Source organism: Musa acuminata, chromosome BXJ2-9 (genome assembly GCF_036884655.1).
Source record: "Musa acuminata AAA Group cultivar baxijiao chromosome BXJ2-9, Cavendish_Baxijiao_AAA, whole genome shotgun sequence".
NCBI lineage: Eukaryota > Viridiplantae > Streptophyta > Magnoliopsida > Zingiberales > Musaceae > Musa > Musa acuminata.
Window position 1 is genome coordinate 9,602,219 of NC_088346.1, and position 53,736 is coordinate 9,655,954.

The following is a 53,736-nucleotide window of genomic DNA, read 5'->3' on the forward strand; positions in this document are numbered from 1 at the left end:
TTTGTACATATCTTCCATATCTCCTCATCATCTATCTCTGATGCTCCCACTGTTCCTATAGGGAACCACAGTACTTTCCCACATACAAGCCTTATCTCCATAAATGCAACAACCCTCATCCCCTTTAAATTATCCAAAGGTGGCAACTATGGCGTGTTCAATTCTCTAATCTACTATTTGGCTATGATCTTCTAGGTTATGTCGATGGCTCTCTTCGTTGTCCACCGGCGATGCTCAACATCCCAAGTGCACCCAGTCTAGTACCAAATCCGGAGCACAAATTATGATTACGCTAGGATCGTCTCATCCTTTAAGCTATTCAAGCCTCGATCGCTGGATCCCTTGCCCCACTCATTTCTTCATGTGACACTGCCGCCGAAGCTTGGTGCAAGTTACAAACTACCCTAACCAATCGTTCCCGCACTCGTATGCTTAATCTTCTGTCCAATCTCATGACGATAAAACAAGAGAGAAGTATCGTTGCTGATTATCTACTTAACATAAGGATCATCATCGATAACTTGGCCTTGATAGGTCATTTCCTCAGTGATGAAGAAGTTACTGTTCATATCCTCAACGGCCTAGGAGACGAGTACAAGGAATTGGCAGCAGCAATACACGCACATAATTCACCGGTGTCATTTGAAAATCTCTATGACAAGTTGACTAACTATGAGATCTATCTTAAGCGTGAGGACAAGTTGTCAGGACCATCCATCATAACTTAAGTCAGTCAAAATCTAAGAAGAAGAGCAACCGGTACAACAAATCTATCAACAAAGGTTTGGCCAACACTTGTAGGGCCAGCACTTGTAGGCTCCAAACAAACCTCTCCTCAACATTTCAATTACAACCATCAAGGCGGCTACTTCAATTATCCTCAACCCTGGCGTCCTGATCACACAAATCAACAAAGAGTTATCTGTCAACTTTGTGACAAAGTTGGTCACTCTGCAAAAGCCTATAGAACTCGACCCAAGAGGAAATCTCTTCTTTTGGGTGATGAAATGCTTCGTTCATGCACCCATGTCTAATGTATTTGACAGCATGCTAACAGAGTATTAAGTCAACTCAATCTGCCCTGTTCATGCAAAATGTGAATGAGAAGTAAGCATGCATGCTGAATTAGGAATGAGAAAACACAGTTCGGTGTGATCTAAGAACTAGAAAGACATACTAAACCTTTATGAAGTCCATGATAATTCCTAAGAAAATAACACTGCATGATTTCTTCGACAACTTGTGACTCAAAATGATGAGCGGATGTTGCATTTGTTGCAGCTGCGGTCGGCAGCCATTGGAGATCCACAACGGTAGCAGAAGCCACGGCCACAACTTCAAGTTGAAGACAAAACACGAGGCATTTAGTCAGAGCAGAAGTAGAAGCGTGTACATGTATGTATTTGTCAGAGCAGACTCACCAGCCGCACACGTCTCTAAAAAATAGGTAATAGCATTAGGAAGAAAATAATTATCATAAACTAAGATTGGTTGTTTAATCCACATAGCTTAAGTAAATAATTATCATAACCTTCTCCTCGACTCGGGTGGCTACGCACTGGCCGACACAGCTCCCGCAGAACGCATGCGAACACAGCTTCTCATGTCGAAGCGCTGCGAGCTCTCCTTGGTTTCATGCAGATGTTGCAGTAGAACTCAGTCGGACCGGAGGCCTGCCCGATCTCTATCACGAGTTTCTTCCCCTTCGGATCGTTGTGGGATCGCAGAGCTTGACCGGCGAGATTGAGATGTTAGATTATGTGGTCCTTTTATAATTGAATAAGATATATAATAGAATAATTAATTGGGTTTCGTTCAGATATTTTAGCCAATAGACTAAGTCCACTTACGGAATGATTCCTCGGAAGATAACCTTGATGGGAGAAAATCTCCTGAGATCTCATCGTAGACCCTCTACTCTCGCTTATAAAAGGACAGGACCTCTAGGGGTTGGGGAGTGTTGGCACATTACGTACAGACACACCTCTCCGAGGGATTTCAGTTTCTCCCCAAAACCTTTCTCCCCAAAAATCCATCAATCTCAGTGGGTCCTGTGAAAGGATAGGAAGAGAGGAGAAATGATCTACTCCTTGCACTTCTTACAGACGGTGACAGTGCCTGCAGCAATCTTTGATCGGTGGCTGCAGCAATCTTGGATCACAGACGGTGCTTAGCAGATCAAACGAGATCTCTGAAGAGATGGCAACAAAAGGTACGCATCGTAATAATTAGATCAATACACTTGATTTCAATCCTGGCATACAAGTTATTTTCATATTTCAGATATAGCATAATTATATATTTTATGCTTACAATTGGTATCAGAGTTTGGTTTTTGAGATCAAATGCATTAGATCTGTAAATTTATTTATGATGCATAAAATTACCTTCATTTTCCAAGAATTGCGAAGCAGCAATGGTCACCGTCGACCTCGCTGCGAATTTGCGACCATGCTAGGTAGCACGCGCATCACAGAACCCGTCCATGCAACGGCCGGTTGCACACGGCCAGAACCCGTCCATGCAACGATCGGCCACATGCAGGTAGACAGCCCAGGTGGCGGCCGTGCGTGAGTAGGCCGTGTATATGCAGCGATCGCGCGCAGGCAGGAATCGTCGCAGCGGTAGCGCCAACGGCCGCGCGTGAGCAGTAGCAGCCCCGCGGCGGCAACGCCGTGGCGGCAACGGCCGCGCGCAAGCTAGAACTACCGTTGGCAACCGCGCACAGGCGACAGCCCACAGTCGCGTACAGGCAGCGACGACGAAGGCAGATTAGGGTTTTTGGCATAATTATGATTTTACCCTCGAGGCTAGGTTTTGTTAAAATTATAGTTTTACCCTTGTAAATTGCGTAATTTCAGTTTATGTTCTGTCAACATATTTATGATTTTACCCTCGGGTTTAATTTATGCCAAAATTACAGTTCTGCCATTCGCATATTTCTGATTTATAACATTTCAAATATTTATAGTTTTATCAAAATTGAGAAATTTAGTTTATATTCTCAATTATAAATTGATAAATATGATTTATTATAATTATGATTAATTTTAATCATAATTATATTTTTGATTATTTGATTGGATTTAATTTTTGATTTTAAAAAACTATAAATTATGATTTACTTTATAGTTTTCTCATATGAATTATTGATTATACATGTGGTAAATAAAATTAAAATCTAATTATTGTTTTTAGAATTTTATTTACTTATTCACATGTATATATATGAAATTATGAAATAATGTATACCTTTCACGTGAATGCATGATTTATATAAATTATTAATTGTAAGCATAAAATTTATAATTATGCTATATCTGAAATGCGGAAATAACTTATATGCTAAGATTGAAATCAAGTTTATAGATCTAATTATTACGATGCGTATCTTTTGATGCCATCTCATCAGAGATCTCGCACCGTCTTTGATTCAAGATTGCTACAGCCACCGAGCCACCGATCCAAGAGTGCCAAGTGCAAGGAGTAGATCCTTTCTCCTCTTTTCCTATCCTTTCACAGGACCCACTGAGATTGATGGAATTTTGGAGAGAAAGGGTTTTGGGGAAGAAACTAAAATCCCTCGGAGAGGTGCGTCTGTACGTAATGTGCCAACACTCTCCCAACCCTAGAGGTCCTGTCCTTTTTATAGGCGAGAGCAAAGGGTCTACGATGAGATCTCAAGAGATTTCCTCCCATCAAGGTTATGAGGAATTGTTCCGTAAGTGGACTTAGTATATTGGCTAAAATATCTGAACGGAACCCAATTAGTTATTATATTATATATCTTATTCAATTATAAAAGGGCCACATAATCTAACATTTTCCCAGGCCACTTTGGCAGCTACCAGTCAGATAAAACTTAGGAAAATGAATTACAAATAATATTCATCAATTTCTTTAATTTTTGCTAAGCAATTCAATAATAAAATAACCATAATAATTATTGAATATTAATGCTAAGCAGTTCAATAATAAATAACAATAATAATTATTAAATATTAATGCTAAACAATTCAATAATAAATAACAATAATAATTATTGAACATTAATACTAAGTAATTTAATAATAAATAATAATAATAATTATTGAACATTAATGCTAAGAAATTCAATAATAAATAACAATAATAATTATCGAACATTAATGCTAAGCAGTTTAATAATAAATAACAATAATAATTATTGAACATTAATCAATAAGAAAACTCATATGATAATCATGATAATATATAAATATTATTTCATAATTTCATATATATACATATGAATAAATAAATAAAAGTCCAAAAATAATAATTGGATTTTAATTTTATTTATCACATGTAAAATTAATAATTTATATAAATCATGCATTCATGTGAAAGGTATACATTATTTCACAATTTCATATATATACATGTGAATAAATAAATAAAAGTTCAAAAATAATAATTGGATTTTAATTTTATTTATCACATGTAAAATCAATAATTCATATGAGAAAACTATAAAGTAAACCATAATTTATAGTTTTTCTTAAATAAAAAATTAAATCCAATCAAATAATCAAAAATATAATTATGATTAAAATTAATCATAATTATAATAAATCATATTTATCAATTTATAATTGAGAATATGAATTAAATTTCTCAATTTTGATAAAACCATAAATATTTGAAATATTATAAATCAGAAATATGCAAATGGTAGAACTGTAATTTTGGCATAAATTAAACTCGAGGGTAAAACCATAAATATGTTGACTGAACATAACCTGAAATTACAAAATTTGCAAAGGGTAAAACTATAATTTTTGCAAAACCCTAGCCTCGAGGGCAAAACCGTAATTATATAAAAACCCTAATCTGCCTTCGCCGCCGCCGCCTGCGCGAGCGGCGCTACCGCGGTTGCCAACGGCAGTTCTAGCCTGCGCACGACTGGTACCGCCGCGGAGCTGCTTCTGCTCACGCGCGGTCACTGCCGCTGCGGCGGTTCCTTCTCGTGCGTGGCTGATGCCAACGTGCGGCCGCCGCCTGTACACGGCCTACTCACGCACGACCGCCACCTGGACTGCCTGCTTGCGTGCAGCCGACCGTCGCATGGACGGGTTCTGGCCGTGTGCGGCCGGCCGTCGCATGGACGGGTTCTGTGATGCCCGCGTATGGGACGGGTTCTGTGATGCCCGCGTACGGGACGGGTTTTGTGATGCCCGCATACGGGACGGGTTTTGTGATGCACACGCTACCTAGCGTGGTCGCAGATTTGCAGGTGGGTCGACAGTGACCATTGCTGCTTAGCAATTTTGGAAGATAAAGATAATTTTATGCATCGTAAATAAATTTATAGATCTAATGCATTTGATCTCAAAAACCGGACTCTTATACCAAGATTGAAATGTGAAAATAACTTATATGCCAGGATTGAAATCAAGTTTATAGATCGAATTATTACGATGCGTACCTTTTGATGACATCTCATCGGATATCTCGCACCCACCACCGCGCTGGAAAACTCGAGTTCGATCGTCGGTGACTCTTCCGCCTCCCCGGTTGTCAGCTCGGTGGGCTTGGATCCACCGATGGGACAGCTTCGGCGGGACGAGTTCCCTGTGCGCATCAGGCACCAGCACCGCCCTGCAAGCTGAAATGGGGCACCTCACGTCGGTCACGTTCCGCCGAAGGATATGATCTACGTACAGGGTCAAGCATGCGCTACAGACTGCACGGGAGCATGCCGGCTTCGCAGGAGCCTCCGTCAGCAGTGTCGGCCTGTCGCACACCATGCACAAGGTGTTGGCGGCGGTGCAGCAACTCGAGTGGCCGAAGGACGCGATAAGCAACTCTTGGAGTTGCAGTTCCTCAGCCAGCTTGTCGTTCCATTCGGCCGGGCTGTGTAAGGTGCCGGTGACTACGTCGCCGTGGATGACGAGTGAAAAGGAGGGAGTGTCTGCCATGCGATCGAACTAGGCTGGCTACCGAATCACCTCTTGGGTAAAAGAAAGCTTAGGGATGAGACAGAGAAGAGAGGCAGGAGAAAATGTTGTTATATCTTGATAAGATAGAGAAGGCAATCAGTAGGATTGCGATCTTTTCTCTCTATCATTCACCTTCCTGCCAAAGAAAGCTCGATGGAATGACAGTGATTACAAGTTTAAGATGGCAGTTTACCCACTCAGCTTAATTTTTTAGATAAAAATAATAAAAATGTTTAATAGATATTATCTTATCAAGCTCATAATCTCTTAATTAAGCAAATTACAACTTAACACTAACACTCAAACTAATCTATAGAGGTGTCACATCATAAATGAGATACCTACATTTAACTAAACAAATAAAAAATATTTTAATTACATTAAATGATATTATGCGTGGACTCGAACATAAAACCTATCATTACGACGATGTCCCAATACGAAAAAAAAAATCGATAACTAGAATAGAAAATTTAACAGAAAATATAATTGTTTTTTTTATTTTGGGTATCACAACACTGTATGTGATTTTTTTTCAGATGATTAATCTAGTCATATCAATATTTTATTTGTATTGTATACGAAAAAATTACCATTAGACTGTAATTAGCACTTGCAGTTATGGCCGCAACGAGAAACAGTATCCACACCAAGCTTTTGAATAATGTTTATTGAGTATGTTTAGTTGAGTCATTTATTGAGTTGGTTTGGTTCAGTTAGAGTCAAGTAGAGATTTATTTATTTATTATTAAAATTCAAGTCCTAATGAACTCTATAAATAGGGATGTAACTACTTCTTTTCGATTATATATGAAAAATACTATTCTGTCTTTTGACAAACTCTAGGAGGTCGATCCCATCGAAGTGATCAAGGAGGGCCGATCCCCTCGAAGCGATCAAGGAGGTCGATCCCCTCAAAATGATCATCCCCTTTCTCTTCTTCTTTTTTATGATAAGATTTTAGGGTCTTATCATTTGGTATCAGAGCGACGATAAGACTTTAGGATCTTATGACAAACGTGAATCAAAACAATAGATAAGATAATTAGGTAGCATTGTCTCTTTAGAAAAGTGTTGAGTTACCCCAGAGATACTTTATTCAAACAAAGTAATCAAATTACAACCATAGAGATATTATGGTCAGAATTGTCTCTTTAGAAAAGTGTTGAGTTACCACAGCAAAATAGAAATGGAGAGGAAGCATGATTATTGCATGATAACGCTTACTTAAAGAATCTTTTAATCTGGTGTAGGAAAAACTAATTTGAAGATTACTATAAATCAGTGATTTGGAAACTTATATTTTTTTGTTTTTCAATGAACAAAATCTGAAAAAAAAATAAATTTTAATATTTCCAATTCTTTCTCTTTTTTGTTACTAAGCAAGCACTAGTAAAAAATCATGGGAAATATCAGAAGTCCAACACAAAAAATGGAAACAAACATATCAAACTTGAGACTTCAGATATAATTCAATAAAAAATTCATTTTGGTAGAAAGTCAACAAAAAAAAATCAAGAGAACATGTATATCGAATGATGATTTCACTATATAATTTTAAAACCTTGATACTGAAATACAAATATATATATATATATATATATATATATATATATATATAGAGAGAGAGAGAGAGAGAGAGAGAGAGAGAGATGCATTCTGAGTAAAAGGTAGTTCTCAAGCAATTTGATTGGTTTCGTTCCCTGCACCCGTCAATCCTCTCTACAGTAACATTTGCCTTGGAGACACCTCTGCCACCTGAGCTTTGCTGCCAGCTCCCGCGGCAGGAGATCCTCCCTCCCCCTCTCACCCTCCTCCAACCCCTGGAACTCCTTGCAGTCAGGACCATGGTGCCATGGCACCTTACAGTAAGCACAGAGCATCCTGTTCCAATGCGGGCACTCGGACACTGTTATGGCCTCCTCACCATCTCCAGCTTCCAAGAGAGCTGAGCACTCATTGAAAGGGCAGTAGAAGTTAGCTTGGATCGCCGACTGACACAGCACGCTGCAACACCGCTCGAATTGATCGACTGATGATTATCTTATATAATTATTATATTTTAAATAATTTTATTTATATTGTAAGTAGTTTTATCTAAGTAATTTATGATTTAGAAAATTATTATCACGTAGATAGTTTTTATATCTAATTTAATCATGAATAATGATACGACGAATAGTTACCATTAGATATTATTATAAATAGGATCATTTGACATTTCGCCAAAGAAGTTATTCGTGGAAACCGTGGACTTCCTCGGACATTTCCTCAATTTTAATCACACATCCGAAATAGATAAGAGACTTCTGACGATTGTATTAATATTAATTGGACTTACTTAATCATTTGAATTGATTCGTACTTAATACATTAATTATCCCAATGCTTGATAATACATCAAGTCATTATATTTACCCTGCATATAACAAGCACATTTGAAGTCTGACTTTTGACATAATGGATAATCCGATGTCATGCCACATCTCGTTACAAGTCAATCAAATGTCATGCCCATATTAGTGTCGACTCGATGCTGTCTCGTTTGACATGTACACTCAAACACTATACTAACCAACAGAATATCTCAACAAAAACACCATGGCCAATGCTGACATTACTTAGCCTGACATTTCGGAGGGAGTTGGTATTGTATTGAATGCTAGCAATGTGAATCGCAGAGAACACAGAATGGGAGGAAAAAAACTGAGATATTAGTTTTATTCAGCACATCTTGAGGAATATATAACCGGAAAATTCACCAACACTTGAGAATAAAAAAGAAAGAATTAATGATACTTGAGAAGCAACAATGTCTATATCAATATTTACATTGATTTGAACTTTGGGTTTCCGTTTCAGAGAAACCCAGACGAACTTACCTATATATACTTGTACTTCTGTCAGACTATGGAAGACGATAGCACTGCCAAACAACGCACTCTTTGCACATTTCTCAACCAAAATGGAGGAGTGGGAATACCTCAACACAAAATGCATACCCGCACCTTTTTTGTCTTCCTTCACCCAAACCCTTTTTCATTCTTGCCGTCATCCAATCCTTCGGTGATTTGGAGCCAACAATCAGGTGGATATGCCAAAAATGTAACTATAACATCCGGCATCAATGGCATAAAGTCTCTCCATGGATAACCCAACGGATAAAACTGTCAGAAAATTCACTGAGAATATCGTAGTTTCGGACAGGATCATAAGCCAATTCCTTCCCCGAAATTTGCTTCCTCTGTGATAATGATGGTGACAAATTTATTCATTCAAAGGTGAATAGAATATTGGCTACAACTCAGTATTAACTAAAAATATGTTTAAGTTGAGAATAAATTGACTGTGTCCGATGTAATGAGACAACTTGTATAGTACAATATTTCTCAGGATTTCTATGCCAAAAATTATCAATTGTGCTGCTCACTTGCCCAGGTAGACCTGTGCAAGAGAGTATGCGCATGCATATACGGATATAAGCACATTCGAAATGTAGAGTCGACTGTTCAGATGTATCAATTTATAAAATGTTGTACAATATGGAAACTACACAGATAAGTACAAAGATATACAAACATGATAAAGAGAGATAAGTTTATACTTTGTTGTGTAACACGTGACAGACCAACACTTCGAATCCATAGCTTGACAAAATGTTAACTAAAGCAAGGTTTAAAATCTCAGTTTGGTGCCAATAACGATTGGTGGCAAGACTGATATTATTCTGGTATTGATTGACTACCGATATTCAGTACAGATCAGTACCACCTGACCAGTGAGAGAGAAACATAAAAGAGAAGGATGAGAAGCCTGAGGGAGGAGGGAAGCAAAGAAGGCAAAGGAGACAGTGGTGTAGTAGGAAGAGGAGAACAGGACAACAATTCGAACGAGGAGACAGCAGCGACACAATGGGATGGAGGCGACGGCAGTAGCAATGCAACAGGAAGGAAGATGTGGAAGGGAGAAGATGATAGCACATGAAAGAGAAAGAATATGAAAGAAAATAGGAATAATTGTGAGTGACAGCTTAAGACAGAGCAGAGAGAGATGATGTACTCCTTATGTTTATGGATCAGTATTTCTATTAACAGAATCAACTTGGTTATGACAACAATAGTCTTTAATATAATTAAAATAATCTCCACATATAAGACCATCAACTTTCAATATTATGTGGACTGCACATGTCTACAATCATATTCCATTAAATCAGTGCACGATCATCTAATATAAGAGGATTTTTGAAGATCATGTTTAAAATTCATTCCAAAGAAACATTCTCAAAGGTTGTCTTACACTGCTATGTTGCAAGGCTTAACCTGATGTAGAACAAAGTAGGGAAGTAGAGAGAAAGAGGGGGGCAGAGAAAGAAAAGTGTGAGATAAGAGAGGAGAGTCAGAGACTAGAGAAGATGCAATTCTTTTCATTCAAATCTAAAATGTTTGATCCATTAACAAACTCCACTATTTATAGGGGTTTAGGAGCATTGGTACAATTAATGAAGATAATGATTCCCAAGAGTATGACTTTTAGAAATCCAAAATGTGACTTCTAAGATACCTAAATAGTAAACGAGTACACTTAATAGTTAATACCAAAAGACTTTTCAATTTTCAGCACAACTTTTAAAATTTCTAGACCAACTAATTGATGATTTTTATTGATAACTTTCCCTAAAATAATTTTTTCTGAAATCCTTTGTAAAGCTAGATGGTTCTCCATCATTCTCCCCGATGGAAAAAACCTCGACCTCGGAGAGTGATCTGTAAAGTACTAATCCAATAAATCTGGTGCAAAGTTACAAAGTTCTTCCAAAGTAATCCAAGTGACATTGGAAGCTGGACAATCACACCACTTGACAAGAAAGTGTTGAGTAATGCTAGTAGTAGACGCAACAAGGCGATCATCAAGAATGACCTCTACATCATCCCTATGTTATGGGAGAATCGATGCTTTAAGAGGATTGTCATCTACAAAAACACCAATAGATAAGATGAAACTCAAAAGTACCATGATATGAAGTTAAATCCTCCACATTAATACTTAAGTCGAAAGGCAAATCTAGCATATATGCATTAAATCCCAATTTTTGGATAATGGGTGGCATACAACTTTTTAAATGAGTTTTTAGATAATCTCTTAGGGACGACTACGAACCAAGACATAATGGCCAACTTAAAACTCTTTGACTTATGCGATGTGCATTAGTAGCAAGTTTGTAATTTTCATTACTTAGAGCAATTCTACGTCGAAGCTCAGCATACAAATCATGAACATGTTAAGCAAAGGGATGGGCTTGTTCTGAGGCATGATAGTCAAGTTGAAGGGGTGCAAGGTCAATAGGGATGCGTGTAGTATAGCCAAGGATAATTTGAAATGGGCTTTTTTCCGGTGGAGCAGTTGACTAAGTTATTGTATGCAAATTCTAAAATAGATAAGGTTAAATCTTAGTTTCCGTGTTTCTCCCCATCTAAACATCTAAAAAAATTTCCCAGGGAACAGTTAACAATCTTAATTTGATCTTCAGTCTAAGGGTGAAAGGCTGAAGAGAACTTCAATATTGTGTCAAACAGTTTCACAAAGTTTTCTAAAAGTAACTAACAAATTTCATATCCCTATCGGACACCATGGTTAAGATCAAGCCATGTAATTTAACCACTTCTCGAAAGAACAATTTAGTAATGTGTGAGGCATCGTCAGTCTTATTACATAGGATAAAGTGGGCCATTATTGAAAATTGATCAATAACAACCAGAATAGAGACATGGCCAAGAGTTGTTTTGGGAAGTCCAAAGACAAAATCTAAACTCACATCTTGCCACGCTGAATGTGAAATGGTTAATAGGGTGTATAGGCCAGTATTACGTTTGTGAGTTTTGGTAATTTGACAGGTGTGGCACTGCGATATCACTCGAGCAATATCTCGCTTTAAGGAAGGATAGTAAAATCTATCCTCAACAAATGCAATGGTCTTGTCTTCGCTTAGGTGACCTACTAATCCGCCCGCATGCATTTCCTAAACAAGGAAGTCTCGAAGGGAGGATTGAGGAACACAATCTAGTAGATCGAAAAAGATAACCATCCCTAAGAATGAAGTCCATATGTTCACGACGATTTCCATCTTGGACTTCTTGATATATGTGATTAAAGTTTGGACATTGGGTATACTCTTCTTTTAATCGCTCGACTCCTATGACCTTGACACTCATGGTAGATAGGATCGTAGAAATTCGACTAAGGGCATCAGTAACTTTGTTTTGAGTGCTAGAACAATACTTAACTACAAAAAAGGTATTCGTTAAAAGACACAACCCACTTGGCATGTCGAGCATTTATCTTCTTTTTGGCATTTAAGTACCTTAGGGCCTGGTGGTCAAACAACAAGATAAACTATTGTAGTAGAAGGTAATATCGCCAATACCTAAAACACTGTATAATCATGTAGAAATCTTTGTTGTAGGTGGAATAATATTGTTTTGCATCATTGAATTTGTCACTAAAAAAGACGATAAGCTGACCCTCTTAGCGAAGAATTTCTCCTATGCCTATACCAAAGGCATCACAAGTGACCTCAAAGGGTTTACTAACGTTAAGGTGTCTAAGAACAGGAGTGGTGGTCATTTTCATTTTAATGTCAGCAAAGGCTTTGGTAGTAGCCAAGGTCCAAGAAAACTCACATTTCTTTATGCAATCAGTCATAGGTGTCATAATAGAACTAAACCCTTTAATGAATCTCCTACAGAAAGAGACTAATCTATGGAAACTACGAATCTCGAAAAGGGTTTTAGGCTTAGGCCATTCTGAAATGACGTGGATCTTTTATGGATTAGTGGCAACACCTCGAGCAAAAATGTTGAAGCCCAGGAATAGGACATGGGTTTGCATGAACAAACACTTTTTCCATATTGACATAGAGCTTAACAACTTAAAGGGTGGTAAAAACCTATCGAAAATGTTCTAAATGATTCTCTTTGATCTTACTAAAGATCAAGATGTCATTAAAGTAGACTATAACAAATAAGCCTATATAGGGTCGTAAAATTTGGTTCATGAAGCGCATGAAAGTGCTTAGGACATTGGATAGACCAAAGGGCATGACTAGATATTTGTATAGGTCATCTTGAGTTTTGAATGTTGTTTTTCATTCGTTACTAGGTCTAATACGAATTTGGTGGTATCTGCTTCTTAGAAAAAGTTTTGAAAACCAACTAGATCCAACAAGAAGGTCTAGCATATCCTTAAGTCGAGGAATCAAAAAGTGATATTTTATTGTTATTTTGTTGATTGCTCAACTATCCACACACATCCTCCAAAACTCATCTTTCTTAGGGGTTAACAGGGCAAGGACAACACAAGGATTAAGGTTGTGTCGTACAAAGCCTTAAGCTAAAAGTTCTTCAATTTGCTTGTTTAACTCCACTCTCTTGTTAGGATTCATTCTATAATGTGGGAGATTAGAGAGCTGCGATCCTGAGATAAGGTCAATGATAAGAGTGGCAACTCACTAGGTAATTCCAAGGATATAACGTCAGAAAATTCATCTAATAAGGATTTAACTTCAGGAGTCAGATCAAGAATAGTGCAAGGGCTAAGAATTTCTCTAGCAATGATGGCCACACAAAATTTGTTGTCTATGCTCTCTATTTCTAAAGATTTCGGATCTAGCAAATGGAGATTCTTGGTGGTTGAGGCTTGCGTAAGAGACTTGGGAGTTCCTGTTTGGTTCTTTTTTGAAGGTTTTACTAGTCGCAAGATAATGTTTTTGTCTTTATATCAAAAGGCAATTGTGTTTTCTCTCCCATGATTGGTAACATCAAGGTCATACAACCAAGGCTAACCTAAAAAAATGTGGGTAAAAGTCCATTAGTAAGACATCACAATAGATCTCATCCTAGTAATCGTCGAATTTTGATTGGTACCAGGCATCTTTCAGTCACGAGTAAAGTGGTTTTGTCAACCCAAGCTACTTTGAATGGGGTTGGATGTGACTCTTCTTTAAAGCTTAGTTCTTTGATAATAGATTTTGAGACTACGTTCATAGTGTTACGCCCATCTATAACTAATTTGCAAGTTCTTTCCTCACTTCAGATCAAAGTATGGAAGACACTTGTCCTCTTCCATTCATTAGAATCACTAGCAATAGAGAGAATAAAGTGGACAACATTAACATGAGCATCTTCAATTTCTACTTTGTTTTTGTCACTTGAATAGGCTTCGGGTTCGACTACTTAGTTTACATCCTCGATTTGATCCTCTGATTCTTGTCTTAATGTAAGGGTACATTGAGGATAATGGGAGGCAATGTGACTTCTATTATGGTAATAATGACAATGGCTGAAGACGAACTAGTTTGCAAATCAATAGTTGAACGAGTTGGACAATTCGTGGTTGGGCTAAGATTGTTGCCAGTAGTGGGGATTTTTTGACTTAATAGAGCCACTACCTGGGGTAAATTGGGTAATAGTTTTATTGTCAAGAGAATGAGAAGATACTCACCGAATTATATAAAGTTTGATGTACTTCTCAATCTCAAGGGCTCATCGAAAAGCTTCTTTTATGGTGTTGGGAAAACTAAGGGAGCCTTCTTATTGGATGTCAAACCTCAACCCATTAACAAATCTTTAGACAGTGATGATTTAATCATCTTCTATTTCACACCTAAGTAAAAGTTCCTTAAATTGAGCCAAATTCTCTGCCACACTAGAATTCAACTGTTTAAGGCTTAAAAATTGTTAACCAATTGACTTCGAAAGTAGGTTGGTAAATATTTTTCATTAAGTTTTTGTTTCGTGACTTCCAATTGAGTGATGGGAGGCTCTCGACAGTGTTCGAGACTAAGTTGGACATGTTGCCAATATTTCCTAGAGGATTCTACCAGTTTCACTTTTGTAAATCGTACACATTCAATATCAATCATTCCATACCACTTAAAGTAGTCTTCCATGCTATCTAACGAGTCAACAACTACATTTGGGTCAAACCTACCATCAAAGTCCGACACATACACTTTGATTCTTCTGGTCATTTCCCTAGATTGTTAGCAAACTAAACCCATTAGCCCATCACTCAGGTTTGTGGAATTCTAATAGATTCTATGAATTCATCATTAAGGTCAAAAGCTTGGTCATCAAGAATTGTTGGGGCATGATTGTGAACAAGTGTCCAAGAGGTGGACATAGGATTTGTTTAAATTGGGGCTTGGGGAGTAGGTAAAATTCATTGATTTGAAGCTATAAATTATAGAGAATGGATATGTTGCCTAGCTGACTTATCAGCCTCCTCATTCATGGGTCATTTTTCAAGATGTTGGAGAGCTCTTAGGACTTGGGTCATTTGATCACATAACTGGTTTAATATTGTGTCATGATCCGTTAGCTTAGCCCTAAGGGTGTCTACCTCACTCTTTTAGTTTAGGGATTCATCAAGATTGATTTGGTTTTCACCTCGTCAAGTCATGATTCTAATGCTATCGACAAATTACTTTTTGATGATGAGGTTGTTAATTGTTATAATGGATGAGGTAGAAATGTGATGTTTCAAATAGTTCCCACTTTTTTTTTTGTTCCAAATGGTTCTCACTTTTTTTTCTCACTTTTTGTTTAGAATTTTCTTTTTAACAATTTTCAAGTGTTGAAATTTTAATGGTACTATAGTTGTAGCTAAGGGGGAGAGAGAGGGTGATAAAAAGAGGGAAAAAAAAAGAGGAGTAAACGGGAGGGAGAAGCGATAAAAACCATAATCTACTGAAATATACGAATTTTCTTTTCGATAAAAAAATATTAGTAAAGTTTTCAAAGATTTACCCTGCACTGAAAGCTACGTGGTCCACAAATTCCGTATAAACAATCGCCTCAAAGTCCAACTCCACACGCAAGGGGTTGACATTGGAGGTGCAAGGATCCTTGAGTGTTGATCAAAGCTTTTGTTGCTAGTTGGAACCCAATGGGATACAAGACAGGTTTCTTGATGAGCTCTTATACCAAACTGATATAGAACAAAGTAGAGAAGTAGAGAAAAAAAGAAGGGAAGAGAAATAAAGAGAAGTGTGAGATAAGAGAGGAGAGCAAGAGACTAAAGAGAAGAGAGTAAGAGACTAGAGAAGATACAATTCTTTTCATTTAAATCTAAAATGTTTGATCTATTAACAAGCTCTACTATTTATAGGGGTTTAGAAGCCTTGGTACAATTAATGAATATAATGATTCCCAAGAGTAATCTCCTAAGAAATTAGTAGGCCTTTTAGAAATCCAAAATTTGACTTCTAAGTAATCTAAATAATAAATAAGTATACTTAATTCAAGAGTGCACTTAAAACAAAGTGGAGTCCCTAGAAAGAGCAAAAGACTTTTCAATTTTCAATGCAACTCTTAGAATTTTTAGGCCAATTAATTGATGACTTCTTGTTGATATCTTTGCCTAGAATAATTTTTTCTGAAATCCTTTGTAAAACTTAATGATTCTCCATCATAACCATTCTCTGATATTAATCCATTCAATTCTAGAAACCAAATATACTGACTGAATTCGAGCAAACTTATAAGTAAAGAATCAATTCATTTTATTATGATAAAAGTGTATCATTAATCAATCAAATTCTTAACTGGAAAATGCTTCAAGTCAAAATATTAAAAACAAAATGGCAATTAAAGAATTATAATACTGACCTTAATGCCAGATCCATCTTCACATAGAGGAGAGATTGTCTCAGCATTCATGCCATTAATGTTTTCAGTCAAAAGATTCTCAATTGGGGAGTTCAACCTGCAATAACATATGAAATTTTATTTTTTTTAGCTTCAAAATCTCAGAAGTTTAGTTCCTAACATTGTGCTTGGCCTTTATTTCCTTACATTCAATATAACAACTTAATTTTCTGTATCAACTGACAAGAGTAACTTAGGAATCAGGATGCTCAGGATGGACAGAGGACAGCAGCATGACCCAAGTGGCCATGAAGGAAAGTGAAGGAAAGGAGTAGGCATCTCAGTATAAATTCTGAATTTACTTGTACCCACAAGTAACCTATAGAGCTCAAGAAGGAACCAAATCCACACTATTCGTGTGATATTGATAATAACTGAAAAAAAAACATATGACATATTCTTCTGCAACATGCATCACAGGCCACTGAAATTATCAAGACATTGATATTGCATAATATATCTATAGAGAATTAGATGTCTCAAAGAAGCTTGAGAGACACATGGACTCCAGAAAAAACAAAATATAGCTTTTGGACCATAACTAGCAAACAAACACCCAAGTCATATGCTCAGTGGAGTATTACAAAGAAAGGATTACCTATCATAAATTTCTTCATCGCATGAATTACCAGATGATGACAGCCAATCAAGATCCAGAAAATTTGATTCTCCATGTTCATAGACAAAATTGTGCTCACCATCTGCAAAGAGCTGCCTTCTGGACATTGTGGGAGTGTACCTAAACAAGATAGGTAAAGAAAGTTACCCTCCTGATAATAATGAACAAATTATTGGAAATCCCTTTTCACACTGCATCAGGCAGGAGAATTGCATGAGTTCATCTATTTCAGACAAAAAAGGCAACACAAACATACAAGTCCTAGAGTTTTAAAGTTCAGGGCCTTCAGGCAATTAATATCGCAAGTATTTTAGGTATACTTCTACAATAACAACAACAATAAACCTGATGCATTGCTCTGTCGGATACTCACAACTATTTGGGGTCAGCACAATCTGCAGGTCTCTGTTTGAGTATAAATAGCTTCTCTTCATATTTTTGAATTTGCGTTTACTTTTTGGTGGATTGGTGCACCAAAAAAATTAAGAAAAAATTGAAACTAATTTGTTTTTGTGCATTTACTGAAAACTGAAGCAGCTGACCTGGAATATGATACATCACTTCCACAAGTTGAAATTTCTGGTGTTGAACAGCAAAGATTCTTTTCATTTTCCTGTTGAATTCTTCCAGATAATGTTGAGGGTTTTCTCTGACCAATAGTGCGGCTGGAGAAAGGCGAATCACTTTCACAAAGAATGTTGCCATCTGATAAGGATCTTTTGATATAAGACCTGAAAATATATGAATATTAACTATGACATACATATATGTGATAGATGCAAATGCCTGATGACATCATAAATGATTGCATCAAAGATAAAGATATGGGAAGAATTTCAGCTGATAAGAAACTGTCAGCTTTCATCTTGCTTTACTCCTAAAATGATCAATTTACAAACAATGAGGAAAATCATAGAGACACATCTTGATTATACAGACTTCTACATTTTGTATTCTGGTAAATTGTCCATTGATTAACTCTCACTTAACTAGGCTGCAAGATAGCTTGATTCTGATATGTGTGTGTGTATATATATCAAAGACTTGCACAGCATTACATACATCTTAATAAAGAGTACTGAGCGATTTTCATTTTTTCATGGAGTAGAACTAATTTTATTTAGTTTAAAAAGATAATGGACATAAGGGAGAATTTGAAAACCATGTATGAACAAGACATCTGAGTTTTAAGATAAGAAATCATGCGATAACAAGAATTTTAGACAATGCAAAGAAGCACATAAAAATGCTTAATCTCATGAGGGGGAAAAAGACAAGACAGAAAAAAAGGAAAGATGTGACAGTAAGCCTTTCCAAGCATGCTTGACAAAGAACATGAAGATACTGTTTATTATGCACAAAAATATTCACAAAACAAAACCTGGAGCATTCATCAGCAAAAGCATGACCACTTTTTCCCACACTGCAATGCTGATCAGAGTCCAGCTCCCATATTGCCGGTTTACCCTGTAGAGGTTGGAAATGGCCCAGAAATCTGCATTTTACAAGGCCAATTGGTTGATAAGGGCAGTGGAAATTTTAAATTGGTGGTCACAAAGAACTGAAATTTAGTTTTGAGAAATAAAAGGCAACAAGTTCAAAGGAAATTAGTAAGAAACACTGCTTTCGACATACAAATTTATTGCAGCCTGTTTTTCAGCATCCATATAGGCATTGCTGTAGTATCTTTGAAGTGTTCTAAAGAACTCTTGCGATTGTACTGCAGCTTTCCAAAGGCCTCTTCTCTCAGAGAATATCTATCAAGTGTCACAAGTTAAAATGACAAAACCACAAGTAGGTCAATCTACCCTTCTTTTGTGTGGAATTATATATGAAGAACAAAATAGCTTATTTGTTTCAGTATAGTAAAAACTAAAAACAAATATTAATGTATTACCAACTTTACAGTTAAATCAAAATCCTAGACTGAAAAAAATGAACATATGCATAAAGTATATTAACAGCAATTCCAAATAATGTAGAGTTTTTTCTTCATGTTTCCAAAGTTCTACATAGAAGAGCAAATCAGTAAAAAAATGGTAAGGTAAATTATTCCTTTTCTGAACTGACTGGAAACTACACCAATTTGATTAGACGTTAACACTTCAAGTTATTAATGAACTTCAGAAATGATGAAATCAGATCTTCTAAAACAAGCTGAAATGACTGACAATTTCTCAGATAATCAGATTAATCAAACCAACTTGAAAGAAACAAATATGTTTGCTTTCAATTTTATGTAACAAAGTCTTCAAGGATAAACACAAAATTTGATTAATTTTTTATTAGTATAAAAGTTAATCGAACCCAACCTTGCATGGATTACTAAAATCATTCTGGGTCACTTTTTCTGTGCAACCAAATCAAAGTCAACATTTAAAAAATAATAATGCTGAATAAATAATAACATAAAAGCACCAAATTGTAGATTGTCATCAACAAGCATGATATACCAAGTTGAATATCAAAATAACCAAAAGCATTTACATTGATGATGTTATCTAATGATAATATCATTGAACATGAACAACAATATGGAGTTGGTTAATAAATCAAAGGGCAAATCCAGTATCCTATTAAAGCAGAAGTCACAAAAATCAGCTAGTTTCATCATAAATACATGTTCATGACTTGGAAGCATCCAATTCAGTCAAAGTTTGGTTTCTTGGTGACCCAAAATGCTGATACTGATGTTTATAAGTTGTATGCACAAGTGAAATATGAAATACGTGCAGTAAGATTTATCGTGAAAACTCTCCTGGAACCTCCTATTATGTTTCCATCATAGAGGTTGCATAACTGTTTCTGCAGAACGAAAGCAGAAACCTTTCTCGACACAACCTAGAAAACTTTCCTTCAAATAACTACTTGTTTTTAAGCAAAATATTCAATCTCCATTATGATTAAGCGAATGGAATAACTGTTTCTGCAGAACAAAAGCAAGAAACCTTCTTCACACAACATAGCAAACTTTCCTCCAAATAATAACCTATTTTTAAGCAAAATATTCAGTCTCCATAATGATCATGGGAATGGTTCTTACAGAATCCAATGACGAACTTTATTTCATTTAGTCATTCTCCACAAGCATTAGAGTGGCTTTCACATAATACAATAATTAATCTTCCAGCCTTTATCTCTTAAAAACAACTAGATTGTAAATAGAGTGTCAATTTGCAAGTTGAAACAGTAACTTCAAAAGTGAACTGATTGCTTTTTCAGATTTATGAAATTCAATATTTGGTTGTCAGACAAAGCCATCATGCACATATATCTCTATTAATCAAGTATGTGTCAGTCCAAGTAGCCCTGCAGTCAAATTTGTTAGGTTCACATCGTGAGATTTCAGAAGGAAAAACGGATTGTTCTTTTTTTTTTTCCAAAAACAATGTTTGTTGAGGTCAACTAATTATCCTGCAATAAGTTCTCCAACGACCAAAAGGTGTAGCTACCAAACCTTTATTCTTAAATGTATGAACTATGAACATGCCCATTAAAGTTGGCAGATATAACATTTTTCAACTCATATCTCAGCTTGCCAACATATAAGGACTTTGAAAAGCTCTAACTAGCATAGCATGTAGTCATCCAATGTAAAGATTTTGCTGTTTCTACAAACATCAGAGGAAAATACACAGATTTACCTAATCAAGCACAACACATTTACATAGGTCACCCAGAAAGCTGGGGCTCTTTTTCCTTTTAATGAAGCTATTACCAAAAATTCAAAACTTGGGCCTCCAATTGTAAATTAATTTCCAATTGTAAATTGGAAACTAATTTATGATATTGAAGCAAATAACATCAAAAGAACACAAACTAGTTGGAAAACATGGTAAAAGTGGCCTTCTAAGTGATATGAAATTTGAAATAATAACAAATATACCTTGTTATGAGCAGCAGAACCGCCATATTGATGAGCAAGTGTGTCCCCCATTGTTTCATAAAAGCTCATTAAATCATCAGCCAAAGGGGCATCTAGATCAATCTTTGGTACACGTATTAGGCTTAACGCATGAAGCTGATGCCCAAGAGCAGCTAAACCATATGCATATTGAGCAACATTTGTGCGATCTAAACAGTCTATGCAATTTGTACGCAAGACTCCTTTCTGAAATTTAATGGGTTTCGTCAAGCAAATTCCGCAGTTGCCATCTTTATTTTCTGCAGTTCCCTGTTTGGCCTCTTGAGATGCATCTCTTACCATTTTATCTTCTTGAGTACCATCTCCCATCATGTTATCTTCTTGAGAACCATCTCTATTAGTAGTATAGCCATCCGTGTTGTTGATATAGTTGTTGACATTGTTATTGAAATTAAATGACCAGAGACCAGCATGGTCTTTCCTATGGAACATCACCAGCAAAAATAGTTTAGAAAACATATCCAGGCTCATGGATTAAGGTGCATGTTCTACCAAAGTACATACCATAATATGTAACATGGCAAAAAACTAGTGCATTCAGCATGTTGTGCCAATACAGAATCCAAACATGCAGCTCTATTAATACATACCATAACATGATACATACGATATGCACTTAGTTACATAAAACTCATGGGTGGTTGGCACAGGCACACACTGCACAATTTAATTCTTGGGCAGGTGCATTTATTTACTACTAAATAATACATAGGAATATTATATGCATGATCAAATTAAAGAATATCCTGATAATATTGTGAAGACGATGAATAATTATCTTGACTAATTAAGTCTAAGAAACTTATTAGATAAATTATCAGAAGTGATGAGGTTTAGTGCATTTATGAAGGAAAACTATAGAACTATGGAACTAGTTTCTAACATGAAATGAACCCTCTCAAATCTGTACCTCAAGTTTTGGACAGGGAGTCTTTGTTTGAATTCGTTGAAGAATTAGATGGTGTAAAAAAATTTTTGAGAACTACTTAAGTAGTTCAGAGATGATGATTTTAATATGCCTTTTTTTTAAATGATGCTATTTTAAATGATAATTTTCGTCAATGATTTAAAAAAATATCATGCTACAGTTGACCAGTGTGGAATAGCACACCATCAGTATGATAAAAAATATCAACATATTACCAAGAAAATTTTTAAAAATCAAGGTGTTAGCTTACAGTCAGTATATGCCAATCAATAACCTAGCATGCAATTTGGAGCCATTTAACATAAGGGTCTGCCTATATAGATATAGGGCCTAACTCTGCTGACTAGAACTAAAAAAAGTATATCGAACATGATATTTGACACACATTTGGTTTAGAATTTCTAAATCCTATGTTCATTATGCTGTGTGTTCTACAAAGTAATGCTTGTGCATCCTTGTAGATGGTTAAAGATCGCATAAGCTGCCAAAGGATCAGAGTGAAATTAAAATCAGAGACTCCCTTTGCAGCCTGAATTTTTTTGGTACTACAGTGGAAACCATAGCTCAAATTTTGTAGGGGATAATAACATAGCACTGCGACAAATCATTTCACACCAAGTGGGTGAATGAGAATTTGACGTATAAACATCTTTTTAACAATATTGCACTTAAAAGCCAGAACTTTGTTGCTTAAGCACCAAAATACTTCATGATTCTGCTTCTCAACAAAAGGCTATGTGATAAAACTCCTCAAGGGTGAATAATCCATACTAAAATGTAACAAAGGTCTCATGAGTGATATGGTCATATTAAATTATTATTAATTGAGGAGATGCTCAGGAAACATCTCAATATAAACATCATTTTCCTTAATCTGAAAGAGAAAGATAAGCACAAAATATTGGCAGACTAGACCTAGAGCAAGAGGTCACTTCTGAAGATGTAAACTGTCAAAGTGCCATTTAAATAAGCATATAATCAGGTATTGGCATATCTAACTCTTAAAGGAAGATGAAGAGAAAGTAACATCCAGAAATGTAAATATTAATATATCAGCTCGTCAACATAAAATAAATTTGTAATTGGGTTTATTTTGGACAAAAGAACCAGTACAAAACTAACCTTTTATAAAAGAATGATGGAGAAAACATTACAGAACCTAAAGCAGGAAATTAAAAGGACATATAGCAGATTCAGTACACTGAAGCAAAAAATTAAAAAGATAAAATTCTTACAAAATGACAGGCCCCCCTAAAGCAACATCAAACCCTAAAGCTGGTGTCACTTCACAATGGAAGAAGCCAGTTAGATTCAAGGCGTAGGTCGCAACTTTTCCCAGCAAAGTAAGCACACCTTTAGCCTTACTGCAACACAAGCTTTTGGATTAGAACTGCATAACTTAACAGGCATTATATCTTTATAAAGTATAGAACAAGGAGGTAGGTACCTCCGAGAATGTTTATGAAGGTCCCAGTGCAAGAACTTTAAATGATTTTCATTTGGCAGATCTTTATTTATAAATTCAATGGCATTAGCAAATTCCGAGCGAAGAATAGATTCTCGGGGTTTCTTCTCTTCTGACTGTAAAAATGAAAAAAAAAAAACCACACAAAAAAGTGGCAGAAATGACCATCACATCCAATTTTAAAGTGGAATGCCTATTATAATGGAAAATTGTCCATCCATGCTTCATACAAGAAACTCTTGGAGGCACTCGATGTAGATTATACCTTAATCAAGTTTAAAATGATTATAGGGTTCCCATATCTTTTTACAAGATTCTCAAAATGAAGCCGCGTAGCTTCATAATCTGTATCCTTTCTATGCACTGCAGAAAAGAGAAGAGAAGATAAGACAGAAATAAAACCTTATGTGAACATCATGCTATAGCAAGTTTGATGCTTACAGACAATATCAGGCTTCAGATTCAGCCTTGAGGTTTCTTGTGACCAAAAAAGTGGTATCGAACCCCTATTCTGAACAACTGAACAAATATGAGTTGGAATCCCACCATGAATGTCTTCAAAAACAATTTGTTCTGTCTCAACATCATTTGCCACCCTACCCTTTTCATTAACACCACGCTTCAGATATCTGATCAATAGAATTCATCACATATCAAAATTGAGAAAAAAAGAAAGACAATATAGTTATAAACTTGTCAATCTTCGCATATCAAAATACACAATGTACCGAGAAGTAAACATCCTCTTCACCATCAGGATTGATCTTAGTCACTCCCCTGACAACCATAGTAAAAGAATAAACGAAAAAGGTAGACCAACCTAGTGCCGGCATAGTGACGTGAGCGCCTGGCAATGAGTGTCAATCTAAAAATCTTCCCAGATACTGAAAGTTTTGCCTGAACAAACAAAATAAAAATCATTACCAGTGAATTGTGTTAAAACAAGGTTGATGTCCAAGAACAAGTAAATGGCAATAAAGACTAATAAGTTAATACGAGGATACATAATCATTCACATTGTTTAACAAAATTAGAGAAATTTGGTTGGTACCTTAACCTTTGTATATGACATTGCATTTGTCTCAAATGCCAGTTGGTGCATATTCACCAATCCATTCAAGGACTGGCATTGGACGATCATCTGGTACTGGGTAGTAGTCACTAATTTTAGTATTTTCTACAACTGATACTGGGCAACACAGATTGCTTAATACACTGGTACCGTAGCAGTCCAGTAAATTACAAACTCCGTATCGGACCGAGATTTAAAACCTTGCTTCATTGACTTATCATATGTTGAGATGATTTCTTTGTTTCACTTCATTTTGTTTTCATGAATTTTGTAACTTGGATTTCATGAGCCTTACAGTGCGGCAGTGCCCCTGCCAAAAAATTTTAAAAATAATATATGCATTTCAGCCTTGACTATTAAATTGTAGATATAAGATCATGTCCCTACTATCAAATTACATAACCTTCTAACGTTGTACAGAAATTGTAAATGGAACAGATTGGCTCATGAAATAAACAACCTACCACATCTCACCAGTAAACGCAATGTAACTTGGTAAAATGAAATTTGTTTGAGCACTTCTGATTTGACTTGATCAGTCAGCAATCAAGTGGATGCAGAAAAATTGTCAGCAAAATGAAAAACAACCTTAACATAGTTCCTACTTCCTTTTAGTTTTCTTACCAGACATTAGCTGACACCAGTGGTACTTCTTAGCTCGAGGAAAATTGCATTCTTATGTTCCATGAAGTGATTAGCACCACTGAGGTCTACAGAAAAGAGAAACATCATCCAGCTGACACCAATGGTACTTGTTAGCTTGAGGAAAATTGCATTCTTATGTTCCATGAAGTGCTTAGCGCCACTGAGGTATACAGACGAGAGAACATTATCCGGATATGAGTTATCCTCCATAACTAGCGAGATGTCAATATCTTAACATCTGTTTTAGAATCTATAATATATACTCATGTCAAACTCTTTCCTTCAGGAAACAAAGGAATACTAAGATTTTTAAATACATTTGTTCCTAATTGTATGGACATAACTAAGGATAGGTTTCTTTTCCTGGGTTGACCAACACATTGCCAAAAATTGCAGGTTCAATTATCCATTCAGCATATCAACCATGACTGAATGATGTATGTTTCACAAAGCAAACAGCTAGGGACAAAAAAAACACACGCTTCCAACAAGAGTTAACATTTCTGGCAGAGCTAAATATCATACACATATGTCCAAGGCAACTGCACATTAAACAGTCACTTGTGTGTTGATAATAAAACAAACAGAAGTTAAAATATCTTACCTGCTTGAAAAAACCATATACTAAAGCAACTGTCCATAGAGTATTTTTAAGTTGATTATGGATTCCACGTGTCAAAAATTCATTCCAGACGAACATGGATTCATATAATGCTTGTCCTGTTTGACTGTCAGATATATTCTTTTGGAGGCTTCGCATGACATGGTATGAGTAGCTAAAAAAGAAGTCCTTTGTGAGATCCACTGTACATAATAACTTTTTGTATCTGCACCATCATTAAGACAAATTTATATTCTAAGGAATCACTCTGATAAAATACAACTGAAGAATCATGATGTTACACGACAAAGTACAAGAACGACAGAAAAAAATGATTTTATAATACATCTAAATATAATATACATTAACATAAAAAATGCATGAAGTCATTCGAGGATAATAAACATAACAAATTTGCCACTTAGGCCCCACAGATAATATGACTTGGAGAGAAATTATTAAATGAGTAATACTGTAATAGATCAGAAACTATCTGTAGAAAAAACCCTCTCAACTAACAAATTATCAAGAAATAATGATTTATAAAATAGTTTAAAGGAGACATTCAAATAACAAAAGGTGCATGTCAAAATATCACTGTTTCCATGCTCGTCAAAACATTTTATTAGTTACATAATAAAAAACAAACCTGTTTTCATTCTTAGAATAAGTCAGATTAGAGCTGATGGTAGAATTTGGAAGTGCAATCATCTCACTTTTGGTGACAGCATAAATAGTATGGCCATATATAGCACCAATTTGCCGCCTTCTAGTAATAAGCAGCATATAATAAGGCCCCAAAAACTTAACAAATCCTGAAATGATAATACATAAGATATCACAAGTAAAATACTGCAAATAAGCACCACAAAGAATAGCTGATACTTGACTTACCAACAATGCCATAACAGTTGGTGACAAATTTTAGTCCACCGGTCGACCTGTTTCCCACATCTATTCGGTTCAACAATTCATTGCATTCACTTTCAGAGTAGGTTGTAGCATCCTCACGGATGTTAAGCTCCGAGAGTTCTGATCTGTCAATCTTTAACACTCTCCACAATGTTCTTTTCTTGTCTCTTCCAATCATATAAAATTTCTGCAAGTGATACAAAAAAATCACATTTTGACATAATGATCCAGAAAGCAACTGACAAAGAAAGTACAAGAGTGGCAGTAGAAAAAGACAATTTAGGTTGTCTCTGAGCCAGTAATGAGTTTAAGATGCACATTTCCAGTACATAGATTTGTGCAAAGCACTTAACATGAAGCAGTTCGAAACAGAATGAAATTCATTACCAATAAAACAACTTAATGTTTATTGTTAAACAAAATGTAATTTCGTTGTAAACATAATATTTTTCTTGGTCATGTTACTGAGTACCCAGTTCTGATCCAGATCTTAGCCCCTCAGAAATATTCTTCATACAATGATACTACTTTCAATCTCTTGGATAAGAGAGAAGCAAATCCAAACAAACCAGGAAAACAAAGAAATTACTAATGCAGTAGATTATTCCAAAATATTCTTTGAAGGAGTTCAGAAATATTTTGTAGTTCCCATAACTGCTACTTTATGTTGATTGCTATGCCTTCTTTATATTGGAGTCCACTTTCTCCTGAAATAATATTTGTGTGCTATTTCAAGTGAAGAGAAGCCTTTTGGGCATTTTCCCCGAAAAAAAGAAGACTTGGTTGATGCTCTTTGAATTGGACACTGGCAGCATCTACTAATTCGGACGTTAATTTGAAAGCATATTTCAACCCGGATAATCATAATCAAAATCATAAGACACTGAATGGAGTAGTGAGCTCAATGAAAAAGGTACCTGTAGTATGGTGGAGGGGCACGGGACAGTATGTACCCACCACCCTACTATTTTTGGATCCTGACGAGGATATGAGGGATATAAAATTCTAAATAGAAAAGATTCTGACACTTAAAAAGTTTCAGTTTGGAAAATGATCGTAAGTTGGATTGACATGTTTAAACAGATGATACTAATACTAGAGACTGTTACATTTCAACACAAGTTGGATGATTAGATTGGTCAGGATCATCAAAAATATCTCAAAAGATACAAGTAGAAGAAAATTTTTAAATGCTAGAACCAAAAAATGAAACCTCAAGCAATTAATGTGTAATTTTTATCATTTTTTTGTTTTACCTTATTTATCTTAAGAACTCTTTATAGCAGTATGGACTAACAGGGCACCTGGCAATCTTTATGGAGTTGGGACACAAAAACTTGGACATTCATCATTTGGACCAGATGCAGAAAAAGTTTACAAATGTAAGACCATTAACTTAACCAATGAAAGGAAAAAACAGAACTCGAAAGACAGAGTCTTAGATGAACAAGTATTCTTTCTCCTTCACCCGAGATCATTTCTGATTCTTTAATTTTTTTAAATGTTGTTCCTTCTGATATATGTTTTCTCTCTTTTAACCAAGTAATAAGCAATCCTTTTATCTTTTATCTACTCTACCTCTCTCTAATGGGATAAATAGGATTTAATATTTTTCATCTTCCATTTTAGACCCACAGTCAACCAGAGGCAAAGACTTTCTTCAAAGACTTGAATAAACAAATAGGGTTCAGATCCCTAATTATTCAATGATCAAAAATGGGTCATTGATTTTCTTTATTTAAATAAAGCACAGAGGAGTAATCAAATCATCAATATCATTTCTACTACTCAGAATTTTTGCTTCAACTGTCTAAGAAGCATAACTTGAGCTCCATGTACATTTTAAGGCATGTGAGTAGGGATTTCAAAGCTGGTCCATAAGTTTCGTGATGTCACTTGTTTATTGGCAATCTCGAATGCTTAAGATAGTATTGCCAGATATTGGTACTTTAAGGTTCAATAGGTCAAGTTCAAGCAATCATTGATCACTTTGGGAATATAATCTCATGTGATATGAGTTGCTATTTAATATGCTGACTATTCTCTTGCGGAACTGCTTTTAGATAATTGGTTAAGCTATTGTAAATAGAATTCTCTTTCTGGAAAGCTTTACTTTATCATGTAATAATACTCAAAAAACCTCTCTAAATTTTGTTTAGACCTACTTGATTCTAAGTTGGATTTGGTACAGCCAAGATTTATGTGAATCGGGTGAAGATCTGTTTGAATCTCATCAAGATCCACTTGCATCTGACTAAGATGCATGCTGATCCAATCGAGTTCTGCATAGATTTAGGTTATATCTGCATCGATCCAATTATGTGGATTTAGGCAATATCTGCATAAAACCAACCTAGATCCACATAGAGTCCATCTAGATTTATGTATATGTAGGTTAGATACTCATGGATCCAAGTCCATGCTGGTATTATGATCATCTTGGTGGTAGTAAGTTAGTAACCACTTATAATTCATGTACCCTTTGCTCTTTTACATGCATTTACAAGCATTTCAAATTTTCAATTATTTGCCCACTTCAGCATTTTTACGTGCTCATTGACACATCATTATTTAATAAATGGGTCACAATAAGACTAAAAAATAAATTTCAATACATTATTGAGTAAAAAGAATAAAAAATGGATTTAATTAGTTTTAACATGCCTCAGAACTGGTCTAGTCGATACTGAACAGTCCAACATGTATCAACTGAAGCCGGCCCATACTAACACATGCAATGACTGATGTGCCCTATACCAACCATATTGATTCTGGATCAAGATTTTGACCTTTGCACTCAAGCAACTATAGGTGTAGTGTCTTTGTCTGATAGAAGTAATAACAGATAAAATTTGCCATGGGGATTGGCGTAGCCATTGCTTGATTAATTATTCAATTACTATATAATTATGAAAACTGATCATCTTGGAATTAATTTTCTTAATGTGTTTGAGGAGTTAAAATTTTCCTCACTGAAAATGCGTCATTCATTTTGTATAGTTGATCTAAAACAAGTAACAATTTGCTTTAAACTCCACATGTATTCTGCAACCTTAGCTGGGAAACGGAGACTCATGTGATCGAATGTAACTTTTATATGCTTGTTACACCAGAAAAGATATTAAATGGAAAATGAGCTATTGAATTTACCCATATTTTATTTTTTTCTTAACTAGCTCAAAATTAGTAAGAAGAAAACAGCAGGGAAGGTATCAGTTACGTGATCGGTTCATACTTCATAGAACTTTGTCTGATTTGCAATTAAGGGCGCTTTTGTCACATCAGATTTTCATGATGATCAGTGTGGGTACTCCAGGGAAGATATCAGTTATGCAATCAGTTCATACTTCATAGAACTTTGTCTGATTTGGAATCGGAAGTGCTTTTGTCACATCAGATTTTGATGATGGTCAGTATGGGTACTCTTTGATGTTTGTGAAGATGGCTTTTAAGCAGGGTGTCCGTTTTATCAAGTAAAAAAGTTTCTGCATTTATGATCCAGTAAGTTCATTTCCTTTTGATTACCATTACCCGCTTATGATAAAAAGTTACAGATTTTTGTCTGATGAATATGGAGCAAAGTCTTGCATGCTTGAGCTTAACATGTTTATGGTAGCGGCCACAGGTGTAACCTAAGCTACAGGATAGGGTATGAGAAGGGGAAAATTTAATCGTTTAGATGCAAGGTGAACAAAAACTAAAAAGACACATCAAAAGTTTAAGAACATGTGGCAGTTTGCCTTTACATAAATTCTTAAAATTACTGACAAGGCTTCGTAGTTCAGCTACATATCAGAGGATGGGATAAAGATAAGTAAATCGAAGACACTATCGAAGGAATTACATATGAAAAAGGACAATCAAAAGGAGCACATCTATAGAAGCTTTAGCACCCATGCAGATTAAGAATGACAGAAGACCAAGGAATCAAGGTAGAGGTAAGAGATAAGCCATACAGATGTCATTTTGGCAACTCCTTACCGATCGAGTCTCGTAGAGCCTAAATTTATGGAGGTAGAAGCTCGAGGCGTCGGGCTTGCCCGCGATCCGAGCCCCCGCACCGTCCTCCACCACCATCCCGTTCCGGATCCCGAACCCCGGGCTGGGGCCAGATCACTCGAACATCCCAAACCTGGCAGATCACCAGAACCTTCGCCAGATCTCCAGATCGTCCCACCGCCTCAATCACCACAGCTTCTTTCAGCGCCTCCTCCCCTCTCCTGCGCCAGAAGCCGCTTCCCGAATGCCCTCTTTTCCATCCACGGATTCAAATAACCAAAGAGCACACAGAACGCAGGGAAACCAGCTCGAACACGATCGAGAAGGCGGAAATTTTGCGATCTTTCAAACGAAAGTTCGAATCTTTCGAGGTGGAAACGAAACTGGAGGTGACAAACAGCAAAAGAGGAACGAAATTTATACGTTTTCGCGTTTGGTTTTAGCGAGATTGGGAGAAGGGTAGGAGAAAGAGGGAGGCCTTGAGGGGGCGAAGGAAAACCGCAGCTTCGGCGACGCCTTCAATCCGCAAAATCCCAATTTAGTTGGGGAAAATATAATGGAAAGAAAGGAAGTTTTATTTATTTGGGTCGTTCTTCAACCTTCTTTCGTTTCCTCCATAGTCATGTGATTGGAATCCAATTAAGACCAACACTTAGCCAGCTTCCTCGCCGGTACCCATTTCCCCGTGTTGAACACGGGACCCACAAAGTGTGCAATAATCAGAAGGGTTTTCGGACGCGTAAGCGCCGGATGGGTCGAAATAAATGTGACTTAGTTTATTTGATCTACCAATAAAAACCTCGGACTTTTCATGACAGCGCCCCGGCTTCTGGAAATTACCATGGGCCCCCTCAAATATAATGGCATCAAAAGTACATTTTTGCCCTTCTTTAAACATTGGAAGGCTAACAATATTCAAATGATGAATCTATTATAATCTATGTTTTATGTGAATTTAAGGACAGTTATATTCAATTTTTAACATGTTTTTAGCGTGACATGCTTTCATTATCCATTTTGACTCCAACTTGCACAATAAAAGGATAATAACATTAAAATATTGAATTTATCATCTTTTTTATATTTAAATTTGATATATTTTCAACATTTTATATTCATTTTATAGTATACCTTAAGAATAGGAATAACATCTCCAAATAATTGTTTTTTTTTAATTTAAGGATATTTATATTTAAATTTATTACATGTGTAACAATCAAAATATTATCCATTTACTTCATTTTTTTTTAAAGAGAGAGATAATAATATTGCAATAGTGAATGTATAACTTTTTTATTTTTTGAATAAATTTAGGGATACTTTATTTATATCTGAATTTGATATCATAATATCAACATGATTTTGTAGGATGAAAGGCAGAAAACAATTTTATTCTGGAGAAAAACAGTTCATATTCATCTTAAAACGTTTTTCTTTGGAAAAATTTCATTTGTGAAGTAGCCTTAGGTAATTTACGGAAACCATATAAATCTTCCATGCCAAAACGTGGGATTCGTTTCCATGGGTGGAGTATCATCGCTAGGGAATGAGTTGGGTGAGTCGGTCAAGCTTCCAACTCGGACCAAATTCACCTCTCGACTCAAACCGAGTCGCTGCAATAGTTCCACAACACGTGGAGCTTCTTCCGCTCATCATCAACGCTTATAACCCTGATTGATATTAATATTCCTCAAAAAACACATATTACCATAGACAATTGCTTTCATTGAGATTCGAACTCAAGACCTCCCGCTTACTAAACGGGTGCTCTAACCAACTGAGCTATGAAAGCTGAATGATTGGTTTTCTGAATAATATTATATAAATAAAATATATCATTTACCAGTTTCCCAACAATTCTGCTGCGTGGTGCCAAAAGCAGTGATGATCCCAACGAGACTACGGTTCCAGGACCAAAATCTCTGTTCCCGTTGAATTGCTTAGTTTGATCTGTTCACTGGAAGTAGTTCGTGTTCTCTGTGTTCATAGGATGTCTGGAGGTATCACATGCACCTCCTCAACTTCCTTCGCCCTTTCTACTCATCTGCATGCAGAGAACTCTTAACAGTTGTGGTTTAATCTCTCTAATGCACCACCAATGATGAATGCACCCATTGATGTGTTTAGAAAAACTACTGTTCGATCCTGATCTTTATCGACATAAAAGAAAAACAAATTGTACAGAATGCTGCTGTCGAATGACATCCATTTTTAAGCAGCTTCAATGATTCCACCATCTCGGACGAACACATTGGCAATTTCCTTGAGGAGCTTCTGCTAAATGCATCCTTTTAGATTAGAGGAAGTTGTATCAAGTCAGGAACATGAAGCATACGAATTCCTCCACTTTAATTTGGCCTTATTTCGTATCGTCTGTCAACAGAAAACAAATACGAATTATGCATTCCAAGCTTTCTATCTGCAGAACTAAATAAGCATTTGATATCCTTCTGTGACTGGCCATGGCTAATAGCAGACAAGAGTGACATCTGTTTGATTTAGACAAACTCATGCAGATAACTCTGTTTTTCGATTAGACTAATGTGTTCGACTGTTCCAAAAGAAATAGTGCCTTGGCAATTGTCTGATTCAGCTAAAAGGTAGAGGAAATTAAGCTGTGCTCATTTCTTTTGTTTGCTCAGTGTTGAGATCCAAGATTTGAGTTCTGCATTAAAAGAACACATAATTGTTGACTACATTTGAGCTAAAATTTCGTTGTCTTCGAAGAAATATGATGGTCAACATCATTTCCAGTTGTTGTCTCATTTCTAGCCTCATGAGCAGAGGGAGAATTATTAGGACTGGTTGTCATTGTAGCATACATATGTCCCCGCGGCTACAAGACTCGTCGACGTCCACCTCCGCCGTCCACCGAATGGCCAAACTTTCCCTGTCCACTTGCGCTGTCCCCTCCTCCTTCCTTCCTACCGCTTTAAGTTGTCATAACCCCCCACCTTACACACATTAAACAACTACCAACTTCTCTCATTCTCGAGTTGGGGGTGGAGCCACCTCCAGTCACCAGAGAAGTCCGAATGGCGAAGAGCGGGAAGCTGAACAAGCTCAAGTGCATGATAAAGCGTTGGCATTCTTCGAACAAGATCACGCGCTCGGCCGGAGGCAGAGGCGGCAGCAGCGACTCGTCCTCCCGGTCAGCGACGTCGTTCCAAGGCGACGAGATCCCGCCCGGGCTCCACACAGTCTACGTCGGCAAGTCCCGCCGGCAGTACCTCATCCGCTCTGACCTGGCCGGCCACCCGCTCTTCCGGGTCCTGGTGGAGAGGTCGGGTGGGTCCGCCGCGGACGACTCCGGGACGGTGGTGGACTGCGAGGTGGTGCTCTTCGAACACTTGCTGTGGATGCTGGAGAACGCCGACCCGCAGCCCGAGTCGCTAGACGAGATGGTAGACTTCTATTCCTGCTGTTGATGGCGAAGCAGATGTGGCTCTTCTTAGTGTAATAGCATGCTTAAACCATTCGTTTTCTCTATTCTGTTCTAGATTCTCAGATGTGGATGATCTTAGTTTTAAGGATGTCCTACAAAATAATCATGTATATTGTTATGCAAAAGAATTCAAGGCTGATCGGTTCTTGTTTCTGGCCCTATCAGTCTCTGGAATAGTAAGCTTTCGATGCTTTTTCTGTATGTCTGCGTATTGTCTGATATGAGATTCGAGTGTGACACGATGAAGGAGAGTATACTGCTGTTCATGTCGCGTTCCTGCTACTGCACTGCAGCAACTCATGGTGTTCCATCAAACTTGCTTAATGTACAGATAAGTGCAGCTTTCGTTGCGGTATTGATAGGGATAAAAACAGATCTGACGTAACACGTCGGATTTGACGTAACACACCATGACGTCAGCCACCCATTGGCGACACACTGCCCTAGGGAACGAGCATTAACACCCACATAATGTGCATCCTCACTGACCGTACCCAAACGATCTCATCGTCTGACCCCCACGATCGGTCAAGGCAGGAGAAGGCATCAACCGAGGAAGCAAGCGCTAATGCCGACTTGATGTGCGCCAACGTCATCAGCCCTCAACCAACGGACTTCAGCATTTGACTCCATGCGTTCGACCGAGGCAAAGGAGCACGTCGACCGAGGCGTACCCATACCCTGCGGTAGCCAGGTTCGCCACGCAACCCCAGTGCCCTGCAAGCGGCCACATCAGGTAACATTAAATTCATCTACAAATACCCCAGAGTTCTAAACGAAGGGGAGAACTGAAACTACTCGACCAAAAACCCTCTCCGTTTGGATCCAAAAACCCCTCTCCGAGGAACTGACTTGATCGTCGGAGGGGTCGGGCCGAACCGCCGACCCGACCTTTGTGCAGGTACTCGACTGAAGCTGACCCGGCGTCGTGGGCCTTTCCAACTAAATCCCCCGCAATCGGCTGCTACAAGATCCCGAGAGGAGCTCTGCATAATCCCAGTCATTCGGACCCCTAAACCAGCCGCGTCGACCCCAAGGTTACGGCTAAAAAAGTTACTTACCGTAACAAGTATCATCGACGCATGACCTTCTTATCCACAGGGCATGAGACTGCGAAAGCCGTCCTCTTCGTTATCAGAAAAGAAGATTCAAACACCAGTCGTGAATCACCTCTCAGGAGCTGGCACTGCGCTGATTACGGAGGTGGGCTCGACCGAGAAGAAAAGAAGAATCCAAGGATCATGAACACTTCCTACATACGTTGTTGATTTGCTTAGGAGAAATTTGACAGGAGAGGTTAACAGAACCATGACAACCCTGAATGGTCAAACACTGCCTGCCTGCCTGCCTGTCCATGTGCCATGGGCGGAGAAGCCGGACTTCTACTGCCTTCTGGTTGTCATGCTCTTTGTCGTCTAAACAATACCATGCATCGACTCTGGATGAGATGTGGACTTCTGTCCTACTCCTTCAGAGCGCTGTTAGCTTGAGATTGCTTCTCGGATACGTGTGACTTCTCCTCCGGTTACATAGGCTCTAGTCATGAGATGGCAGTGCAGATCAATCGTGATGCATGCGCGGCAGAAGGAGCACATGGAATGTTTCATGATACTTTAATGGACAAAGACACCTCGATTGGCCTTATCTGATCATCTTGGTTGTTCCACAGAGGATAAATACGGAAACCATTTGTGCCAACATTGATGCCACGTGAGCCACACACGTGAATCGATTCCACAGATGGAGATTGATTCATGATAGGCTTGGTTGTCGGCTACTGCTTTTAGTTTGCACTCCCACGCGTGGTTGATTCTTCTGCATGGCCGACCATTTCGGAAGTTCAGTAGGTAGAATGATGCCGGGACGACGCTCTTCATCTTCAGCAAAAGCTTTATAGGGTTACAGAAGCCGTGTAGCTGTAACTACAGTTGGCTTGTTCTTGCAGACGTGAGCTGATAGATACAGGAGCAGAAGCAGTGGTGAAGTAACAGCACTTGTTCTGGTGGTTGCTATATATTACTTACGTCACCTCTCTCTCTCTCTCTCGTGTTTGTTTTACAGCGAGAAACATAGAGTGCTTGTGTGTGTTTACATTAACTGGTATTTATATTGCATATTCTTCCCTTTGATTTCCCATTAGTAATTGTTCAATGTAATAATAGTAGGGCAGAAGTTGGATAAATGGAGTGAGTAAAAAAAAGAATTGTCATGCCACAGATAGGATGACTGACTTTAAATGAAGTAATCGGTTCATGCTCTGCACATATAGGTCAAGTTGCAGGCCCTCTATTAGCTGACTGAGAGGAGAAACTTGCTGTTATTCCCTCCCTATTTGGATGTTAGTTTCCAGCAAATAGATCAGAGAAGATGAAGGCCGAATTAGATCTTTGGAATCATCCATCGAGGAAAAGTGGTTCCTAAAATGTTTTAGGGTTAATGGCGTAAGAATTGCAAAGTTATTAGACTCATGTGGTGTAATTTAAGAAGGTTTTCATGTGGTATTGGTGCATATGAGCCTAAATTTCATGGGCCAAAAGGGTAGAGTTCATGTTGTTGCTTGTCCTTCTCCAATGATTAAAAGAGTCTCCCCACAGTATTGTCTTGTAATCCTTTGTCTCTTTCAGCTCATCTACACAAAAATAATCTCAACCACACCTGCCACTCTATCAGCCTACCCAACTTATGATGTCTCCACCCACAAAATGATATCTCTCTCTCTCTCTCTCTCTCTACACACACACACACATATATATATATATATATATATATATAACACATTTTCATGCATCAGACAGCATTTATTATTTTTCACAATGCATTGCTATGACTCCAAATTTTAAGATGAAGTTAACAATAATAAACTTATCAAATTAATACAAAACAAAGCTCATAATTATTATAATTTTTATTTAAAAGTATAATATTTTTTATCAATAATAAATATAATCAAAATCAAATCCTTTCATGATACATATTAGTCCACTGTTTTGACTCCTCATGATGTCTACTATTAAATAAGATGTGATATTATTTTTTATAATTTGATCCGATAAGATAATTATTTAATTAAATTAATAAATTTAAGATATAAATGCATGTTTCGACTGTGATATAAATAGCAATACTTTTGAGTATCTGACTAAGAATTAGTTTGCGTCTGCAGAAGGGGAAAAGGTAGTGATGACATCGGCACAGGGAAGCGAGGGGACAGCTTTCCCGCGACGGGGCAAGGTGACGTGACACGACAAGTTGTGAGGCTGCCAGGCGATTCTGGAAGGCCGGAGACGGCCCCCCCGGTCACGGTGGTGTCGCGGCTCAGACGCGGTACGCCCCCGCTGATGATGCGGACCCCATATATGACGTCATTATTCATTTTTTCGTTTTCTTTCACCTCGTCGTCCGTCCGGAATGGGACCCACCGTGACCCGGTCCCCTCGCCCGGAGGAGTCCCACCAGCCGTTGGATGATTGCCCGCCCGTATGCCGTACATTATTGACGGTACACCACATACCCCCGGGGGGGGTTTTTCCTTTTCTCCATCTTGTGGGCCCCACGTCACTGGATCGGTGGGCCCGAGCCCAATCGAAATCTCCCAGCAAGAATTATTCCGACACGTCATGATCTACATGAGGTGGCCATCATCTCGGAAGCCGCCTCCTTTTCATCACTTATTTCCAAACATCCACCTCAAAATTTCAACTTTAAATTAAAATTTAGGTATAAAATCATAAAATCAAGTAGCATATTTCTTGAATACTAAAGTCAACAAAACTTATTCAACCCATATCAGTAATCGATGGATAAGCACGGATGTAAATATAAATATATATATATATATATATATATATATATATATATATTCAAATCAATATGAATATTTAATTAGTCAAGAAATTAAACCCTTCTATCTTTTCTATTAACATTTATTACCGCCTAAAAAAAGAAAAAATAAAAAAGACGGGAAAATATGAGCTTATCCGAAACAAATACAACCCCATCCGCTGCTATAACTACCGAACCCCCCGAGCCTCCTCTCCTCCTCTGGAAACATAGTAATACTAACAGCAACGGAAAGGCGTCTCCTTGGAGCCCTCCCTATCTTCCATCCAAGGATCAAATGGGTCTTCTCGACCAACTGTGGGACGACACCGTCGCCGGGCCTCCGCCCGTCGGCAAGCTCCGCAAGTACAACTCCTTTTCCCTTTCATCCTCCGCTGCTGCTTCTTCCGTCGCCGCCGCCGCCGCTGGCGGCGTTGCTCAGGTCACCCGCAGCGTCACCATCCTGCGCACCGCGTCCTCCTCCGCCGCCACCTCTCCCCGCTCTCCCTCCTCGCCGGCCAGCGCCCCGGACTCCCCCCTCGCGCGTAAGTTGCTCCTCCTTTTCCCGCCCCTCCTGTTTCTCTTCTAGAGGTTTCGCGAGCGGAGCTGACAAGAACGAGTTTTCTTCCCCTTGTTTGAACTACTTCTTTGGCAGCGCCGGGGCCGTGGGGAGACTGGAAGCGGTTGCGGAGAAAACCGGTGCCGGTGGCTGAGGGAGCGGGGATGGCCGAGCCGAGAAGCCCCACCGTCTATGACTGGTTCGTCCCAAATCTTGGTGCCAGGAAACCCTAACTCATATTTTTTGGTGATAAAATGGCTCTGCTTTTAGTGATTTCATTCATATTTAGGGCCACTGGAACGCAAAAGACTGTCTTTTTACGCTTGCGCAATTGTAATTACTGGAAGAAACATGGTTTGCAGGGTGGTGATAAGTTCTCTAGACAGATGAAAGTGAGATGGGGGAGAAAGCTTGCTAGGAAAGCTAAGAGAAGAAGAAGACAGTTGCAGACAAGGAGTTGCCGTCAGCTTTGTTTGTATCTTGATCTGTGCATATGATGCAGGTTTTTGTAGCTATAAGAAAGCAGTGGAAGGAGTCAGGAAAAAGTTTGTAGGAGACTTTTGAGCCATGGAGGGCACAGCATGGACCTATGCAATCATTTCCCCCACTTGGCTTTGTCCCCTCCTCCTGTTTGTAATCTTTGTGCTTGTGAATTAATCGGTGGGTCTTCTGTTCAATGGAATGCTTGCTATCTAAATTTTGTTGCACCAAAACTTGAGATTATGCTTTGCTCGTGGACTTGAACATCTTAAGAAAGTTGACAAGGAAAACATTAGTTGAAATGCACCAAAAACAAGCAAGAAACATGGTGTGAAGGGATTACATGTTCATCCTTGTGTGCTATTTGATTAAAGGAAGAGTTGACTGAGATCTCTAGATAAACACTAGTATGGATACATACTGGTTCACTCCAGATCTGGCTTGTCTTCAAGATCACAAACAACAGCTTTTGTGGAACTAATGATTGCTGAAAAAATGGTCTGGTCTAATTAGTGTTGTTGTTTTGTATTTGTGATTATTTGTCTGTCTGTCTGCAGAGTCGACAGAATCTTTCCTTCTTTTTGTTAGACTCAGTTGAGCCTGTGAATCCACTGGCACAAATGCACATAGCTGACATTGGAAGTCCAGGTTAAAGCTTAGTGACACTTGCAAACAGCAAGCTTGCTGTGTAGCTGAAATTGTGGTTGTGTGATAGTTTTGTGTGGATAATAGATATATTATTATTACAAAATTACTTTTCATTCTTTTACTGATTTAAATAAAAAAGTGCAACATCTTAAAACACACAGATTCCCCAAATTATATCCCAAAACATTTCAGAAAAGGGAAGAAAAAATAAAGCTTCCCAGTTTCAAATAACAAGACATAATAATCTGATCACACTTAGTCCTTTAGTTTGGTGAATTAACTTTGTTAATGATAGAGGAAATCAGCCTTATAAAATGTCGCCAAATAGTATTTTCTCAGACACTGCTAATGGCTTATGCTGTCTGGGTCAGTTTTATCAGATCCATCCCACTAGATCTATCATCAAGAAGTTATCACATAATATGTGCTAATCCATTTTCAATATTACACAAGTACAAAGCCTCATGTAACACATGGTGATTAATTATATTATATGATGGAGCTACAAGTAGATATTAGTGAGCTAAATATTGAATCTACACTTGGATGGTTCCAAATCTCTGCATTAGTTCCTTAATCAAGAAGACTCTGCACAAATAATTGTTGACACGTCAATTATCATGCTCCCCTTATATTTAATGGCAAAGGTACTGAAGCAGTAACAATTCTTTAATTGATAACTGCCCCATAGATAATTCTTAGCTCTAAGTTTGATAAAACTATATCTTCCCTGGGTAGAGTAGGTTATTGTGGTACCTTTCTCTTGCTTAATTATGAAAACTATATTATATATTGCAGGGATGTGATCCTCTAGATTGCAGTAAGCAGGGATTTGGCACCAAATAAACCAAGCATTAATGTATGCTAATGAAGAGGAGGACCACCACAAAGTCATTTGGACTAAGCACTTGGGCACAATTTGCACTGGGATTGAGATTTATAAATACTGAAGATGAAAAATGGGATTTGAACACCTTATGGAAACACCTAAATTATACATTATCCTAAGGCATTTATCTAGATAAAAAGTATCTTAAACTAGTTCAATGTATTAGTCTTGGGAGATTGAACAAAAATTACTTGGTGTCTTTAGTGTCTGAGAATTGAAATATGTTATTAGGATGTTCTATATCAACTTGCACTGATCTATAAGAAGAGCATCCTACATTTCATCATTTCTTCTCTTTGTTTTATTGCTTTATAGGCTATTAGATTCTAACCAGAAAACAAAAAAAAAAGTGTAAATGATGCACTTATTCACTGTCTTCCTCCCTCTTCTCACAGGATGACAGTGGCCAGAAAGAGTAAGGAACACTGGTTTGTTTTGGTGAGCATTAAAAATGGCCTAATAATTGCTGCAGTCACCAAACATAAGGTTAGGTTGGTGCTAATGTGTCATTACACCTTTCTGGTGTAAAAAAAAACTCAATTATAAAGATAATTAATTTGAATGTACAAGCAATTTAACATATATGTTGCTACACCTAAAATACTACTCTAGCAATGAGGTACCAGATCCACTCAATAAAATTTGAGAGTTTAAAATATTATCCAATATTTTATAATAATTAGATGGCCTAATTGATAAAAACTTTAACAGTTTATCATTAGATCTCCAATTTAAATCCTACCTTTGCCAATAATACTTGCTGTTTCTCTTCAACTTACTTTTCAATTAGATAATATTATTTATTTTAAACATATGATTTCTTAATTATGTATTAAATCATCCCTATATATCCTATATTTTACAATGATATGTTAAAGAAAAACCCTTCTAAATAGGTAAATTGGCCTGTTGACACTTTTATAAGTCAAAAGAATTCTATGCCAAGCATAACTTTTCTATGCTAAACTCCAATCTAAGCCACATTAGCTTCATGAGAGGGACTGTACTGCAAAGATATATGATTACCCTACAACTTCTCAATACTTTTGACCATATCTAAATCATAGGATGATCTCATAGATGAAATCCTCATAAATCCAACTTGGCATAATACAAGTATTTTAAGTCTTATTGGCTATCAAAAGCTTATTATATATATCAACCAACTACACTTTGTTTTGACTAATTCATTCTGGCATATGTTTATTCCTTGGATCTTTAGCTGAATGAGCAAGTGAACCATCAAAGAACAGTAAGAGTGTGACACACTGCTCTCAAAAGTCTTAAATGACCTCGAATGCAAGAAATGAATGAGAAGGTCGCCAATCTCGTTTCCCTATCGATGAGGGGGCAAAATTGTACTTTTACTGATGGCAGAGACATTTACACATCTCCGCAAAGTTGTATTCCCCACTAAATTAGATTTTGCGGCTGCCGTCGCCTCGCCGTCAAGCCGCTCTCTGCCCCATCCCACAACCTCACCACGCTTCCGTTAAGCGCCGTCATTTCCTGGTAACGATACCATCCCAAGTCCCACCGCCGCCGCACCGTCAGCCCCTCCCACCGCCACCCTTGATTCCATGGCGCCGCTACCCCGCACTCGACGCCGCGAGCGCCGCCATCCTCCCCCTCGTGGCATTCGTCCTCCTCCACCGCGCCGAAGCCGTTGCAGGAGGCGCCGTGGTAGTAGGCCGTGAACCGGGCCTTGGTCGCGCTGGCTTCCTCCACGCGGCATCCGGTAGGCCGCGCGATCGGCCTGTAGTCCTCGCGATTGGTCGGCTCCGCCTGCGGCTTGGCCGGCTCCGCGGGGACGGCGGGACCGGGGATGGCAGGCTGCGGGGGGGAAGAGGAGCGGGGAGCCGAGTGGGAGAGGGGGGAGGCGTCAGACTTGGTTCCGACGATTCTGATGCCCCATAGGCCGAGCGCCGCGGCGAGGACGGCGGCCCACGCCCACACCGAGCCTGCGGCGGCGCCGGGGAGGGAGTAGAGGCGGAACGCCACCGCCTCGAGTGGCGGCACATCGAGCACGTCCATTTCGGGACAAAACGAAGGATGGGTGTGTATTATGGGAAGAGTTCTTTTCTCGACTCGCCCTCCGAGATGCAGCGAGAAGCACACAGGGGCGAGGGGTATATAGAGGAGAGACACCAGATCAGGGCCGTTGGATAGGGACCGATGTGATGCGGAGATGCTGGGAGTACATGCCGAGGAAGATGCCTCGCCGATGCTGGGAATCGGAATCGTGGACGACGGAGGTCGCGCGATCCGGTGGATCTCCTAGTGGGTCCCACAGGACTTAGCGTTGGGTGGGACGACGGTGTGCAAGTACCGCCGTCGTTTGGTGCGGGTGCCAGGCGGTCCACGTCAGTGTGGCGCCAAGCTTGGTTGATCTCCTGTCTCACACGAAACACGGGACATCCTCGCTCGACGTCGTAAACTCTCTACCAATGCTGGGCTCCACCATGACTTCAATTGTTGTCCGGAAAAGATCTGTTTCTTGGCTCGGGAAGAACAGTCGAGCACGGATCCACCGCCGCTCGGTTGTCCGGATATTAACTTCGTGGCGATGGAGTTTCGGGTGATATATTAATCGTCATCGTCACAGCCGAGTCACACTCGCCGCGGTGGGGGGACCAGGACACGTGTTGGATTCTGCAGGCTTGCCGTCTGGCGGCGAACAGCGGACAGCTTGCTCGTCTTGTTGTGTGGGCTCAATCGATTTGTTGCCTTGTGGCCAATGAGAGGATAAGGGAAGAAAGGCATACGTGTCAAGATCAAGATCATGCCCGTGACGTTGATCACCCTCTTTGGCGTGTTGGGTTTTCTTCTTCTACTCGCTTCCTGAGATGGACAGCAAAGTCTCCTCAACCTTAGAAAACACCAAACTATACACATTGTTTTATATTTATAGGTATAAAATCCTCAAATAATTCACCTCCTCACCAAATGATTGACAAGTCATCCACCAGTAGATATGAAAATCTAACAAATTATCTTTCTATCAAAAAAAGGTAAGAGACAGGAAGGAATTACCCTAACACGCTACAAGTATGACGATTGTTCTAATATTGTCTGAGACCTTTCTTCCCAGAAGATGTCACGATAACATAAAAGAAATTTAGCTACAGTGATACTAATTCTCAGTGACATTGATTGCTGGCCGAAGACAAGAGCGAAGCTTCGCTTTTCTGATACCAAGTAAAAAAGTTTAAATACATTAACATGTCCCTCTCCTATTTATACAAATTAGGAGAAAGGATTTCCGAATAGAGGATTTTCCTGAATAGAGAGATTTCCTCGTATAGTTGAGGAAATCTTATCTTTATCACTGTAATTTATTTTTATATCTTCTCATTAAAATTTTAATATACATAAAATAGTAAATTTTGAAATTTAAGATTTTTTTTTTCTTACTTGTAGGAGTTTTTCTATTCGTCAATTCCTTATCCTCTAACTAAGTAATCATCCAAGTAATTTGGCCGCCACTGATTCCTTATCCTCTAAATAAGTAATCATCCAAGTCATTTGGCCACCGCTGATTCGTACTGCGTCAAAGCAAGCCAAATCCTCTCAACCCATGACGAGTTCATCACGGCATGCACCATTAAGATACGGCCGAGGACGGCGCAGCGTGTTGGCGCTTAAATGGTTCTAAGTCCAAGCTGTACGTCATCAGCAATGGCGTCCACAGCTGAAGGGATCGGTAAGCTGGAGATGTACGCAGCAACCTCAACCAAGTCCATGTGTCTCCCGTGATCGATCCCACTTCTCCTCCGAGGGTTTCCCTCGACAACCAGTGGTGGGTGGTCTGCCATTGATCCAGCGGCCATGGAGGTAGGTGCTTAGGTAGACAGCCCTGGGGTCTTTCCCAATTACACCGTCATCCATGACATCTCATCAACCAAAGCCTTTCCGGCAGCCTAAACTCTGACGACAACCAACACGAGACGCCATGTTTTCAGGTCATATACTCACGGTAGCAGTGAGGTACTGTCATGTGTTGCTGCACTTACCCAGAAATGGGGTTAGAGCGGGAGAAGGGGAGGGCGAGCCGTGCTGGAGAAGCAGGGCACGTGTTCGTGCCATCGGAACGGTGGTGGCGGCAACGCGTGCCCGCCCTCTCCAGCTCGGACTCGCTCCTCCACCATTACTGGAAAAGCTCGAGAATGAGTTGCTGAAGGTATCAGGTATGCACGTCATGTGTTCGATGAATGTGATGCAGCTGATAGGTTTCATTCTTCTATCTCTTTGCACTTGTAGATGGCAAGAGGATTTCCATGGTAATTAAGAGGATCTGTACTTAATCCTTGGCATTTCAAAGTTGATTCTGCAGTTTGTCTTTTGTCCAACTCATAAACATATCCTTTAATTGTACCTTACAATCAAAATATTCTTAAGACCATTGTTAAACAACGAAAAATAGAAAACATATGTTCGTTCAATGTATAAATTTATTATTATTATTATGTGAAAATTCTATGAAGGCGAAATTTTCTCATATATATATATATATATATATATATATATATATATATGAGAAAATTTCGTCTTCATAAATTTTTCACATAATAATAATAAATTTATACATCGAACGAACAAGTATACATATTGGTTGACCACTTACGTAAAATCATTTATGTTAGATCCACTGGATCCGTATTGTTTGCTATGCTCGGATGAACGTGATTCGAGTTATATTAGTACTTCTTAGAATAATTTTTTTTTTTTGAAAAAAATAGATTCCAAATATTTACAATATTTGGATAAACTGAAAATGTATGTACAGAACAGAGTAGTGAATCATGTCATTAAGAAAAGGCAGAATATATGAGCCAATTGATATCAGTTTAGGATCTTTGAAAAAAAATATATTATTTTTTTGGTTTTGACACTATATGTAAACCTTTTTCCAAATAATACCAGAATTATTCAACAAAAAAATTATGAATATGGTCTGATGAACAAAACTTCTTTGGAACCTTCTCATGCTTCATCTGTTCATCATCCACCATATGGTTTTGGTATCCACAAGAGAGTGTCAAATCCCCAAAGCTCACTCAGTTCATGCAATCTTAACAGTAAAGCTGGCTCAATAGATCCACTTTTGACATCTATAAGTGACTCTTTTGCAGCATACAGAAACCGAATGCCCAATGAAGCTATTGGTAGTTTCTATGGATCACACTGTGTGAAGCCTCCTGCCAGAAAAGAAGTTGCGACCAAATCAATATATTGTCGTGAACTTTTCTTCCTCAGTCTCTCATCTTTAATGAAAACAATGGAGTAAAATAGTGTAATCAGTGAAGAATTGTGAGTGGCATTCTCATTCTTCTGCCATCATCTTTTTGGCTAACTGATTTCCAGGATAGATTGTCAGAAACATCACATTCATAGATTAGAATTCATAAGATTCAAATAGAATGAGGCTGAGGGAGGATTAGAATACAATCATCCAACTCGATGTTTGAGAGGTGGAGGATATGGATGGGGGTGAATGACTACGAGATGCTGATAACTACTGACTAGCAAAGAGGTTCCTTTAGCTTGCACTAGCCATTGTTGTCACTGTTGTCGATGCTATTGTTGTTGTTGTTGGTATCATGGTGATTGTGGTGGTTGCTGCCGCCACCTGCAACATCCATCCTTTTCTTCCTACTGTTGCTACTACTACCATGGTGGTGGTGGTGGCTCTTCAGCTGCGACAGCTCCATCTGCGTCTTCATCAAAAACTCCAGCCTCTGCAACTCCAGCTCTCTCGTGAACTCCATTCGCTGCTTCTCCATCTCCATTGCCTGCCGCAGCTTCGAGCTTTCCACCCGCTCGTACACCTCCCCGAACCGCAGTATCGCCCGCGTAAGCTCCCGCAGGCCCGCCGTCCTCCCTTCCTCCTCCTCCTCCCCCTCTCCCTCCTCTGGCTCTTGGCGCTGCCTCTTGCCGTTGGCTTCCTTCGGCGGTGGCGGCGGGAAACCGTCGGAAGAGTCCGCGGACGAGTCCGCTGATTTGGAGGACACCGATGGCGGCAACGACCTCGCCTTGTTGAGGGCCGGGTGGCTGGACCGGTGCCGCTGCGGGATGAGCTGGGTGAGGCGGGCCGGGGGCCGGATGGGGATGCCAGCGGGTATCTTGGTGCTGGAGGGCGGCAGGGCGCCGGTGGGCTTGTGGCTGGGACCGAGGAGGAGGTCGAGGCGGTGGAAGAAGGGCCAGGAGGAGGTGGTAGAGCTGTCGGAGGCCGAGATCTTGGACTTCTCGATCTTGTACTTCTTCTTGAGGGTGTCGATGCGGTTCTTGCACTGCACGTCGGTCTTGGGGGTCTTGGTGTAGCCGTCGCGGCTGGTGACGGCGTCGGCGACCTCCTGCCAGTGGTTTTGCTTGAGGTTCCCACGGCTGAGCTCCAGGAAGCGCTCCCCCCACGCGTCGATCAGGGTGGAGGTGGCGCCCTCGCTCCAGCAGTCCTCGCGCCCGCCGCCGCCGCCGCCTCCTCCTACTACGGCGGCGGGGGAGGGGCGCTGCTGCTGTGTGGAGAGGGCAAGGGCGAGGGCATGGTACGGCGGCGCGGCGACGGTGACGGGCTCCGCGACGCGGCCGTTGCGTACGTGGGGCGAGGGGTCTGAGGAGGGGGGCACCACGGAGACAGGGGGTGGCGACGACGTTGTCGACGGGGATCTGGAGGCGGATTGGGACTGCGAACGCGACGGGGACAGGGCGTCGTCGTCGTCCTCCATCGTCGACGCCAAGATCTGGGCTTTGCCGCGGCAGCGAGGGAGGCTGGCGACGGCACGAGACGGGAAGAGGGCGAGAGAGAGGGAGAGGATAGAAAGGGAGGGATCGGAAGAGGCGGCGGCGGCCGGCCGAGAAGAGGAGGGATTTCTTTTGGAGAGGGATTCGTCCGCCGACCGGCGTCACGCTTTTGATTGACGGGCGTTTTGGGCGTCCGATACGATGCACGTATGCAACGTTTTCTCATATCGTTTCCTGAAATCCCAAGGGAATATAACGGTACCAGTTGGTGGGCTCGACGGAGGTTGCGTTAGGGGTGAACAGACGACGTCAGCGTACATCCCGGACGGGCCCTCGCACGTGTGAATCGCGGCTTTGGGCGCGTCACATTCAGTTGCGAGCAGTGGGACCGATCGCCGAGACGGAGAGCTGATTCTGGACCCATCGTCCAACCGGACCGCATTCCACCCACCGCGTCATCGATCCGATTAATAGGTCAATCGATTTGACCCGTCTATTTAATTATATATATATATATATATATATATATATATATATATGATTTATTCCTGCCCCTTTTCCTTTTTTTTTCTCCTCTTTGATTAAACCGATAAATTGATAGATAAATGATAAGTTTAATAAAATATTTTAGAATAAATTTCTGAAAAAAATCTTAAGCTTTGAGAAATCTGTAATGAGTGTTTTTATTTTTAAAAAATTTTCACAGAACATTATTTTTTTTCTAAAAATGATTTTATTATCTATCGCCGTCCAATCGGCTGTGGCTCTGTCAGTGATTTTTATTTTATTTTATTATAATTAACAATTTATTTTGTTTGTTTGGTGTGACGGGAGAAGGGAGGGTACGTCGAGAGTTTGCTGCTTCTGTCTCCATGGCTTACGTGGACTATAGAGTCACTCATGGGTGGTGGTCCCAGAAACAGCCAGTGACAGCTTGGGGGCCACGCGCAGGCGGGTATGAGAACGGGGACGACAAGCCAAGCAGGATCATGGCTTGAAGGGTGCAAATACCACCACATTTACCTCTGCTAGATCACCCACAAGTCTTTAATCCCAGATGGATCCTTAAAGACTTGCTTAACAGCATTTACCTCTGCTAGATCACCCACAAGGGTGGAAGTTGCATGAGCATTAATGTAATTAACCTGTATGAAGAACATCTTAGTCAGAAGACATGATGAAAAACATAACACCTAACTACATTGTTCTTGCAACAAAACATTCTGTGGCCACAACATCTTCTAGAGTGGCAACTGGAAGGATGCCATTAAAACTAGCTGTTTGATGTCTACCAAGCAGAAATGATGAGATTACATATAATATTTATGAAAGGCATCTTTAAAGGTTTAATTTAAAAATTGAATGGAACTTCACTCAGATGGAATTAGTACAAAACCAGAATGGTGCAATTATAAAACAAACTCAATGAATGGACATGAAAGAAAATTTAAATTTATGACATCTCACTGACAGGAGAAAGTATTTTTAAAGATGTATTTCATGCAGGGGAAAAAAAAAAAAAAGAGTTCTGTAGATGCATAATAAATCTGTATACGTTGATGATTGGACAATTTATGATCTCTTCCATTCTGGCGAATCATCCGTAGTTCTAATTAACAATGCAAAGGGCAGTCAAGTGCATGAGGGGAGCCACAAATATACACAGACATGCTCCAGCACACAAAAGGAGCTATGCTGATGAGTCAAATCCTTGATGTCTTCAACAAAGGTTAAAAAGAGGAAAACATCTGAAGAGGTTCAGACATGCTTGGAGTTCCTTAACTAGAAAATAATAACCAAAATAGTTGCCATTAACAAAGCCGAATTATGTAAAAGAATTACGCATAAAAAGTGGTTGAGGATGAAGGCTGCTGCGTGAATGGCATGGTTAATAGATAGCAACAGAACTATCCATGTGTACAGGTGCACACACAAACAAAATTGGCACTTAGTATGATGAGTGGAAATACATCTAATATAGTTTCCAACTCCAGCAAATATTTTTGATGAAATAGCAAACAGGTAAGAAAATGTTCCACATGCATGATAATAAAAGAACAAATCAATTTGAATGCTTCACACTGCTAAAGATAATCGAGTTACCTCTTCTGGTGCCACCCTAGCATCTTCAAGACTTTCCTAATACAAGATGAAACTCCAAGCCCATCAGATCTAGGATCTGTCATATGATAGGCATCACAATTCACAGCACCTCCCAGATACTCACTCAGCAATAATTGGTGCATCGCGCTTCATCGCATGTTCAAGGCTCTCCGGAACCTTTTCCAGGACACATAGTAAGAAACAACAAAAAAACAATCATGAATAGATTGGCGAACAAAATATACAGAGAAAACAACTCATGTGGTTAACCACATTATACAAGTAATATATGGTGCATTGTTTACTTTGGTCTCTAAGTATTCTCTAATATGGAAATTTGACACATTAGACATCCAATGTCTGGCATGATAATAAGGCAGAAACCAATCAAATATCAATAATTTAACTGTTTGAAATAACTGAACAAAATTGTAATGTTTAAATATTAACATATATTATATTTCAATTAACAGTTTAATCTTCATGATGATGTTACTCGACAATGTCCATGACTATGTTGAACTCATTACTTGAAAAATGATTCAATAAGAGATGGAACATGAATGAAGATTGACAAATTGTAAATAGGTCATGATCATCTATAAAAAAAATAAATGCACAACAATGACAAAGATGATGATTACAACAGGTCAAGATGTCCCAAGTAGAAGAATTAGCATTTTTCCGGTCCTTCAGCTCCACCAAGCAACATCACAAGTCAAACTTGGAGAAATCGCTGTAGGATGCTGATGATTGATGGCAACTGATCCAGAAAGCTTGAACAATTACAGTTTGATCATTATCTACATGTTGAAAGAAACTGTAGAAATATCTCCGTGGCCAACTAGTATAGTACGGAACTACGGATCTAACAAAGTCAAGCCTGATGAACCCCAGAGTTCCTCTGGGCACAGCATGAGATTGATTTTGGGCCTAAGTGTTCCATCAAGCTTGGTTTTGTTACACATTTGAATGAGAATGAATAGACCATCCTTAATCAGAGCGGACAAATGGAGCAGTTTTTAAGTGACAATCATTAGTTAAATAAAGCATGATTAAATTTACATCAAGCTTATTTAAATTAATCTAAACTTGACTCAACCTTAAGATTTTCACACTAGAATGATGCTTAAAGTTATTGCTTTCCAAATATACATCCCAATATACTTTAGCAGAAGCATTTTGCATAATATTTTCTTAGGTCAACAGCCCTAGGGATGAAATCAGGTAGCACAAATATGCAAGTGATTATGTACAATCATCTTTTTAAATACTAATTGATTTAAATTGATGATACAAAATATGCACACTCATGATGATGACCATGGCATCTTGCAGTTGAGCAAACATGCTTGAAGTTCATGATAAAAAATTGTTGCAACTTAAGTTCTCCTTTATAAGATTGGAAAAGACTGTTGCTCACTGTACATAATTATTTGGCACCTTTGTCATACTATTTATCTGTCTCTTGTTTTTGCAAATAAATTATTGAATTTACTGTTTGCTTAATAAAATATAAGAATAAACTCTCATGCATGAACTAGTGAAATGGACCACTAAAGATGTCTTCAGCTTTATGCTACTTAAATATGGTAATTTGTTTCTTAGCCTTCTGCCTAGCAAATTGGAAACTCAGTTGTCTCTATGCAGATGATGAGTTACACATAAGATTTTCACAACTGTCCGAGGAAATCTCTCTCAACTAACCGATCTTGATAGAGGAAATATTTCCCTCTACCCTCTATAGGTTAAAATAATATTTCAAAATTTCCTCTATCGGTTAGTTGGGAGAGATTTTCTCGAGCAATCGTGGAAATCTTATCTTCTTTAACACTCTGCATCTTTAACGTGCATTGTACGTGAACTCTATTTATAGAGATTTCATCAAGCAGTTGTAGAAATCTTATCTTCTATCAATAGACAACCTCAAGGATGAATTAACACAAAGCTTTCTTCTTCCCAATCTTTCCCATACCAAAATAACATCAAAGACGCAATTAAAGCAACTATCATAATCCAGTAGTGGCATAACTATATTCTTTCTAAAATCCAAGAAGACACTTGAAAGTTTCGAGTCAAGTCAACCACATAGACAATGATTGTGAAAACGTAACATGAAAAACCCAATTGAAATGGTTCTTTCACTTTCAAAGAAACGAATGCAAATCTTTCAGGAAACAACAGACGAATGGTAACACTTTAAGAAAATACCGAGTATCAGCCAAAAGTAATTTTTTTTAACCATTTTATCTTTGATGGATTTTCTCTAATTCCAAACAAAGTTTCACACTACTGCAATCATGTCTGATAATATTAATCAGAGCCTGGACAGCATCACTCATGCAATTCATAAGTGAACTATAATCATGAAGAAAACATCTCCAATTGCATTCCCTGGTTTGTGAATACAAAAGTATACTTTATAGTGAAATGTGAAAAGAGGCACACCTTATCATGAGCTTGACTGCCACTGACCAGGCAATACCTCAGGTAATCATCAAGCCGCCGGTCGTTCTTCTCGTCAATGTACCCCTCCGACGAGAATCCTCTGATTTGCCCTGCGAACTTCGTGGAGAACTTGGAAGCGTCGAACCGGTCAATGTTCCCGATCCCGCTCTCCCCTTCCAGCAGCTTCTCGTAGTACGCATCCACGTCGTTTCCGAACACCGAGACGAGCCTCATCCCGGTGATGACCACCCGCTTCTTGGGATCCGTCTCGCGACGGGGCGCGGCCTCGGCGACGGAGTCGCGGACGGAGCCGGCAGAGGGCGAGGCGGCGGCGTGCGGGAAGCGGAGGGCATCCACCGTGGGGATGCGGAAGGTCTGCATCCCGGCCAAAGGCGGAACCCTAGAGGAAGGGGCGCTGCTGCTGCTGCATGGGAAGGGCAAGGCGCGCCGCCCTGCCAATTTCTTGTAACTCTTTCTTTTCCTTCCTCTCGCTTCATTCCCTTATTCCTCCTTCCCCGTCTCTGAATATTTATAATGGAGTCGAGAAGTAATGAGACTATATATATTATTGATATTACTTTAATATTTCTTATTATGATGCAAATTGGACTCGAAAATAAGCATACTATTAACTTCGGTTCATCGTACAATCGATCGAGTCAGCTTTCATATATTATCGTTACATCATATGCTCGAAATCTTACAAAAGAAGAAGAAGACAGGTCCAACTGCGTGATGCTTCTTCGTAGTTCGTGCTATGTCTCCATCGGTGATCGCCATGGGGCCACGGACAGGCGGGTACGACGAGGAGTCCGGTGGGTACGAAAACGACGATTCATTTTCTCTCGAGACGGGGGATCGTGGATTCCTTTGGCGCGGTTACTTTTGATGGACATTTGTTTTCGAGGGCTGCAAAGGTTTTATATCGATCTATCCATCGTTCACTTCATATAATATAAAATTAAACCAAGTATATAAAAAGAATATGAACTTCCTCGGTTTATTTATATTGATATATGTACATCATTTCATATAAATATAATATTTTATCATATTTATAAATGATCTATCAATATATTTATTGATATAACTATATATATCTAATACATCAAAGTCTCAAGTTATTGATAGTCTTGAGTTATATATAAATGATGTTGAGAAATACTAATATAAAAATGTTAAAATTATCATATCTAATAGAGGTGATAAATTTTATGATAAATATAATAGTCATATTAGAATCTTAGCTCTTTTATTAGATTCTTAAAAAAAATAGATATTTATATTCGGTATGTATTACCATATGTCACAATAGAATAATACTATTGAACGATAAAATCATATTCTTATAGACATAATTAGGAGTACAATGAATTATTTTTCTATGGTTGAGTCTTTATGGGGTAAAGCATTTTGGACAACTATAAATATTTTGAATAGAGTTCATAGAAGTCAATTTCATCAACTCTATTTATGTTATGTACTAGTATTAAACTCAATTTGAGACAAGTATATATTTGAGGTTGTCCAAAGATAAAAGTCTTCAATCCACATGAAAAAATTGGATTCAAGAATTATTTTTTAGTATTTTATTAATTATTTAAATTTTTTAAGGAATACATATTTTATTACCCTAAAAGTAGTATGAGTAGTAGATATTGGTAATATAAGATTCGTAAAAAATAATAAAATTAGTGAAAATAAAAAATCTCAAAAGATTAATTTTGATATGAACGAGATAGAAGTTATTACTCCTTTATCATTTCTTAATTGAC

At 38.6% G+C, this 53,736-nt stretch overlaps 6 protein-coding genes, 1 long non-coding RNA gene and 1 other non-coding gene across 9 annotated transcripts; 3 read left to right on the plus strand and 5 right to left on the minus strand.

The window, feature by feature from the left end:
- Window positions 1-8,735: 8,735 nt before the first annotated feature.
- Window positions 8,736-31,387, minus strand: LOC135623044 (phosphoinositide phosphatase SAC2-like). Its single transcript, XM_065125542.1, has 16 exons — window positions 30,815-31,387; window positions 26,816-27,020; window positions 26,571-26,736; window positions 25,925-26,147; window positions 24,424-24,500; window positions 24,045-24,232; window positions 23,869-23,966; window positions 23,586-23,719; window positions 23,374-23,502; window positions 21,172-21,631; window positions 18,921-19,042; window positions 18,667-18,780; window positions 17,828-18,016; window positions 17,265-17,405; window positions 16,628-16,724; window positions 8,736-9,204 (listed from the first exon to the last, which is right to left on the minus strand). Exons 1-16 carry the CDS (start codon window positions 30,908-30,910, stop codon window positions 9,085-9,087), a joined length of 2,559 nt encoding a protein of 852 aa, XP_064981614.1. The 5' UTR covers window positions 30,911-31,387; the 3' UTR covers window positions 8,736-9,084.
- Window positions 31,388-32,550: 1,163 nt separating this feature from the next.
- Window positions 32,551-32,624, minus strand: TRNAT-AGU (transfer RNA threonine (anticodon AGU)). The gene has a single exon. It is a non-coding gene; the product is annotated as a tRNA-Thr (tRNA).
- A 1,169-nt stretch (window positions 32,625-33,793) lies between these two features.
- On the plus strand, window positions 33,794-34,458 carry LOC135622215 (auxin-responsive protein SAUR76-like). Its single transcript, XM_065123863.1, has one exon. It carries the CDS (start codon window positions 33,868-33,870, stop codon window positions 34,258-34,260), a length of 393 nt encoding a protein of 130 aa, XP_064979935.1. The 5' UTR covers window positions 33,794-33,867; the 3' UTR covers window positions 34,261-34,458.
- A 3,850-nt stretch (window positions 34,459-38,308) lies between these two features.
- On the plus strand, window positions 38,309-39,332 carry LOC103997918 (dormancy-associated protein homolog 3). The gene is made up of 3 exons (XM_009419263.3): window positions 38,309-38,641; window positions 38,752-38,854; window positions 39,018-39,332. Exons 1-3 carry the CDS (start codon window positions 38,395-38,397, stop codon window positions 39,043-39,045), a joined length of 378 nt encoding a protein of 125 aa, XP_009417538.2. The 5' UTR covers window positions 38,309-38,394; the 3' UTR covers window positions 39,046-39,332.
- A 2,647-nt stretch (window positions 39,333-41,979) lies between these two features.
- Window positions 41,980-42,809, minus strand: LOC135624060 (uncharacterized). Its single transcript, XM_065127532.1, has one exon. It carries the CDS (start codon window positions 42,704-42,706, stop codon window positions 42,086-42,088), a length of 621 nt encoding a protein of 206 aa, XP_064983604.1. The 5' UTR covers window positions 42,707-42,809; the 3' UTR covers window positions 41,980-42,085.
- A 1,416-nt stretch (window positions 42,810-44,225) lies between these two features.
- LOC135623045 (uncharacterized) lies at window positions 44,226-48,701 on the plus strand. Of its 2 annotated transcripts, none has more exons than XR_010491259.1 (2): window positions 44,226-44,859; window positions 48,248-48,701. It is a non-coding gene; the product is annotated as an uncharacterized LOC135623045 (long non-coding RNA). The 2 variants fall into 2 exon arrangements; XR_010491258.1 differs by lacking the exon at window positions 48,248-48,701 and adding an exon at window positions 45,805-46,012.
- Window positions 46,043-47,887, minus strand: LOC103997920 (trihelix transcription factor ENAP2). Its single transcript, XM_009419265.3, has one exon. The coding sequence runs from the start codon at window positions 47,392-47,394 to the stop codon at window positions 46,222-46,224; it is 1,173 nt and encodes a 390-aa protein (XP_009417540.2). The 5' UTR covers window positions 47,395-47,887; the 3' UTR covers window positions 46,043-46,221.
- Window positions 48,702-48,845: 144 nt separating the features above from the next.
- On the minus strand, window positions 48,846-52,465 carry LOC103997921 (3-oxoacyl-[acyl-carrier-protein] synthase I, chloroplastic-like). The gene is made up of 2 exons (XM_065125543.1): window positions 51,962-52,465; window positions 48,846-49,690 (listed from the first exon to the last, which is right to left on the minus strand). Exons 1-2 carry the CDS (start codon window positions 52,340-52,342, stop codon window positions 49,634-49,636), a joined length of 438 nt encoding a protein of 145 aa, XP_064981615.1. The 5' UTR covers window positions 52,343-52,465; the 3' UTR covers window positions 48,846-49,633.
- Window positions 52,466-53,736: the final 1,271 nt, after the last annotated feature.

What these genes read in the sequence shown, in the direction of transcription:
- LOC135623044 (XM_065125542.1), bottom strand. Translation starts at nt 30,910, where the DNA reads ATGGTGGTGGAGGACGGTGCGGGGGCTCGGATCGCGGGCAAGCCCGAC. An exon ending in TATTCTAAGAATGAAAACAG is followed by an intron (nt 26,148 to 26,570) that starts GTTTGTTTTTTA and finishes ATGATGGTGCAG; the next exon opens with ATACAAAAAGTTATTATGTA. An exon ending in AAACAGGCTGCAATAAATTT is followed by an intron (nt 18,781 to 18,920) that starts GTATGTCGAAAG and finishes TGTAAAATGCAG; the next exon opens with ATTTCTGGGCCATTTCCAAC.
- LOC135622215 (XM_065123863.1), top strand. Translation starts at nt 33,868, where the DNA reads ATGGCGAAGAGCGGGAAGCTGAACAAGCTCAAGTGCATGATAAAGCGT.
- LOC103997918 (XM_009419263.3), top strand. Translation starts at nt 38,395, where the DNA reads ATGGGTCTTCTCGACCAACTGTGGGACGACACCGTCGCCGGGCCTCCG. An exon ending in CCCGGACTCCCCCCTCGCGC is followed by an intron (nt 38,642 to 38,751) that starts GTAAGTTGCTCC and finishes CTTCTTTGGCAG; the next exon opens with CGCCGGGGCCGTGGGGAGAC. An exon ending in AGCCCCACCGTCTATGACTG is followed by an intron (nt 38,855 to 39,017) that starts GTTCGTCCCAAA and finishes CATGGTTTGCAG; the next exon opens with GGTGGTGATAAGTTCTCTAG.
- LOC135624060 (XM_065127532.1), bottom strand. Translation starts at nt 42,706, where the DNA reads ATGGACGTGCTCGATGTGCCGCCACTCGAGGCGGTGGCGTTCCGCCTC.
- LOC103997920 (XM_009419265.3), bottom strand. Translation starts at nt 47,394, where the DNA reads ATGGAGGACGACGACGACGCCCTGTCCCCGTCGCGTTCGCAGTCCCAA.
- LOC103997921 (XM_065125543.1), bottom strand. Translation starts at nt 52,342, where the DNA reads ATGCAGACCTTCCGCATCCCCACGGTGGATGCCCTCCGCTTCCCGCAC. An exon ending in GCAGTCAAGCTCATGATAAG is followed by an intron (nt 49,691 to 51,961) that starts GTGTGCCTCTTT and finishes GTCCTGGAAAAG; the next exon opens with GTTCCGGAGAGCCTTGAACA.